Raw genomic sequence first — 68,561 nt, 5'->3', positions numbered from 1 at the left:
GTTCCTTGTCTTTATTTTTTCATCTAATGTCATACTATGGGGGTGTTTGGCATGACGGAAAATATGTTCGAGCAGAAATTGTGTCATCATCCAACACTATCTAAAATTTAAGTATTATTTTAAATGGACGAGAAGAGAAAAATATAAGTGAAGAAAGTTGCTTTTTACCATTAGTGGAAGATATTTTTCAAGGAAAATATCTTTTAGTATTAGATGGCCTGAAATTGACTTATCTTCTGAAAAATACTTTCCTTCCTGCCAAACACATCCGTGCCTCTTAAAATCTATGTCTCTATCTCTCTTTGGGTTAGAGTATTATTTCAAATTTAATGCTCATATTCAGAAAGTCTAAATTTTCTCAACTTTCTCCAATTCAGGACCACTATAATTAGTATTGACATTTTCTTTTTCGATCTTGGATTTGGCCAACTTGTTCTCCTTGGATCATATAAAGATGGGATTGATATTATTCCTAAGGTATCAAACTGTCGATGTGTCGTCTCTCTCTTGTTATATTGACATAGCCAGTAGTTTGGTGAATAAACAATTTTTCATGTTCTTTATGTATTCATATGCAGAATCGAATATCTTTTTCCATACAGAATGTCATGATTTGGCATAACGCTGAAATAAGACTTGAAAGCATATATAATGTTTTAATAGAGTTAAGAGATTATTTTTTTCACTCGATGTCCTGTAATGGTATTAGGATCCGACTAAGTCTGCATTCACGCTGAAAAGTCCAACATTTGGGAGGTAAACCGCTCTCTGACAAACACGCAGACTTCATATCGAGGGCGTGAATCCGAAATCTCTGGTTAAAGATAACTATTGGTGTTAAGAGATTTATTATTTCTCAAGAGTATCTTTATTAAAGGTATATATATATATATATATTTGAATTTTTGTGAAATTTGTAAAAGAAAAAAGAGAAACGTTTCAGATGACGTAATATTATATTGAATTTCTTTTTTTTTTTGTTGTTGAGAAAATAGACAGACTCTGCATATCCTATAAAGAGTATAAACTTCTAATAGGATGCAATTTCTTTTCTCTTTATTTCTTTCTTAGGTGGTGTAGGTTTTAGCTAAAGAAAAAAAAAATGATATTTTTGTACCTTTGAATTTTCTTGCTAAAATCTATCTTAGGAAGAACCCACCTTCAAAAGAAAATTTATTATATCCTTATAGTTTTAAAAGTGATTTCTTTCTTATACGAGTGGTAGAAAGAAAATGGGAACCAAATAGAACTAACTAGCAGATGGCTATGGTCTCTGATGATTCTACCCTCTGGATTGATTGTTTTTATCATAAGTTCCATCAATGTTTATCTTATAATGATTAGTAGGTGGGTACCATCTTATTGGTATGTGAAACTTAGTTTTTGGGATTATAGTAATATGTGCGATTGAAATGAACTCACCAAAGTTGAGTCTTAATTTTAGTTTGACAAGCGATTGAAGTTGTGTGGTTGAAGAAGTTAGAGTTCCTATTAAGCGAAGTGTTCCACAGGATAATAGGTATTAAGGTGGAGTTTGGAGTTTTGATGGAGGCATTTGTTGTATTGTTGGTAGTGTCTTTGAGACACGTATCTTTTATCAAGTGGACAAAGTTGTATACTTGTGATTTTTGAAGATTGAGCAAAGTTCATAAATGATATGAATTTTTGCACGAGAAGAAGATGTGGTATATGTCTTCTAATTAGTTTGGAGTATTTTTTTTTGAACGGGAAGTCTTTAGTAGGTAACTTGTGGTGCACAAATAACCACATGAAATATTTCAGCTTGTTCAAACACTTAAGTTGCCAGATACATGAGGTAGTGGTAGTGTTTGGTGGCTTTATTAGGTTGCTGATTTGTAATTGTAGTAGGTAGGTTGACTTTGTGGCAAAATTCCCAATGAGTGCTTGGTTTCAGAAGGATTGATCAGTGTTTTGTGAGAAAGAGATGTAAATCTTGTTGACTTTGTGTACAGTATCAGGGTGTAGTGTTAGAGATAATTTATCAAAGTAGCATGAATGATTTGTAAGGGTTGAAGACATTGTTTGTTGTTCCTCCATATATTGTAGAGGCCCCTGTATTGAATATCTTAAACATGTATTATTAGGGATCCAGTTGTCATGCCAGAGATTTATTTTTTTCCCATATCCTATGTTCCAGAAAAGCCCTGAGCGGAATAGAGGATTTGCTTTGGTCATGCATTTCCAAATATATGAATCAGCAGGTTTTGCCTCGAGTATGTCTACTCGTCTATGCTGGTGTAACGATCCGACCGGTCGTTTTGAGCTTTTGCACTTGATCGCCAGTTCTCGGGCATGACTTGCCCCGTGTAATGTATTTATGACTGATGTAGATCGTTGGTTTTGATTTTCAGGAAAATCGAAAGAAACTTGAAAGAACAGTCTCACATGAAAGCTTCGAATTTGAAAGGTTTCACCAAGAGTTGACTTATTTGTATATGAGCTCGGATCGGAATTTTTATGATTTGGTTAGCTTCGTTGGGAGATTTATGACTTAGGAGCGTAATCAGAATTGATTTTGGAGGCTCGGAGTAGAATTAGGCTTGAATTGGCGAAGTTGAGATTTTGGCGATTTCCGGTTGGTAGGTGAGATTTTGATCCGGGAGTCAGAATGGAATTCTGAGAGTTGCAGTAGCTTCGTTATGTCATTTGGGATGTGTGTGCAAAATCTCAGGTCATTCGGATGTGGTTTGGTTGGGTTTTTGATCGAAAGCGTATTTCGGAAGTTTTTAGAAAACTTAGGCTTGAATCCAATGTATTTTGAGTGATTTGTTGTTGTTTGAGGTGTTTTGATGATTGGAACAAGTTTGAATGAGGTTTTAGGATGTGTTGATGCTTTTGGTTGAGGTCCCGGGGGCCTCGGGTGGTCAATCGGACCATTTTGGAGTTTGGAAAATTGTAGATTTTGTTCCAGCAGTTGCAGGTATCTTGGCCTTCGCGTTCGCGAAGAGGATCTCGCGTTCGCGAAGGGCCGGGTTTCGTAAGCTTCGCGTTCGTAAGGGTCCATGCCACGTTCGCGAAGGCTTGTGAGGGGACTTCATCGTGTTCACGAGTGTGTATACGCGATCGCGAAGGAGGATTTGGTCTGATGGTCAGTTATTCATCGCGTTCGCGAAGGTCAAGGCCATGGAAGCATTGCGTTCGCGTAAGGTAAAAGTTGGTCAACGCAATTTTGTGCTACGCGTTCGCGAGAGGTTGACCGCGTTCGCGAAGAAGGAAAGTCAGGCTTGGGCAGAATATTTTTAAATCGTCTTGTCCGCGATTTTGGGTCTATTTTCACCCATGGCTGCTCGTTTTTGGAGATTTTTGAAGGAAATTAAAGAGGGATTCAAGAGGAATCAACTTGAGGTAAGAATCTTAGTCTTAAAACTCGATTATATTGTGAAATCCACCTAGAAATTCATGGAAACTAAGCCTAAAAATTGAAGAACTAGGGCTTGAGAAATTGGACTTTTGATTTGGGATTTGAAAGACCATTTGGGGTCGGATTTGAGAAATTTTGGTATGTATGAACTCGTGGAGAGATAAGTCATCTAATGATGTAAAAAATTCTGAGTTTCGAGAAGTGGGCCCAGGGCTCGGGTTTTGGCAATTTCGGGATTTGTGCCCGTTATTGATTGTTTTCGCTTTTGCTTTGTTCCCTTAGCATATTGTGATGTATTCATTCTGATTTTGGATAGATTCGACACACGTGGAGGCCGATTTGAGGGGCAAAGGCGTCGCGAGCTAGAGATTTCGCCGGTTCGAGGTGAGTAATGATTGTAAATGATATCTTGAGGGTTTGAAACCCCGGATTCGCACATCGTAGTGCTATATTGAGGTGAGACACGCGCTTGATGATGAACGTGTGGTCATTTACTATTGGGGATTGTGACTTGGTCAGTCCCGATTGATGCTTCTACCGCGTATTTGATTGAAACTTATTTGTTATCATCATTATTTGGAGTGATTGCCATATTTGGGCTTCGAGCCAACTATTTGAACCCTCTGGGGATTTTTATCACTATTTCCTCAATGTTTTGACCTACTACTTGAACTCAGTCGTACTGTTTTCAACTGTTTTACAACTCAGCCACTTTTACTCGGTTTTGAAACTAAAATGATATAGTAAATGATGTTTTGGACTGAGATCTACTGTTTTTACTAATGCCTGGGGGGCTTATATGATTTATGGACTGAGTATGGCCGAGGGCCAGATGTGAGGATACTAAGGGATCGGGCTGCGCACCGCAGCAGTGTTCTACTGATACTGATATTAGGCCGAGGGCCTAGATTTTTATGCCACGATATGGCTTGATATTGCGCTTGGGCCGTAAGGGGCCCCTCCCGGAGTCTGCACACCCCTAGTGAGCGCCGTCGACGAGATATATGGATCGGGCTACACGCCGCAGCGATATATGGATCGGGCTGCACGCCGCAGCGGTGCTGGTACTGTTCTATGTGTTTACTTTATTTCATTTGTCTGCCATTATCTGTTGTTTGTGCTACTTCATGTGATATCTATCTAATTGCCTGGCATTATCTGTTAATTGAGTATTGTGCCCGAGGGGCAGATTTTCGTGCTTATCTACACTATTTGTTTTGCACTCATTTGCGTAACCGTTGAAAAAGTCATTTTTAAAAGAGGTTTAAACTGAGCTAAGATGTTTTTCCAAGGATTTCAAAGTTTCACTGCTTTTACTCAAAGGGTTTTAGACTGCTCTATACAACATGATGGTTTGTTTTACGTGATTTCTTACTGCTCAGTTATTATTTACCTTTATTACTCACTAAGTTGGAGTAATCACTTTACTACCTGCATCTCGTGTGCAGATGCAGGTATTTGTTCACCCGATAGCGGGTTTTGAGCTGGTCGGAGGCTAAGTTATCGGAGTTTAGCGAGGTGGCTGCGAGCGTTCGCAACACCATTTTCTCTCCCTTTTTGCTCATCAGTCCTGTTTTTTTGTATATTTCAGACCTTGTAGTTGTATTTATACTCTAATAGATGCTCGTGACTTGTGACACCCCGGTTAGGGTTGTGTCGGGTTGGGTTTCCGTTTGTTATCTCTATTTCTGCTAAATATTGCTATTGAATCATGTTTGAAGTATCTTTATGTTATTAACTACTTAAAGAAGTGTACTGTGTTGGTCTGGCTGGCCTTGTCTTCACGAGAGGCGCCATCACGACCGGGTTCGGAGTTAAGGTCGTGACAAGTTGGCATCAGAGCTTAGGTTATATAGGTCTCACGAGTCATGAGTAGGTTTAGTTGAGTCTCGCGGATCGGTACGGAGACGTCTGTATTTATCCTCGAGAGGCTGCAGAACCTTTAGGAAAAATTTCACATTCTTGATTTCTTATCGTGCGTCCTTGATCCAGCTTGAAAAGTAACTCTTGAAATTCCTTTCACGCGTTCGCATGCGCGCATGAGCACTCAGTATCAGATGTGCCTTGATGGCTTGTGATTCCCTGATCGAGGGGCGAGATGTGATCTCTGTGAGTTTGATGTTGGGCCAGTCTGGAGAACTTGAGGCCGGATCTTTGCCTATGGCTTGAGCACCGAGGTGCTGATTGTGTGAGCAAGTGCTTTGAACTTATATGTTCAGTATCGTCCCTATTAGTGGGAGAGACGGTTGGATAACTATGTGATGAGTATGTTAGTAATGCAAGATGTATATATATGACTTGGAAGTGACGATGAAGGTCTGCTGGAGGATAGAAAAACTATTAGGTGTTTGAATTCCATCTTGGTTTGAGGTGTAGCCCCGAGTTATGGGCGTATGAGGGATCTTTCAATGTTTCCCAGTTGAGAGTGAAGTAAATTTCATGTTGCGGTATGAGTTTAGACTCAAGAAGGCTAAGTAACTGCGTACAGTTTGTGATAGTGAAAGGTATACAGAAATGTTAATTGAAGGCAAAGCAGGTGGGTTATCTCTTGCGAAGAATTTTGGGGTTATGTGACCCTTATATGTCTGTCAGAAGATCTCATTTACCAGTGAAATATAAGTGTTGAAATTTGAATGCGGGTCACTTCAGAAAGCAAGCTTGACTGTTGCGCGAGTGAATTGCGAGATTTGCAGAAGAGTTAAAATTCTAGATGATCTGTGTTTTCATCAGTTTATAAAAGATTTGAGTTTAATCTCACTATAGTATTGTGGCATCAATAGAGTATAAGTGTTATAAGTTATCGAGTGTGTTTTGATCTATGGTTTTGAGCCAAGTGGGGGAGTTTGCTGTTGATTTGTTGATTGCACGGTTATGTGCTATATTGGTTCCAGTTTGAGGCGCACTGGTGAATCAGTTATGGCTTACGGAGATTGAGACCGAGGATGTCTCGAGTAAAGGAAAAATTTTGATAGAGGTTATGTCATGCTTCATAGGTGTATGGGAATCTCAGAGTGTCTTGAGCTGTTGTGGTAATGGATGCTCGGTGCATAGAGCAGGAAGTGACTTGGTTGTTCTAGGATGAGGTTACACCCTGCGGTGTCGGAGTGCTATTGAGACATGGGTGGTTCTATTCATTTGATCAGGCTAATTGCAGTTTGAATAGAGTGAATGACTCTCGAGAATGGTTCTAATGTGTTCAAGATTTTACATATAACAATTGAGTATTTTAAAGTTGTATATGTGGTTAGAAACTGAGTTTTCATTGGAAGATATCGAGACTTGTGGTATTTTCTTTATAAATTATGAGATTCTATGTATCAAACTAGGAAGGTAAAGGTAACAAATTTAGATTCCCAGGAAGTCTCTTCAGAGTGAAGCACTTTGATCGTGGTGCTCGTGGGAATATCTGAGAAAGTATTCAGCGGCTTATGAGCCTTAAACGGTGTGGCATTATGCTTGGGTCCCGTGTGGTAAGTCTGGGTTGAGGAATTGTGATGTTATAGCAAGAATGAGTATCAAGTTGAAGGTAAGTCAGAAGGAAATTCGAATAGATGGGATAGCTTGGTAGTAGGCTGAGTTGGTATGGTAAGAATATGATTAGTTCTTTGGATGCTTGCGAGATAATGAGTTTCTACAGGTGTTTCTCGGCAATTCTCTTGGGTTTTAGTGATTTGCGTAGCTTGGTTGAGTTAGAAGGATTCAGTCCTGGCAGGTCTGGTTTGTGCAAGGGGAACTCAGAGAGTTCTTGATGATTTCGACCTCGGTTGGAAATGTATATTTTCTATGGGCTTGAGGAGCATGGTATGTATAGTGATTTCTTTTAGATGGGAACAATGGAAGTTCTTGGTTAGTTGAGTACGTAGATGTTTATGGCTCGGAAGGAAGATGAAGTTCTCATGTTATCCTGAGATGGTATGGTATATGTGGTAGGTTGTGGAGGATTGAAAATTGCGTGTGGAAGGTTACAGTTCAGTTCTGAACGGAAAGTCATGAATTCTTAGGTAGCACGGGCAGTTTCAGATGATTAAGGAAGTGGTAGTGCTAATTGGGGTGATTTGACGAGGGTATATGTTTCAGAAAAGACAATGTGATTAAGTTGATGGTACTTCGGTAGTATTGCGGCACTTTCTTGTTAGATCGACTGGTGATATTCGAGTTTGCTTGGTGGCACAGGGAAATATTTGAGTATCTATCGTGGAATGATTGGGTATTTGAGGCGTAGCATGTATTCGGACAACGAAATTGGGATCAGATATGGTAATTCATGGACCGTGTGGATTTGGAGATGGAAGTTCTCATATTCAGGCTATGTTGTGGTTATGGATCATATGTATCGGCACTGTTTAGCGACAATCGGGATTTGGAGGCTCGAGTGGATCTTTCTTTGTTGGTATGTTAGATGTTGGAGTTCAGAATGGTTGTCTCAGTGTTGGGTTATTCTGGACTATTATGCTATGGACTATGCCAGAAATGCCACGGGTTGAGTGGCGAGGTACGACGGATTATGTTCTAGTAGAGTAGTTTATATTTCAAGGACCCAACGAACAGTTGGGAAGGATTGCCTTTCTTAATTGAGCCTTCGTGATGGATGTCAGTGCAGAGGATTCTACCACTGATTCAGTTCCGGTATTGAGGGACTCTCCGGATGTGTTTCTTGTGGCGGGGCATGTCACCAGGCAAGTTTGTTGATTTCGGTATTGATTTAGTGCCGGGAACCGTATCGTATGGCTCCGGAAGGAGTTATAGTAGTAGAAGGAGCAACTTCGGGCTTCCGTGGTAAGGAGTTCGTTGGCAGGCCAATGTGGATGCGTGTTCTAGCTTGAGTCGGCTTGGTTGGCCCCGAATTGTATTGTTGAGGGATAGGTTGATTTGACCATTATTGAGTTTATTAGTGATCTGGGGAGATCTATGAGTTGCCTTTCTGTGTTGCGAGACGTTATGATTTGTTGGTTATGGGCACACATGGTGCGGTTCCATTGGGGTTCATAGTGGAAGTCGAGCGGGAAGAGTAATTGAGTGTTGCTCGATGAACGGTGTATGGGTTATGTCCTATCGGGTTTGCGTGGTATATGTTACTTGTTTCACTGTGGGTGTAGTGATTTGTTTTGGTTCCAGACGTCAAATTGTGCGTGGTTGTCAATTTCGAGCATAGTGACTTGAGGTGTTTCATGTGGAACAATGTTTGGATAGGATCGTGCATTTTGCAGCGAAGCTATGTGGAGATATGACCTTTCGGGTTAGATTCGGGTGTTCTATTTCTATGATGTGAGACGGGTCCTCAGTCTTGTATTGTGATGGTACTGGTGAGCTTGAGGGGCAGCTCTTTCGTTAGAGTCATTTTCATGATTTAAGTATGTTCGGACCGTTGCTTATTGGTGCGTGTATTATGCAAGTTGTGGCTTAAGCCTGTGTTGATGTGTCATATCACCGGAGTAGTGTGTTGGATCAGAGGAGATCGTTGGGATCATTAATGAATACGAACAGAATCGATTTCAGCATGTTGGAAGGATAGTATCGAGGTTCGGCTCAGAAATTGCTATGGTTTTTGCCAAAGAAGAAGTGACTTCATGAGTGGTTGATCTGAGAAACTGTTATGGCCTTTCATTGGCAGTATATGAAAGTGTTGGAATGAGACTTTAGTGGATAAAAGGTTTTCTACCGGTATTCGGTTATTGTGTGCAACTGTTGTGAATGGAAGTTATCGCTACATGTGCTTGAGTTATGCGGTATATCATATAATTGCACCTGAGGTTGCAAGCACGGGTTATTACAGCTGATTCGGGCCTATTCAGAGCATAGATGTAGGGTTGTGATCGTATTGATGGTTTCAGAAGTGGAAATGTGGTTCTATGGGTTATGGTCTAGATTGGGATTGTGTAATTTCAGTTACAAGGTGTTATCGGACCTATGTGAGATAGGGTGACGTGGGATCACCCCCGAGTATATGCATGGTAAAGTTATTTATTTATTGGTTGGCTTCTAGAACAACTCTGGGTACGTTCGAGGACGAACGTGTGTTTAAGTGGGGGAGGATGTAACGACTCGACCGATCGTTTTGAGATTTTGCACTTAATCGCCAGTTCTCGGGCATGACTTTCCTCGTGTACTGTATTATGACCGATGTAGATCATTGGTTTTAGTTTTCAGGAAAATTGGAAGGAATTTGAAAGAACAGTCTCATATGAAAACTTCGAATTTGAAAGGTTTGACCAAGAGTTGACTTATTTGTATATGAGCTCGGATCGGAATTTTTATGATTTGGTTAGCTTTATTGGGAGATTTATGACTTAGGAGCGTGATCAGAATTGGTTTTGGAGGCCCGGAGTAGAATTAGGCTTGAATTGGCGAAGTTGAGATTTAGGCGATTTCCGGTTGGTAGGTGAGATTTTGATCCGGGAGTCAGAATGGAATTCCGAGAGTTGCACTAGCTTCGTTATGTCATTTGGGATGTGTGTGCAAAATCTCAGGTCATTCGGATGTGGTTTGGTTGGGTTTTTGATCGAAAACGTATTTCGGAAGTTTTTAGAAAACTTAGGCTTGAATCCGATGTGTTTTGAGTGATTTGTTATTGTTTGAGGTGTTTTGATGATTGGAACAAGTTTGAATGAGGTTTTAGGATGTGTTGGTGCCTTTGGTTGAGGTCCCGGGGGCCTCGGGTGGTCAATCGGACCATTTTGGAGTTTGGAAAATTGCAGATTTTGTTCCAGCAGTTGCAGGTATCTTGGCCTTCGCGTTCGCGAAGAAGATCTCGCATTCGCGAAGGGCCGGGTTTCATAAGCTTCGCGTTCGTAAGGGTCCATGCCGCGTTCGCGAAGGCTTGCGAGCGGACTTCATCGTGTTCACGAGTGTGTATACGCGATCGCGAAGGAGCATTTGGTCTGATGGTCAGTTATTCATCGCGTTCACGAAGGTCAAGGCCATGGAAGCATTGCGTTCGCTACTGGCATGTCGCGTTCGCGTAAGGTAAAAGTTGGTCAACGCAATTTTTTGCTATGCGTTCGCGAGAGGTTGACCGCGTTCGCGAAGAAGGAAAGTCAGGCCTCGGCAGAATATTTTTTAATCGTCTTGTCCACGATTTTGGGTCTATTTTCACCCATGGCTGCTCGTTTTTGGAGATTTTTAAAGGAAATTAAAGAGGGATTCAAGAGGAATCGACTTGAGGTAAGAATCTTAGTCTTAAAACTCGATTATATTGTGAAATCCACCTAGAAATTCATGGAAACTAAGCCTAAAAATTGAAGAACTAGGGCTTGAGAAATTGGACTTTTGATTTGGGATTTGAAAGACCATTTGGGATCGGATTTGAGAAATTTTGGTATGTTTGAACTCGTGGAGAGATAAGTCATCTAATGATGTGAAAAATTCTGAGTTTCGAGAAGTGGGCCCGGGGCTCGGGTTTTGGCAATTTCGGGATTTGTGCCCGTTATTGATTGTTTTCGCTTTTGCTTTGTTCCCTTAGTGTATTGTGATGTATTCGTTCTGATTTTGGATAGATTCGACGCACGTGGAGGCCGATTTGAGGGGCAAAAGCGTCGCGAGCTAGAGATTTCGCCGGTTCGAGGTGAGTAATGATTGTAAATGATATCCTGAGGGTTTGAAACCCCGGATTCGCACATCGTAGTGCTATATTGAGGTGAGACACGCGCTTGATGATGAACGCGGGGTCATTTACTATTGGGGATTGTGACTTGGTCAGTCCCGATTGACGCTTCTACCGCGTATTTGATTGAAACTTATTTGTTATCATCATTATTTGGACTGATTGCCATATTTGGGCTTCGAGCCAACTATTTGAACCCTCCGGGGATTTTTATCACTATTTCCTCACTGTTTTGACCTACTACTTGAACTCAGTCGTACTGTTTTCCACTGTTTTACAACTCAGCCACTTTTACTCGGTTTTGAAACTAAAATGATATAGTAAATGATGTTTTGGACTGAGATCTACTGTTTTTACTAATGCCTGAGGGGCTTATGTGATTTATGGACTGAGTATGGCCGAGGGCCAGATGTGAGGATACTAAGGGATCGTTATGCGCACCGCAGCAGTGTTATACTGATACTGATATTAGGCCGAGGGCCTAGATTTTTATGCCACGATATGACTTGATATTGCGCTTGGGCCGTAAGGGGCCCCTCCCGGAGTCTGCACACCCCCAGTGAGCACCGTCGATGAGATATATGGATCGGGCTACACGCCGCAGCGATATATGGATCGGGCTGCACGCCGCAGCGGTGCTGGTACTGTTCTATGTGTTTACTTTATTTCATTTGTCTGCCATTATCTGTTGTTTGTGCTACTTCATGTGATATCTATCTGATTGCTTGGCATTATCTGTTAATTGAGTATTGTGCCCGAGGGGCGGATTTCCGTGCTTATCTGCACTATTTGTTTTGCACTCATTTGCGTAACCGTTGAAAAAGTCATTTTTAAAAGAGGTTTAAACTGAGCTAAGATGTTTTTTCAAGGATTTCAAAGTTTCACTGCTTTTACTCAAAGGGTTTTAGACTGCTCTATACAACATGATGGTTTGTTTTACGTGATTTCTTACTGCTCAGTTATTATTTATCTTTATTACTCACTGAGTTGGAGTACTCACTTTACTCCCTGCACCTCGTGTGCATATGCAGGTATTTGTTCACCCGGTAGCGGGTTTTGAGCTGGTCAGAGGCTAAGTTATCGGAGTTTAGCGAGGTGGCTGCCAACGTTCACAACACCATTTTTTCTCCCTTTTTGCTCATCAGTCCTGTTTTTTTTTGTATATTTCAGACCTTGTAGTTGTATTTATACTCTAATAGATGCTCGTGACTTGTGACACCCCGGTTAGGGCTGTGTCGGGTTGGGTTTCCGTTTGTTATCTCTATTTTCGCTAAATATTGCTATTGAATCATGTTTGAAGTATCTTTATGTTATTAACTGCTTAAAGAAGTGTATTGTGTTGGTCTGGCTGGCCTTGTCTTCACGAGAGGCGCCATCACAACCGGGTTCGGGGTTAGGGTCGTGACAGCTGGACATATTTTGCTTGCAGATTTTTACCTAGAGTGATCGATTGTTCGTATGGAATCTCCATAGTAGTCCTTCTAGCATTGCATAATTCTTTTCACTGGTTTTATAAAGCCCTAGTCCTCCGAGCACTTTTGGAGTGATTATAGTCTCCCAGTTAATAAGGTGTACTTTTCTTTTTTCTGGAGTTGAACCCCATAGGAAGTTTCGTTGGATACGGTCTATGTGGCTCCTAGTAGAGGTTGGCAGTAGGTTATTTTGCATGGAATAGTTTGTATGGTGGCTAGTACTAAGTGTATGAGGATGGTTCTACCTGCCATGTTGAGAGTTTTTGCGTTCCATCATGAAAGCTTGTTATTCATTTTATTAATTATGAATTGATAGTCTTTGCCTTTGGGGGAGTTGTTAGTTAGGTGAAAACCTAGGTATTTACCAAAGTTGGTAGCCTTGCGGATGTTTAGGGAATTGGTAAGGCACTCTTGAGTGTTGAGCGTCAAGTTTTTGGAGAAAAAAGTTTTGATTTAGAGAAATTAATTTTTTGCCTTGATTGGTGGTGGAGAGAATTGAATATATTAATAATTATGTAGATCAGCACGAGCGAATAGTATCAGGTCGTCCGCAAAAAGTAGGCGGGAGACTGGTAGCCCCGATCTACTAATCTTAACTGGTATCCAGTCACTATTGGTTATGGCTTGATCAATTTGGTAGGATAGTGATTGCATATAGATGATGAAGATGTATGGGGATAGTGGGGCTCCTTGATGAATGCCTCGAGATGGTTCAAAGAATTTAGTAGGTCTTCCATTTATCATGATTGACACGGAGGAGGTGGAGATGAAATTCATAATAAGCTTGATTAGAGTAGCTGAGAATCCTAGGGTGTAAAAGACTTGCATATGAATGACCATTCCAGTCTATCAAAAGCTTTTTCTAGGTCTAGTTTAAGGATCATGTTTCCCATCCGTCCTGTCATGAGATTAAAGGAGTGGATATGTCTAAATTATTTATTAATACTCTTGAGAAGTCATTTCCATAATTTGCGTACTAAACACCGAAAAATGAATAAGATTACTACTTGTTTTCTAAGAAAACATTTTCTTGGAAAATATTTTTCGTTATACCAAACACACCCTTAGATGAAAATAACTACAGAGACGACTATCAAATTAACTAGTGATGATAGACTATAACTGCATATTTTAGTCGCTTATTACACTCCAATGTACTGCGCTTTAATTGAGTTTTAACTTTAATCGCTAGTGTTTTGCACTAATTATGTATTTTATGCTTTGTAGGAGTGATTCCAAGTTATGTAGATATTATGGAATGAATTCAAGTGATCTGGAGCTTTGAAGTCTGAGTAAAAGCCCAAGGAATCAAGCCGGGATCGTGTTCGGGGATCAATGGATGATAGTTAAGAACGAAACAGAGAATTGAGCGGGCATACGATGCCTTGTATACTAAAATACACATAACCTTTCGCTCAGAACTCCGTTTAGGCTCCACAGTATATCGTTGGAAAGCTATTTGAAAGGACTACAACTTTCGTGTTTTGCATTTTTGCGAATTCCCACTACTACAGTGCATGGCACGCCGCGCATGTGAAAATTTCCTGTAGCCTATCAGAATAAAGTTGAACTTCCCCATAAGCACACCGCGTGGTGCGTCGCCCCATGCGGCGCGCCTGTGCAGATTTTATAGAGCCAGAGTCATATTTCACGCGGGAGAAGGTATTTTCGTTTGGGCCCGACCCTATTTGGTATAAATACATATAAAAATGCTATTTTGAGAAGGGGGACATACTTTTGACATAATTTAGACCTATGCAGCCGTCGTGGACATCAGAGATTTGACCTAGGAGGCAAGAACACACTAGGAGCAAGGCGGAGAATTCTTCTACGAGTTTTTCAGTTCCTTCTTTCTATTTCCATTATTGGTTATGAATTCTAGTATTGTAGTTATGCATACTATTATGAATAGCTAATTTGTTATCTAGGGTTTTGATGGAACCTATTGGAGGATAATTTTTCTATTATGTTAATATAGATTTGTTGTAGTATTTTCTCTATTTGTTCAACTACGTTATTATTGTGGTTGGTTGAAGAGCTCCCAATCGACTGTGCCTATTTAGTATGTATTACTCGGGAGAGAGTGCATATTTAGGTAGTTGTTGAACAAAATCACTCTTAACGTATATGAGGGATCAATACGAAGGGTTTAAAGGTTAGGGATAACGAAACCTTGAGTGCGATCCGGGTGAGCCGTACCTAATGCCAGCTAGCATAATTCTGGAGAATATGTCTAGTAAATTATGGTAATTACTCGGGAGAGAGTTACGACAGTCGGAGTGCTCATGATCAGTAGAGAATACTTAGGCGAATTTATAGAAAACGTAGCGGGAAGGATTCCGACAATAGGAAAAATTATAACTCTAGACCTCCTTAATCTGTCTCTAACCTTTAGTATCTTTAGTTGTTAATTTACTATTTTAATTTGTTAGTTAATTAGTTAAACATAAGAATCTTAATATCTATAAGTTAGGAATTGTTCAAGCTTGTCTTCTTAGTGATAGTGAACAGTTGTAGCTAAGCATTAGTTCTTTGCGAGATTCGACTCCGGACTTGTAAACCGAATTATATTTGTAACGACCGCTTAATTCTTTTTATAAGGCATAGTTTGGCGTGATCAACTAGTCGCGAAACCTTGATGAAAGATTAAAAGGTTTCGGTAAATGGTTACTATGTATTTAGGTAAACAGTTAGCGGGTAACATATGATATGTTAAATTAAATACTTCTAAATAAATACTAGTAGATGTTTTTCTCATGAGATATTACTCCTAGTACAATTATTAAACAATTGACCATATGCCCTTGAACGCTTTCTTCCATTGATTGTGTCACAACGGTAGAAGAGGTGACGCGCCAATCCTTCATTTGCTGTTAGAAATATTTAATCCCACGGGGTGTTTGACTCAGACCAATGAATATAACATAACAATTTTTATCATTTAATCATAGTTAAATAATAAATATTCTTTTTAATTTGTTTATACTTAAAATTAAATTGTTCTAGATTAGAGTAAACGTTGTGCCTAAATAATATTTGTCGTTCGCCATCTCTATATATCTATATCTATATCTATATCTATATCTATATCTATATCTATCTATACTATATTAAAAGTGGAGAGCTCTCAATAACTTCTAACTTGATAATAAATAAGTATGTATTTATGTACAATTGAGCATAAATCAGTGACTTAAAAGGACGCACCCGAGTAATTAGTCTTATCAGTAATTCTATAAAATTCATTAATTTATGGCTGAAAGGTATTCTTCTCTTACTGTGTGTCTTTCTTTTCTTTCTTTTTTAAAATTAAATTCCGCTCATACCTTTCTTTTGACCTTTTCACTTAATGTTTAGTCGAGTCTCCATATTGTAATTTACAAATAGTGCTAAAGTTCTACACATATATTGAGTTGATTTTTATTTAACTTACAAAAATATGAATATATTTTTTTCTCTTGGGTGATCATTGCTTTAAGAAGTGGAAAAAGAAAATAATTATTGCATCTATATATTATATTTTCTGCTTTTCTACTAACTTTTTATTTTGACAATGCTTTTCGACTAGCTTTAGACAAGGCGATGCGATGCAATGTTTGCATTTTGTAGCATAAGTTATTTATTTTTAAATTCGATCAAACTAAAAATTATTTTACGCATAGATCGTTCGTCTCTAAATTCAAGCACCGGCTATTTTCTATTAACAGTCAGATTTGGAACTAACCAAAAAGTAGTAAAGTTCAATTATTATACTTTCTTGAATTTAAAATCAGATTTAGAACATAAAATATTATATGTCAAAAGAACCGCTGGTCTTTCCTTTTTTTCTTTAGGAAAATAACAAAAAAAAAAGGTTGTGATGTTGGCAATAAATAATTACTACTCAGATTATCTGTATTTTAAAGTTATTTTCATATTCAAGTTCCCTATATATCAAATAGCCTATAAAATAATGTTATAATGATAAATCTTGATAAAAATAAATTAATAGTTTTAATGTCAAAAGAAAAGAAGATCCTGAAAAAAAAAATCAAAATATGATATTTTAAATAAATCGCTACTAAATAAGATAATTCAAATTAATTATTTTGTTAATTAACCATACAAAGTTTATTTTATGTAAATTACAAACTTAAGTGATTTTGTGACATACATTTATTTTTATGAATACATTAGCAATGAGTTTATGTTTTACTAGTTTAGCCATTAGGTTTCATGTACATAATATGTTGTTTGTTTAAGCTAATCGTCTACTTGCAAAGTTAAGTATTTGTTTGGGATGAACTTTCAAAGTCAATATATGATGATTTACGGGGACCATTTGTAGAAATTTATACCTTAATTATATTAATATTATGTTACAAAACTTGATATCGTACAGAGACACTAGTATTATTATAAAAGCATGAAGCCCTTAACTAAAAAGTCAAAATACCAAATCACCCTTTTAAATAATCAAAATACCTATTATTAATATACTAATAAAATATTAAATAAATTCGGCGAAACCGTAAACTGAACAAAGAGGGAATCATTTATGACTAGAGTTGTCAAAACGGGCCAGTCCAGCCCAAGCCTCGCGGGCTTTTAAATTTGGAGGGCTAGGACGGGCCGGCCCGCCACATGAACGGGCCTTAAAATGGCCAGCCCAACCCATCCCTAAGAGGGCCGCGGGCTGGCCCTTCAATTTTTTTTTAAGAAAAAAGAATTTCTTTAAATCCTTAAATATTTTTTCGTGACATAATCGATTAATCATGTAAATAACTTCTGTTTACTTAGAGAATTTCTTTCATTTTTCTCAGATTCAGGGATTGCTTCAATAAGTTTAAATGCTGAAGTTTTTTAAGTTAGGATTAATATCATTTGCTGATTTCATCATTATAGACCATAAAATTTTTAAAATTCCTGAAATTTGCTAGTGGTCAATTTTTTTAGTTTTTGGTGTTTTCAAAAGAAAGAATTACAAGAAAATACACATGACTTCACACCATAACAAAAAATAGCCCATGTTTTTAAGTTTTACCCAACCTAACCCATATTGTACATATTTTGAAAGCACTAGCAAATTCAAAACTTGTGTTCTTACAACCATTGCTTCTAAAAGCTATGGAGTTAAATATGTGTTCTCACAATCATTGCTTTCACTCTCTGTTTTTCTTACATCTTCTACATATGCTTCAAAGGGTCGTCCGCCATTGATGCTTGTTACCCTGTGTCATCTAGTTGCAATGTAAGAAAATTGAAAAGTAGAAGTCCACCATTGAAGGCCATTCAAAGTTTTGCTTTCGAAAATAAGATTTTTTGAGTTTGTTATTTATTTGGATTGAGTGTTGTTCTAATTGATTGAAAATATCAAAAGAGGTTCAAAATTTAAATTTGAAGTGATTTGGAGTAGATTTGGGCAAGATTTGAGTTAAATTTTAGAAAAGACGCAAGGAAGAAGACGAAGTCAGTTTTTTGTATAATTATGTATAATCTTGTATAGTGTATATAAGTATATAAACACATCTTATACACTTTTATACAAGCGCCTGTAGACGAACTTCTTCCACGATTTTCAGTTGCAATTCTTGTTCAAAACCAGTCCAAAATCTCCATTAAATGACTTCAAATTTTATATATAACTTCCTTATACTATTTCTAACAAGTCTAAATAACACCCACTCCAAGTTTCTCACAAAATCAAATTCGAAATTTAAACCCACACGTTTAAGCTTGTTAAAAATATAATTTTCACCATCCAAATGAATTTGGTTTGTTGAACTAATATTTGAGTCACAGTTACTGAATCGAAAATTAACTTAAAAGCTTGGGCAATCTTTTTTAAAAATTAAATAGTAATTTCTAGAACCTATTGGAGTTGGATATTGAATCTTAGCCTATTATTTTTGGGTTAGTTGGTTGTAAATTAAAATATGGGCTATAAAATTGAAAAGGAGGGAGCTCAGTTGTTCTTACGTGAAATTTTTCCTTTTAAAAAATTGATCTTTTTCTATACTAAAGAGCAATTTAAATATTAATAGTATATTAAAGTAATCCAAACTGATCATTGGCTACTTAAAGTAATATTTTCTTTTGAAAATTGATTATTATTGCTAAAACTTTTCGAGTTCGTTATTAATTAAGTAAAAGAAAAACTAATTTTATCATATTACATGCATGTCAAAAATGTCAATTCTAGTTGATATGGAAGGATAAATGAGCAATCTAGGGTTGGAGAATGGGGATTATAGTTAATAGTTTTTTTTAGTTTTTACTTTTTTCAATATTAAATATTTAATAGTTAATTAATTTATTAATTTTTAGCCCACGGGCCGGCCCAGGCCCAGCGGGCTGACTTGGGCTGGGGTTATAAGCCTCAGTTTTAAATGGGCTAAAAAAAATTCTAGCCCAACCCTACCCAACTAGCGGATTGGATTGGGCTGGCCTCACGGACTAGCCCATTTTAACGGCTCTATTTATGACCATTTAGAAATGGTGTCTTTTAGAAAATGGTACCTTTTGGTTAGTCTTTTCATTCTAAAAGACACCTATAAATATATTTATAGGATTGATTGCAATAACTTTAGAACTTATTTTAAGTTATTGACAACCGCAACTTATAAGCAATTTTATGATTTCTCTTCCCCAGAAATCAAAGATTAAAATTTCTTCTATTAGGGGAAAACAATATATTTGCTTACAAATGATTAAAATTTCTTATGTTTACAAATGATCAAGTGTCATAAAGACTCCACGGAAGCAAAGGCCAAGGGATTTGGGAAAAAGTGAAGCAGATATCTCGAGGAGTATCAAAAGTTAATTCTTATATTTTTTGTATTTTACTTTCCAACATAGAGTTGGAAGTGTAATCTGTAGATGTTAAATTTACCATAATGATTTATAAATATAGTTATTTGTTTCCTTTATTTGGTATGTGTCCAAGAATTTATGAAAGCAAGCACTGTATTAGATGTGCAAAATGACATCACTTTTCGGCTTAAACAATTGTCACATCTTGGCAAGGATTTTCCTACGTCTCATTCTATTATGCTGAGAGATAGGAATGGTATGACAATAACAAAAAAAGGGTTATACTTTACAAAATTCAATATGCATATTAAATGTGATAATAGGTGGCCATGATCTCATAATATTCTGTGTCTTGCATACACATTATAATTAGAATAACTGAGGTTATTACGGTATATTCATAGTTTAAAATATTTTTGAGATCATGATATGATATTTAAGTTTAGACAAATTAAAAGTTTGATAAGATATTGTGAATATTGAGGTCTTCTTGTGATAAACATAATATATTTTAAAACTACACACTTGGCAAAAGAAATATGAATAATCTAAGTTTGGTGATTTCCATAAATATATGATTATATATTCATTTATGAGATTATTTACAAGACAAATCGAGATACGTGTTGGTCTCTTATGTAGATGTGTTTTAGCAATCTATGTAAACTATATTGTGGTAGTCAATTCTTTAAAGAAATTAGAGAATATAATGAGTTTAAGCCTATTTTTTTCTTTGACAATACTATATCCTTGGTGTTGCACAAAGTTATTCGTGTGAGTATACTATTATCTCTTTCTCATTTTCAAGTTTTTATATCCTTATTTTGTTTAATACATATTATCCGTATTTTTGAAAAGAATACCCTATGGATGATGTATTCATTAATTACCGAACAACTACATAGGGAAGGTTTTTTTGGTAAACGAGTTACTGTTTAGTTTAGTTTAATTATTTGTTTACAAAGTTTGGTGTTTCTTTGGAATGAACTTCTAAGTTAGGTGTTTATTTGGAATGAACTTTCAGTGAAAATTATTATTCTTTTATTTGTAGATTTAATATTGCATTCACTGTAAATTTATTTTATATTTTTTTAACAACTTACTTGAATTACTTGGTCAAATAATTAGTAATACGTACTTCCACTTTTACTATTTAGAATTATTTTAATATACTAACTAAATAAAAATAAGTATTGTCCGTGCAAGATGTTAAATTTATTAAGATTGTTTAAAGTTATTATTTATTTCAAAGAAGAATGTCAATCATAACAGAAAGTAAAGAGTTTTTCTTGAACTATCAAAATTATAGTAGTATTTTTGTAAAAATAGCACGGTATAGCCAGTTTTCGGACTGGTCATTCAAAAATAGCCAGCATTTACCAAGTCAATGAAAAATAGCCACTATTTTGCTGCAACATAGATCGGCCCAGTATAATATACTGGATTTTGGTGCACCTTTGTATGAACTCCAGCATATTATGCTGGACCGGTATACTTTGTTGGCTCCAGTATAATATACTGGAGACTGGAGCACTGGTGCTCCAAACTCCAGTATATTATGCTGGACGTGTATACTTGCTGGAACTCCAGTATAATATGCTGGAGTTCAAGTATACTTATGCTGGAACTCCAGCATAATATACTGGCGTATTTTCCGGGTTTTGAACAGTGTTTTCGCTCAGATTTATCTTTACATGAAAAGTGGCTAAATTTCAATTACTTTTGAAACTGAGCTATTTTTGAACGACCAATTATAAATCTGGCTATTTTTAAATTTCTCCCAGTATTTTTGCTTTGTCATCTCAAGAATCGAAGTAGAGTTAGCAAAATTATGTACCTATTAATATGTCAAAAATGCTGCATATTAGGTAAATATGCTTTATTTCATGTTTGTACCTTATAAAAGTGAATAAGCATAAAAAATACATACATCTAATTAAAAATTAATTTTTTTTACAGTTAACGATATCAAATTATCTTGACCTCAACAAATAAGTCACTACATGATAATCCACGTTGAATATTTACGTAAACTTGTAGTTTATTCTTTCATGTTTTATTTACTTAAAGCTTTATTTAGATAATATCAATATTATTTTCTAAAACTATATATTATATGACTCGGCATACACGTGCAACGCACATGCCGAGAAACTAGTTACTAAATAAAAAGGAGGGTAGCGGGAGGAAGGTGAGAGTTTTCCAAATCTTGTTAGTGTGGAAAAATTACTTTTAAAATCAAGAGTTTTCTTCTAATTCTCTTTTATTGTTCTTCTCAGAACACATGACGAAGCAGTTCATCACTATCACTCATAAAACTACTAATCAACAAAAAGGGAAAAGGGAGATGATGAAAGTTGTAGCTTTATGGTCACAAACTTCAGCTTGCACCACTTTCTAAATATTCAAAGTCCCAATCCACCAAAAGATCTTCCCCTTCGTCTTATTCAAAAGGGCAACAGCACTATTCATTAATCAAACGGTTTTTTAATAATCCATTAGCTATTTAGTGGTAGCCAAAAGCTTTTTCTGCATTTTTTGATATACTAACTATCATGTTTGAATAATAAGTAAAACCAGATCATATGTTGAACTAAAGAGTAATCAGATTAACCTCATAAGGTGAACTAAGTCATCTGGCGTAATTAAATATGCTTATCCGTAGGAGACAATTAGGCAAATCCACAAATAAGGTTAGCATATGTTAAAAAAATATTCACCACAAGCCATTGATCATCCTGAATAGAATTCCTAGCTCCTCAGCTGTTGACATTTGATATGTCCTCTATTATCACCTTACCGTCTGTGGCATCAAAGAAGAAAAAGTTTTTAAGGGGATCTCCTTTTCCAGATATTGCTTTAATAACCTCCTGCAAGGATAAAAACTTGAACACATCAGCGAAAAATGTCAAGAGGTACCAAATGAACAAGACAGCAGCGTGATCACCTGTCCAAGGACTCCTCCCACAATGGCACAAACTGGAGGAAATTCATGTTTAGATGCTAACAACCTTTCTAGTAGAGAATCCGGGATCTGAGATTCATTTATCCACTGCAAATCAAGAGGCAATTTTGTTAAGGACTTGGAGGAAATGCATTACATTAATATACTTGAATTCATGGGATATACCTGCGCCTCACATAGTTCCTTCCTCAATTTCAGAACATTCGGAAGGTCATCCGCAGAAGTATCTATAGGATTCCGCTTTTCAAGTACTTCAAACCTCTCAATGACTGCAAAAAGATTTACCAGTCACAAGTCAAGGGACAAGATAATTTAAGTAAATTTACTGTTGCACTTAGGCCGTGTATCAAATACGCAATCATGGACCTCCTATCATTTTGTCACCATTACCACTTTCAGTGAAAACAAACACCAAGATAGCTAATTAAAGTATTCTTGGTGTGCAGGCTACCAAAAAGTGGAATATTTCCACGGACTGCTGCCACTGTACTATAATTAAAACAGATAACATATATCTGTAATTTGAAGACCACAAATTATCATAGGATGCAGAAGAACACAAAAACTGTAATTGTATATAGCACCCTGTTAAGTATCTCAAATTTTCCCCAAGTTTTTTTTTTTTTTTTTTTTTTTTTTTTTTTTTGCAGCAAGCTACTACATTGTATTTGAACACCACAAATAGTCAGTTCTTATCTCATAATATAAGCTTCTGGATAAGAATAATGGTGGTTGGGCCGTTGGGGGAAGGGGGAGTGGAGAGACTAGGAAACAGCCTATGACTGATACTGCATCCTCTCTGAAGGTGAGCAAATTGATTCAGTTTCTATATTCCTAATGTATCAAAGCAGAAGCAATGATCCTAAGAACTTAAACATGCCACATTGGGATTGAGTCTGACTGCAACCCACTGATCTCTCTCTTGTTCTTGTTACTTATATAGCTGAAATTCCAATTGACCTTCATGCACCAGCAGGTACCAGATAGCGAAAGTCTGTACTTAGAGAGCATCTTTAAACATGCATAAAAAATTACAAGAACCTGAGTAATACAGTATACCTCTCATGGCAAAGTATAGCTTTGACATTCTCTTGGGTAGAGATCTCCACGGTACTTCAGTGGCTTCCTGCAGAAGTTTAGGTAAGGCAAGTGCCATTTCAAATGAAAAACTTATAAAATACTCTGCAACACAGAAACCATACTAACTTCAGGTTAAGAAACCAACAGATGTAGTAACCCAACCATTTTTATCTGATTTAGAAAGTTAAAAGGGATTATAGGAATCTTTAGCGTATGTTACATTGCTGTCTCTCTTTAAAGCATAATTGCCTTTAAAAATCTACCTGTTCCAATGAATTCCATACATCATCTCTTATTTTTTTGGGAGTATGAGAGATCCTTCAGGATTTTGAATCCAGATCCAATCATTATGTCCATATTTATGTCTGAAATGGTGTCGCAGGACTTCATCAGTGCTGAAACTGGACATGAGAACAGGTTAAGGTGGATTATTTGATGTCTGGTGATGGTCGTGAAGAAAATGGCAGTGATGAGAGGCAAGCCGCATTAGAACCCTCACAAATAGGTGGTGAGGTGTTCATCAATGGAACTGATAATGCAAATCGCAAGGGTGTTGTCTCTCGGGCGAATTAAGTCTTCCTTAAACTACTATATCTAGACAGAATGTTAGGAGGTTCTTGTTACTTTGAAATGAGAAGGTTATACTCACCAAAAACTTTGCCCAACTCTATGGAACATCACATGTGCAGCTAATTGTTTCCGTTTAAAAGCTGCCAGATACTAGTGACAACCTTCAAAGCTACCATATAAATGTTAAGATGTAGCAGATGGATTATTAACCACCAAACATTTCGAATGGTGCTGAAAAAGAAATAGTGCTGAAACAAGATTGAAAGGGAAAATCAAGAAAAGAAAATAGGGGTGTGCATTCGATTTATCGATTCGATTTTGAACCTTATCGATAATTACTTATCGATTATCGATTTGTACATATGCTTATCATTATCTTTTCAATAAGGTTTCGATTTATCGATTTTTGGGGCTTATCGATTCGGTTATCGATTATACCAATAAGAAAATTTGCGGGATTCCACGGAAAGTATATCGCTATAAACACGCCTAACTAATATGGACAAAAAGAAGCTAAATATGATCATAACTAACACCGTTTATAAATAAAAATTGTGTCAACAAGCACATGCAACGAAACTAAAGTAAGGGATCAAATGTATGCCACCAACACTCCAACGGTGTATAGAAAAAAAATACATCATCACGGCTAATTCTATTTTCCATTAATTTGAACTTCATTCCCTTGAGCTTTAAATATGATCATTCCTTAAATGTGGTAGATGAAATAATAGGGTTAGAGACTTAGGGTAAAGGAAAGGGTATATAGAATAAGGGTAAAAACAAAAAATAAATAAATAAATAGTATATCCTATCGGTTTATCGATAAACCGATAACCGAAGAGGACAAAATCGAAATCGAAATCGATAACTCGATAAGGAAAATTTCGAAATCGAAATCGATAAACCGATATCGATAAACCGATAACAAATAATCGATTCGATTTATCGATAAACCGATTCGAATGCACACCCCTAAAAGAAAACATCATAGACTTTAGGCAATGATATAGACAATCATGCAGCTGGACTGGAGCAAATTGATCTGCTTAGAAGCAACATAAAGAGGTCCATAAGGTTTCAGCTATGAAGTATGAAATAATAACTAGTTCAAATCACCTTTTATTCATTAATCATACATTTGCTTTCTGCTAGGCAGATATAGTAGTCATTAACTTAAGTTGAAAAAGAAAATCAAAGGGATGACTTCGACATATCTGAGATTCGCTGAGACTGAAATCTTAAAAACGAAAAGAAGATATAATCTCAACGATACAATAATGTAAAACAGCACAACAGCTAAACAAGAAAACATTTTCTTTGTTGATGGCTTCGATGAAGTCATACCTCAAAACTCGGATAGTGTAGTTGGCATTCAATTGTTTCTTCATTCTTTTTCTGCAGAAGTGATAAGAAGGGATTTAAGAGATTCCTTCAGATTTAGCTATATGATAAGCAAGACATAGGCCCTTAAGATAAAATACACAATGTGTGGAAAGGACTGGATCGAACTGAACAGAGATGCTCTATCCAAGGACTAAATCCACCACAACCACAGGAGACTTAAAAATGAAATGAATTTGGTTATAACCTTGGAATAGCTGTAATTCTGCAAGTCAACAAATATCTCACCGCAGGAATCTCGGCATTCTACATGGTCAAATGCGACACGCCTTGGCAACTTGCGACACTTTGCATTGACTGATTTCTACATAGGGAGCATAATCGAAAGGAAAATCATAAAAGACTGATATTTTCATTGGAAAACCCATCTTATCTATGTTCAACAAGAAAGAAGAATGTCCATACTTTTGTCAATAGGGAGCAACAACTGATGACAACAGCATCGAACTTCTGAAAGAATTCAACATCGAAGCTGGCCAGGTCACCTAAAAATATCAGTGGCAGATTAACCTAGCTTAAGAAGACATTACCAGATCAAAGAACAATAAAAAGTGGAAACGCAGTTGCTTGATGAGTTAGAGGAACTATGCAGATTTAAACATTTTAAATATATATATATATATATATATATATATATATATATATATATATAGTACAAAAGAATACCAACCTTTTTCAAACAGAAACAGAAACCATGGGGTTGAAATCTTTCGGTGATTCACAACAAAGCTCAGCAAGTGATTTCCCCCGGGTTACATTTTGATCAGAAGGAACTAAGAAATTAGCAGACAGCAACTCTTCTGTTACAAATCGATCATCATTTAGCGTCAAACTACCTACTCCGGCCAAGACAATATTCTTGCAAAACTGGAAGAAAAGGGAGAAAAAAGAGTTAACAAACTGAAAATAAAGGAGTTAAATACAATACGAAGTTCCTCAATTTGATTTTAGCATCTGGCGCACTAAATGTTTTATACAAACTTGTCCTATCAAATGACCACGAATCATGATGTTCACAATTTAAGCTTGGATAAAATCCAATTCCACCAACAGGAAATGATTAAGTTGTTCTATTGATAACAAAAAATATTATCGAAATAAATTTTTACTCAGAAACTTGATCACCGGTAGAATTGTACCTCAACAACAGTCCCTTTCAGTCCACTGACAAATATATGAGATTTGCTCAACCTGACATAAGTAATAAAATAGTGGAAAATTTTATAAAAATGAAAAAAACTAGATGGTCTGCCATTTGTCTATCTAAAAATTCTTGTATATGTCATTCCTTTGAAGATAGATATTGTTTTTTTAAATTAAAAGTACGTCATATATGAAACTAGGATGAGCACACATTCCATTTGCCCTTCATGTGAATCGCAGAAACAAGGGTTCCCTCTTTATCCATAATAGCAAGTTACACCAGACTAAAATCTACATATGTTACATGGACTTAAGTACAAATATCAGATTCAGGTAGGTGTAGGATTACAGCAAATTTTAGTAGGCCTTTTGTAGTGTATTTTGGAAGATCCAAGTAAGGAACCATTGTGAAGTACTGAAGTCTCGAACTTGACAAGGGTAAGCCAAGAACTGAGGAGTCCATGTAACAAAGAACTTCACACCTTTGCTCCTCACTTTATGCTGAAGAAATATACACTAAACTATAGATGAGACCAACCAAAAAGATTTCACTAAACAGAGAACTTATATGGAGTAGTAACCAATATGTAGCAGTTAGCAAGCCTACTTGGTTCAACCAGTCAATCAATCAACGACTCCTCAATCTCAAACTAGTTGTGGTCGGCTAAGTCAATCAACCATGCTTAGTTGATTGACATACAAATCTCTACTCACAACTAGTTGGTATCACCAATATGGATTCCTTACTTCCACGCTTCTATGTTTTAGCTAAGTTCGTATCGATTATGAAAGATCTGGGAGCCTCGTTTAGTTAGATGAAGAAATGAAAAAAATAAGTTTTGCGCAGTGAAGAGTAATCAACTATAATAGTACAGAAGCTAATAAACTCAACCTTCATGACTAATATTAACAAGATAAGATATTTCTTCATCTGAAAATTCTCTAACCTGCAGGTTACTTAATCAATAAATTTGACCTCTTCCTTAACATACAGAAAACACTAAGTTTAAGAAAAAGGCAGCATTCGGATTGACAAAAATATTCAGCAGTCTTGAGTCTACAGAAAATCATCCTCATTTGGAGTCAAAGTAGAAGAACCATCTCACGTACTAAAAAGCCAGCAAGAGTGGTTGCGATTTGAAGCATCAATCTCTATTGAATCTCATCGATAGGTCGCCAAAAAACAACCTAGAGTTTCGCCTTTTGAAGTGCTAGTCGGCAGTCGCATGGAATGATTGAGCCAGACCAAGTAAAAATGACTTGCTACTCAAGAAAGGAGAGTGATGGGAAGTAGAGATGACAAATAACACAAGCAAAGCAGGGTGGGACATGTAGTGCCTTGCCCTACAACAATTTTAACCCAAACCCTACAGTCACTAGGTAAAATAAAACCCTTTACGGTTTTTAGAAATCTTTATAGAGTATTAACTACTCTCCTTAGCTTTTTGGTTTAACAAGAACAACAGAAAATAGAAACACTATGCCTCATCTCCTAAATTCTCAATTTCTGGTGATCCACCTAATTGCTTTACCAGATTACACTCCACCAAGCACAACAACAACGACCCCTGTGAAGTCCCACAAGTGGAGTCTGGGGAGGGTAGTGTGTATCCAGACCTTATTCCTACCCTGAGAAGGTAGAGAGGTTGTTTCCGATAGACCCTCGGCTCGAGAAAGATGAAAAGAAACAGTAGAAACAAGCAAAATCAACAAAGAGGGCCAGAAAGATAATAACGACAAAGGAACCAGTAGCAACAAGCTGTAACAACAACAAAATACTAAGAAACCGAAGTGAAAGGTAATGGGGAAACAACAGGAACTACTAGCAATCTAAGACAAGAAAAACTACGAGATTAACCCTAAAACCATCGATATAGAATAGAAATACGCTCGACTAACTACTAATCTTCTATCCTAATTCTCGACCACCACACCCTCCTATCAAGGGTCATGTCCTCGATAAGCTGAAGTCGTGCTAGGTCCAGCCTGATCACCTCCCCTCAATACTTCTTAGGTCTCCCTCTACCCCTACTCCTACTCATCAAAGCCAACCACTCGTATCTCCTCACTAGGGCATCTGGGTTTCTCCTTTTCACATGCACGAATCATCTCAGTCTCGCTTCTTGCATCTTGTCCTCCACGGGGGACACTCTCATCTTCATCCGGATATCTTCATTCCTAATCTTATCCAACCTGGTATGCCCACAAACCTATCTCAACATCCTCGTTTCTGCTACTTTTAACTTCTGGATTTACACTCCACCAAGTAATAAACAAATCACAAACTGAAAAACACTTGCTGCCTAAAGTCAAGTCATAACCCCATTATCCTTACCTGAGTGTGGGTCAGTATTGCTTACCGTTTCCAATGATGATCCAATGAAGGCTTAATAAAGAAAAAGTAGAGAGAGTAGAGAAATGGATAACGAGGCTTTGTTCATGAAGTGCAGCGAAACTAAGTTTCAACCTGACCTACCCATATCCAGTCTCACTATACATTTTTCATAATTCTATTTTTGTTCCAACCCTGCTCCACTTAAGTATTCTCCCGTTTCGCCCCATTAAGGCTTTACCTTTCCCCACTCCGCCCACCACCATGTCCTGCTACATTGCCATTCCTAAGGGGAAGCGGGACAACACGAAGTCTGATCATCATAAACAATCTTCAGATTACCTTATTTTGTATTGATTATTTTATCATCCTCATTCTCATTCAGCTATCGGTAAAAGTGTCTCTACACAGCTATGAGGACCTTGCTTTTTGACATATGTTAAGAGGTAACTTTGAAAAGTATACGCTCATAATACAATGTAAAGAATATAATGTTCACACTATCAACAACAATATAAACACTGTAGAAGGTTACGTACCACACTAAGCGCACAAGTACCAAGAACATTTACTTCCCTATTATCACCGGTTATAAGGATGCTAAACTCAGATAGATGTATGATGTAAGTAAACATCTATAACAACCGTCTATTTGTGATGCATTATCTTACTGGTTGCCTGTGTAAATGAGAAAAACAAATACCTTCGCTGAGCGTCGACACCCCAAACCCTAATTTGACGATCATATATGGCAGTTTCTTGCTCTGTCAATTCCTCACATTCCTTTCCCATTTGCAACCTGAACTTTCAGCATAGTATAAAAATGATACCCACAGACTACAAATAACAGAACTAAGTCAGCATTATTAACTTTTTGCAGTTATGGCTCAATTTTTCAGTTCAGCTCGGTCAGTGTTTCTCGAGCTCGGGCTTCTATACAACTGGTCAAAGCAGTATGGTCTAAATGGAACGACACTGAGGAAAATCCGTTGCATTGGAGTGCAAAAATTAACTGGAAGAACGTATGTTACGGAGCATACATTGTAAATGAATAAAAAAAAATTGGGGGAAAAACAAACTAAAGAAGCAAAGGAGAGAGCTTACACTTACACTGAGGAAACACTACTTCCGACTTCGATTTTAGGGTAAAATCAGATAGAATGAAGCAAATATGCGGATCAACTTCAATTGTTTCCCTTTTTCTTTTCCTCTGTAGTGCCATGTTTTTACTTTTTAGTTCCCACCAATCATGTTTTTTGGTCGGTCTTATTTTGAGTTAAAAGATAATTCAAAGTTTAAATTTCTCATCATCACAATATTTTCATCTGGGTTCATGAAGTAATGATATGAATTTTATATTTATGTTGTAATTTAAAATCTGCATTATGTCTCCGAATGGCTGTAGACGAATAATTTTTTTTCAGGATTTTCCACACTGAATACAGAACTATGCACACTCCTAAGGACTTGAGTAGGCATCCATCATTTTATCATCACTTATATAGAGTGCTTCCTTCCTTCTCCTTTTCTTAAATAAACTAGTACTCCAATATATAATAAGCGAAAGTTGTTGGATGGCCGAGGGTACTGTACAGAAATAAGATGGTAATTTTGTCCTCATTCCTTAAGAGATTTTCGGGTGTCCAATTTGAAGCACCACGCCGTTTAGTTTTTTCCCCCACCCTTTTGCTTCTCTCCATCTCAAAGTGCTTTCCCATCTTTATTTTCTTCTGCTTCACTAGAACAGAGACATTTATGTCGGGCATACACGCGTGCATAGCATGTGTACATGCCATCTAGTTTTGTGAGAAAATATTAGCATGAACCCACGAAAATAATAAACAAAGGTTATGTTGGTTTATATTTTTAGCCAATTATAACATTCAGTAGATATATTACTCTATTTTTCTTGACATCGTCATTAAGTGAGAGTACCAGTAATTTTTCTTTAATCAATTTTGCTTTTTGCTTTTTAAGTTCTTTTTTTTTCATAATATTGGCCATATAAATGTAATATTAATTTATAATAAAAAACGAGTGTTTAACCAATTTTTGTGAGCGGCCTCGCAAATTGATAGGTATGTGAAATTTATATGCATATATTATATCATTTTAAAAATGCTATTGTTTGTAATTTATATTGGATTTGAAGAAGATTGAGATAGTTCAGAACTGACCTAGACCTACATCAGCTACAGAAATTCGGAGCTTCTTGGGTTTGGCAGGTTATTATCGCCGTTTAGTGGAGGTTTTTTCATACATCGCAACTCATTTGACTAGATTGACCTAGAAGGGTGCTCTTTTTAGATGGTCCGACGAGTGAAAGGCGAACTTTCAGAAATTCAAGATTGCATTGACTACAGCCCCAATATTGGTGCTTACAAGTTCGGGATCTTATACTGTGTATTGTGATACATTGCGTATTGGGCTTGGCACAGTGTTGATGTAGGACGGTAGGGTGATTGCCTGCACGTCTCGTTATTTGAAGATTCGTGAGAAGAATGACCTTGTGCATGACTTAGAGTTGGCAGTCATTTTCCACATGCTGAAGATTTGGAAGCACTATCTATACGGTGTTCTATGTGAGGTCTATGCCGATCATCGGAGTCTCCGGCACATGTTCAAGCAGAAGGACCTTAATTTGTGGTGACAGAGATGGTTAGAGTTGCTGAAAGACTATGATATCACCATACTATATCATCCGAAAAAGGCCAATGTAGTGGCTAATGTATTGAGTAGGACGACTGAGAACATGGGCAGTTTGGCATATTTTCCGGTAAAGGAGAGGCCATTGCCTATGGATAATTAGGCATTGGCCAATCGGTTCATGAGATTGGATGTTTCGGAGCCTAGCCGGATTCTCGCTTGTATTGTGGCACAATCATTGTTGTTGGAGCGTATCAAGGCTCGCCAGTTTGATGATCCTCACTTGTTGGTGTTGAAGGATACAGTGCAGTGGGGTAGTTCCAAGGAGGTTGTGATTGGAGATAATGGTGTTATGCATCTTCAGGGCCGGATTTGTGTTCCAAATATTGATGGGTTGAGATAGTTGATCCTTGAGGATGCTCACAATTCGTGCTATTACATTCACTCAGGTGTCACGAATATGAACAATGACTTGAAACATTACTATTGGTGGTGAAGAATGAAGAAAGATATTGTTGCTTATGTCTCTCGGTGTTTGAATTGTCAACAGGTGAAGTACGAGCATCAGAAAACAGCTGAATTGACTCATAGATTGGAGATACCGGAGTGGAAGTGGTAGCGCATCACTATGGATTTTGTGTAGGCTTACCATGGACTCTAAGGAAATATGACACAGTCTAGGTTATTGTGGACCGGTTGACTAAGTCCGCACACTTCAATCCAGTGATAACTTCATATTCTTCAGAGAGTTTGGCTCAGATTTACATCCGGGAGATTATCCGTCTGCACAACATGTCCATTTGCATCATTTCTAACTGAGGCACGTAGTTTACATCACATTTTTAGAGAGTCGTGAAGGTTACGGTGCAGTGGGGTGGTTCCAAGGAGGTTGTGATTGGAGATGATGGTGTTATGCGTATTCAGGGCCAGATTTGTGTTCCAAATATTAATGGGTTGAGATAGTTGATCCTTGATAAGGCTCACAATTCGCGCTATTCCATTCACCTAGGTGTCAGGTGAAGTGCGAGTATCAGAAGCTAGGTGGATTGACTCAGGGGTTGGAGATACCGAAGTGGAAGTGATAGCGCATCACTATGGATTTTGTGGTAGACTTATCACAGACCCTGAGGAAATATGATGCGGTTTGGGTTATTGCGTACCGGTTAACTAAGTGCACACACTTCATTCAAGTGATGACTTCCTATTCTTGAGTTTGGCTTAAATTTACATACGGGAGATTATCCGCCTGCACGTTGTGCACATTTCCATCATTTTTGACTAAGTACTTTGTTTCATCCTCAGACAGACAGATAGCCCCAACGCACTATTCAGATATTAGAGGACATATTGCGGACATTCTCTATGGATTTCGGGGGGGGGGAGGGGGAGGTGGGACCAGTTCTTACCTTTAGCGGAGTTCACCTACAACAACAGCTATAAGCCGAGCATTCAAATGGCTTTGTATGAAGCTGTATATGGGAGGTGATGGCATTCGCCGATTGGTTGGTGTGAGCCCGAAGAGGCTAGATTATTGAGCACTGATTTGGTTTGTGATGCTTTGGAAAAGGTTAAGGTAATTCAGGAGCGACTTCGTATAGCTCAGTCCAGGAAATTGATTTATGCGGACCGGAATATTCGAGATGTGGCTTATATGGTGGGTGAGAAGCTTCTTTTCCGAGTGTCGTTTATGAAGGACATGATGCAGTTTAGGAAGAATGGCAAGCTGAGCCCGAGGTTTATTGGCCCGTTTGAGATCTTGGGGAAGTTGCTTATCGGATTGCATTGTATCCTAGCCTAGTAGGGGTGATATTTCACATTTCCATGCTTCAGAAGTATCATGAGTACATGTTACATATTTTGGACTTCAGCACGATGCAGCTTGATGAGAATTTTACATATGAGGTGGAGTCGGTGGCTATTCTAGATCGACAGGTTCTAAAGTTGAGATCCAAGAGTTTTTCTTCTATGAAAGTGCAATGGAGAGGTCAGTCGATTGGGGAGGCTACGTGAGAGTCCGAGTCCAATATATGAAGAAGATACCCACACCTTTTTACCTGTTCAAGTACTTTTCTATGTCTGTTCAAGGACGAACGTTTCTTTTAGAGGTGGAGAATGTAACGACTCGATAGATCATTTTGAATACTAACCTTTATTTCTATATTACGAGACCTCTCATAGCTTTGTTTGATGTTATATGACTTGCGTTCATGGCCCGTGTCATTTTTCGGAAATTTTTTACATGAAATTTTTAAAGAAAATGTGATTTTTGTCTTTGAAAATAACTAAAGTTGACCACGGAAAACGTTCTTGATAAACGAACTAGGATCGGTGTTTTGATGATTTCGGTGGGTTCGTATTATATTTTTGGACTTGTACGCATATTTATTTGTGGTCTCGGGAGACTCGAGGGCGTTTTGGCGTGTTATGTGGAAAGTTGGAAAATGAGTTTAAAGTTTGAAAAAACTGAAGTTTTGATGATCGATTCGTGATTTTTGATGTTTTTTGATGATTTGAGGTAGCGAGTGAGTTTGCATGATATTATTACACTTGTGCGCATGTGTGGGTTGGAGCCCGGGGGACTCGGTGAGTATTGAATTAATTTTGGACCATTTTTGGCCTTGTAAGTTTGTTGGTTTTTCTGTTGGTGTATCAGTGCTTCGCGATCGCGAAGGAGAAATATGGGGCTGAGGCTGGTTGTTCTACGCAAACACGAGGGTAGGCTCGTGAATACGAAGGCTTAGGGGGATTGACCTTCGTGAACACCGCAGACCCTACTGTATAAGGTAGAATCAGTTCGTATTAAATACTCGACTAATAGAGCGATACGTGGAACCGGAGAAAAATGAAAAGCGAGGTAAGTAGAAACCAAGACTGACAACAGCAGGTTCGCTTGGCACCAGGAAGACCCCGAGGGGAATATTGCTAATGAAGACAAGCGAATGTTTGCCACCCGATAATATTCAATAAAGAATATTATGTTGTATTAAATACACAATCCGTTATAGAGAATTTGGGCATTCATAGTCTGCCGTTACACATTGATCAATAGCCACCATAATTATCATTTAAGAGGGTCTTGATCCTAGGATCTTGTTCCCTAGGTGCAGCTATAAATAGTGACTTCAACAGCCATTATAAGAGGGATGAATTTTCTGACAAACTTATGCTACATATTATTCAAAATCTCAATAACACTTTATTTCTTGTCTATTGATATTCTTGTGACTGCCTTCGGAGGCTCTGCTCCCAGAACCAAGCTATTTGTTATCTTTTCTCGATTTTAACGCTAAGTCTTGAATTTTATTTAATGTATTTATTGTTTTTGGGATCAAATCGATTTGCTTGTCTATAAACCACGTTACAAGTTCAACTGTACCGTTTTACGGGTAAACAATTTGGCGCCCAATATGGGGCCTAAACATTTGTGTAATTGAGTTGATCCTTGCATCTATTACTAATCCGTTTAATTCTTTGTTTTTAGCAAAAAATCATAAAATATGGCAAGTAACGATGTCAACATCACACATAACATTGAGGTCCAAGGAAATCAGCCTCAACACGAAGATTCGATCAGTGATACCCATAACGAGGATGATGTAGCCACGTCGGTCCATGGCGGGCAATATCCACGACATGTTCGGGAAAGCAACTCTTGATGATGTTGAATACGAGCACATTGCGGAAACGGTGAGAATCCTGGGGGAACAACAAAAGGCTATTATGGTCCATCCCTCGCGACAAGATCAGGTCATGATAGAGCTGAGGAAAGCATTGTCGGGTGCCTCTAACAACACGAGTGGAAGAGGTCCAGTTCCTCCCAGTGTTCCAGCAAACTAAACAGCTCAAAGTATTGATAACAGAACCCCGAGGGGTGAGGTCGGCTTCGATAGGGTCAGGGGTAACGACAGGGGATCTAATAATAATAAAAAGAATGATCCGTTTAAAACCAAACTCATGCGGTTTATGAGGGAAATAAATGCTCGAATGGACCAAATCCCGATTGCACCGCCAGTGTTGAAAGGACCAAACTCAAAGAAATATACCTAGTTGATGTTCAAACCGAGTGTGACGCCGGAGTTAATCCTGGAGCATTCAAAATGCTAGACATGCCAAAATATGATGGGACGTTAGATTCTCAAGAGCACATTACCACCTACACAACGACGGTGAAATGAAATGACTTAGCTCCGCACAAGATTGGGTCAGTCTTACTGAAGAAGTTCGGGGAGACCCTCATGAAAGGCGACCTAACATGGTATTCACTTCTACCTGAGCACTCAATAGATTCCTTTGAGATGCTCGCAGATTCTTTTATCAATACCCATGTCGGGGCCAAGAAGGTGCAAGCCCGAAAGGACGATATATTCAGAATTGCGCAAAGAGAGTTCGAATTGCTACGAGAGTTCATGACTAGATTCCAGAAGGAAAGGATGCCGCTACCAACCGTGCCAAATGAATGGGCAGCTGAGGCATTTAGTAAAGGGCTGAACCCGAGGAGCTTTGATGTTTCTCGAAAACTAAAAGAACGTCTGCTCGAGTTCTAGGTGCCAACATGTGCAGATGTCCACAACCGCTACAAATCAAAGATAAGAATAGAGGATGATTAGCCTGATTTACTAGCATCAACCAAGGGTCGAGACCGAGAGAAGAATAATAAAAAGTTGAAGGATGATTTCAACACAGGTTGACGGTCTTCTAAAGGCCGATTTTTGTCCTACGAAAGGGCCGAAGGACGCAGGAGAGGTTTTCGGTCGGCGGATAGGTTCGCTACCAATATGAGAGTTGGTTGTGGTAGGAATAATAGTTCATTGCAGGACAAAGAGATATCGGGCTCTCGAAACTCCACCTACCCCAGACTATTCGAGCACAATTTCAATGTCAGTGTGGTAGAATTAGTATCAGCGATGAGGAACATTAAGGAAGCATAGTTCCCGAGGCCGATGAGATCTGTTCCCAATCAGAGGGATCCTAATCTATAGTGTGAGTATCATGGGACCAACGACCATCAGATTGGGGATTGCCGACATTTGCACGAGGAGGTGATGACATTGCTAAAAAGTGTCCATCTCAGATAGTTCTTAAGCGACCCAACTAAAAATAACTACGGCCGCAATCGGGATAATGCGGAGCCCTCGAAGACGAGAGAAGATCCTCCTCGTCTAACGATCAACATGATTTTTGTAGGGAGAGATTAATGGTGTAACCTTTTCAGCAGCAAAAAAAACAAAGGTATCAGTGACCCATAGCAAAAGACTCTAAGAAGTCACCGAGAACGATATCACCTTCACGGAGGAGGACGCATATGGACTCTTACTACCGCAAAACAATGCCCTGGTAATTTATCTTAATGTTTTAGATTTTAAAATTAAACGTGTTTTGGTGGACCCAGGAAGTTCAACCAATATCATTCAATAGAGAGTGCTGGAACAAGCAAAGCTAACCGAAAGCATCATTCCTGCCACAAAGCTCCTTTCCAGGCTCAACTTATTAAGTGTGATAGCCTAAGGGGAGATCTCGCTACCTACAAACACCAAAGGGGTCATGAAGACAACCCTGTTTGAAGTAGTAGATGGTGACATGGGCTACAACATTATTCTTGGAAGACCATGGCTACACGAGATGAAGGTTGTGCCATTAACTTCTCAAATTTCTAACTCCGGAGGAAATCAAACAAATAAGAGAAGATCAACCGACAGCGAGGGAGATGAACGCAATCTTGGTTTCCAGTAGTAAAGGAAAGGAACATGCAACATAGCAATTATAAGAACCAACGCCTGCTCCCGAGCCAAACGAAGTTGATAGGGAAGGGGGGAACCGTCGAAATCCTATCAGGTACCAAGGTATTTCCAGGTACCAAAAAACAGATGCAACCAAATTTACATCGTGACACGCCCCTTTTTCTCGCGAAATCGGGTTTCGACACGTGACAACTCTTTTAAGGAAGGTGTTAAAAAAGAGAGTCGCCACCTAACGGGTTTGAGGTGTGTTAGGGCACCTATTTGTAAATAACTCTGATTTAACTAGTTTGCATCACCAAAGATCGGGTAAGGGCTCAAATTACCTTGAAGAGAAGGTGTTAGACACTTTTCGAGGTCCACAACTGTGGGTCCCGGCCGAACTCCAATTATATGAATTAGTCAGATAAACAAAGACAAAGAAAGCAAGAAGTTTGGGAAAACTCATTTAAAAGACACAAATAACTGATTTAAACACGAGATGGAGAGGGGGGGGGTCCTAAATTTTTTAGCCTAAAGGATCACCCAGTGCAACATAAATAATACTTCGTAACTCCCTCGAGATGGGAAGTTACTCGTATTATTCAGCGGGTACAGACTATCATCTCCTGCTACCCTATTACTATCTTTAAGTTGTTACCTAAAGCGCACTAGTTGATTCTAAACCGTGCCTTATGCGTGTACTACCCGTCCCAAGAGGCATTTGGACCTCTATTTTGGGTGGTTCTAGACTTAACTTAGGCTGCTCAAAAATGATAAAACTAGGTGACATACAAAATAAGTTGGAATTCATGTAAAAGCAATTAAGGGCTCAAGTTAGCCTCTGCACTTAGACAACAAATGCACGCGAACAAATTCTCACATTAAGTGTTAGACAGTTTCAGAATTGAGCCAAATTAAAGCCATTAAGCCATATATACAGGGTTTCTATGTGACCTCGTGCAGGCAGTTTCAGATGCAAGGTGCCATCTTATAGACATGATTTCTTAAACAACTATACAATTTAGGGGAATTTGGTATTGCATGCTGATTATTGAAATTACAAATTATACGTGGTTAAACCTATAGACATGATCTCTAGATGATTTACGTAGTAGCTGGCAGTGATAACCATTGGAAATACTCAGAATTATTTAGTTTGATCCTACATGCATGCTTTCTAATAGTGGCAGAGCTAAGCAATGAAACAGTGTTTGCAAGTTCAATATTAACACTTTAAAGCGGGTGGTAATATCATATAGGCAAGATTTCTAATGATTAATGATTGAAACTGATTTTTTATACTTAGCTCCTATAGGCATGTCTTCTGGGTGAGCAGTATAATGACAACAACAAATTAACCAACTAAAGTCCTATAGGCATGATTTCTAGATGAAAACCAGTAGAACATAAGCGAGTATAATCCTACAGTCACAGTATCTGATGAATATGCTGCAGTTATGCAAATTGAAAGAATAGTCGTTGACATTTATCTCTTATAGGCATGATATCTATCAAAACACATAGGAGCAGAATATATTGAACGAATCAAACACTCAGGTCCTATAGGCAGGTTATATAACAAACACATAGGAGCAGATCATGTTGAACGAATTAAACACCTATAGGCAGGATTTCTACCATTTCATGCAAACATTAAAAATAAACCCATTTTCCCAATTTTACTAATACACCAATTGTTATTATAGAATTATTACAGGCCTAGTGACGAAACAAATTACAAAGTGATAGGAATAACTATAGTGGGCCTAACACAGGCTCAAATTATACCCAGCTAGGTCTTCAATTTCGTATCCATACGGGTTTCACCACAGCCCAGAAACCTCAAGAGAACTTGAAACAAAACCAATAGCCATAGTTGACCAAATGATCCATAAAACAGCCATTTATACAAGCCAATTGGCTTATTCTGTAGGCACAGAGAGGCAAAATTGAGTAATTAGGACAAGGTAGACAAAGAACCTCAGGCCCCAGTGTGTGAGAGTTCACAAGGGTCTCAGAGTGGACCTCGAGCAGTGCTCACACTAGAGAGGTCAGTAGTAAGAGTTTTGGTGGCCTTGGCTTTCAGCCGACCAAGAATGGTAGGTTCAGGATAGCATAGGTAACAAATGAGAGAGAGTGGACAATGGTTAAAAAAGACAAAAGTTGAGGAAATACACTCATAGCTTAAAGTAGACATAACAAAGTTGAGAACACATAGCAACTAAGCAAACATGTCACAAGACTTAGAAGCAGGTTCAGCAAGACTTAGAAGCAGGTTCAACACTTAGAAAAATAACATATAGGTAGTCACATATTGAAAGAATAAAGGGAGAAACAAATTTGCAAAGCTTATCATGCATAGGTGCATAATACTAAACAAGTTTAAAACCTAAAAGGTCTAAATTATGCTAAGTATGCATCCTAGTATCACAAGACAACCATATTAACTTGTATCATAAAGCAGAAAAGTGTCAAACATGGTATGGAAACACAAACTAAGGTGGTTATTCTAAAGGTTTCAATTAGTTACTAAGGATATAGGACTAAGTAAAACAGGGATATGCAGTGAGACACACTATTAGGGAAGCAGATCATAGTTGATAGAATAGGTCTTGACACTGATTAGAACACATTACATATGCCACACTATCATTATAGAGATTCAGAATAGAGTGGAAAGTAAACCATGTCAAATAGGAAATGTATGCATTTAGGTATTGACCCGTAGACTAATTAACTAAAGAATGTCCAATTTATTCGGATGAAGCACATTCAAATGACAGAATTGACAGCTTTTATGTAAGAATAAATACTAAAGAAATTTAAACAAGTGTGAAACTGGCAAGGTCACACACAAAAGTAGCCCAGAACACATTGGCTAAACAGACTTAAGAGAGTCCAAAATTATTCAAATTAGGCATAAGCATGTCTAAGAACTAGCAGCATTAAGTGAAATTAAATGCTAAAGAGACATAAATGAGTGTAAAGTTAACAGAGTTGCACACAAAAGGTAGCCCAGAATAACATTAAGTCATGCATTTCAGAAGTGAGAATATATGCAAATCACAGACACGTGAGAACGAAATTGCAAAGCCAAGTGTCTTACCAGTTAAACGAACAGTAAGAAAGAACAAAGATTCCACAAGAACCCAGAATCTTAATGCGTCAAAGTACCCAAGAGCTTCAAAGGAACCCGTGCAATGCTCATACCAAGAAAAGGTTGAATAATAGGATCCCAGTGGCCTTGGCTTTCAGCCAGCCAAAACAAAGCATAGAACAAGATAATGAAGGAACCACAAAACAAAGCTTCAAATTTTAGTGAGATTATAGCGATTTCGGTTTGTCTTAAAGGGGCATGGGGATGGGTTTATATAATAGCAGAAATTGAACAAGTAAACAAGGAAAGTTGTAAAATCAAACATAAATAAGGAAGTATTAACATCCATAATAAATAAAAATCGGATTTAGGAAAAAAAATAAGTAAACCCTAGTTGGCAGAAATCGAAAATTAACCGAAGATCCTGGCCAATCGAATCCATATAGCCATGATATAAACGTATATGGACGAGATTTTGTCCAGATTCTAGCGATTGAAGTTGAACGGACCCAAATATGAGAGATGATACTTTCCAAGTTTAGGCAAGTACTAAGTGATACCATAGTCTTGCAAGTAATACCGAGATAACACATAAAAGGCAAAATAATTATGGAAGAGATCCATGATTGAAACAGATTGGGAGAAGATTGAGAGGGCGACTAGGGTTTCTAGGGGAGGGAGGAGTGTTTGAGGGTGGCTGCTGAAGAGATAATGGAGATTAGGGTTTGGGCGAGGGGATATAAAGAGAACGGGGGAAGTGTTATGAGCCGTTGATCTGATCAACGACTGAGATTTGAGAAGAGTTGGATCGGTTTTTTAGACTGAGTTGGGAATTAGGGTCGTTTGGATTGGGCTTAGGGAGGTTGGGCCAGAGATTTGGGGCTTTTGGTCCGAAATTGATACCAATTTTGGGCCAAGTTTTAAAAATAGAAAATTAAGGAGAAAATAGTTTAATAAATCAATTAAATAAATTATAAAAAATGCCCTTTATGCAAAGTTGTCACACCTTCTTTTTACCGCAGGGGATAGAGAGTTTTTCCAATTTAAGTGACACTAATCGAAATTGGATTATTTATTTAATTTCAGAGTCGCCACTTGGAATAATTGATGGTGTCCCAAGTCACCGATTTATTTTAAATCCCAAATCGAGGAAGTTTGACTCTGTTTTAAAATTTGCGAAACCAGAAGACCGGATAAGGAATTCTGTTAATCCGAGAGAAGGTGTTAGGCATTCCCGGATTCCGTAGTTTTAGCATGGTCGCTTTGATCATAACTGACCTAATTAAATTATTTTAATTACGTATTTTAGAACCTATGTACATTTTACCTTTTACCACTTTTAATTACTCGATTATTCGTGATTAAGTAATTATCTTTAAACGAGTTACGCGTATGTGTACTCGCTTTGTTTGGCGCGTCAAGAATCATGTCACGCGTACATGTACACAATTCACAATACTTAATTATTTAAGAAAGCTTGGCCAAAGTCGCATGAACGCGTACCTTGATTTATTTTGGAAATCGTACTTATGTTACGCGAACGTGTACACAATCACGATGATAGATTAAGTCGCGCCTGAAGCATTTTCTACGAATATTTGTGATTTATTAACGGCCTAAGCATGTCAAAACTAACAAATTTCAATCCAACTCAGTAACTAATTTAAAGATCCAAAAACTAAAGGAAATAGTACTGCCAATTACGAAATAAAAGCAGAATCTATGAGATTAAATATATTTCCTAAATATGACGACCAAAGAAAACCTCAAACCATGTCGGAAATAACCTACTGATATACTAATTAAAAAGGAAGAACGCTAACAAAAGAAATTAAATTTTCAAAATATACTACTATAAAGTATAGGAAGAACTGTAAAATAATATATGCATATAAGAATAGAAATTCTAATACCTTTGGTTTAAGAGCTTTTAAGACTACCTTAATTTAACAACTAATCACATAAGGGCACTTATCTTGTTCAATCCGGGAAGGCATAAGAAAGATACAATATTTGATCATGCAAACAGGGCCTTGAGTTTCATCATTGCTTCTGGGTAAGTACATTCGTTGGCCAAACATGAGCATTTTATATTTATAGAAAATGTGAGAATCTTCTACCTACAAGAACCTTAAACTTCATAATATGCAACGTCCATGATTTTGATTTAGTCACTTGAATCTTAAGAACACGTGAAGTACCACAACTATGTAAAGACAAGTTATTGTCAGAGAATAGCTATATTCATTATTTACAGAGACATTAATAAACAAGCATTCAACTTATAAACAAGAATGCAAATAAGAACAGAGAAGAGGGGGACCTTTAAGTAGTTTTTTTCAATATATGAGTTTGATTACAATGAACTCTGGCGACGCAGAACTGGATCGTACAATAGAAACGGCAATGGGAGCTGGGACTGTGAACCGCGAACGACGACGGGAACACCTCGGGCTCCTCAAGCATAAACCAAATACAACCACCTCAAGCTTGTATTGGGAAAAATTACATTTATATAAGGATGACGTGTCGAGACACGTGGGCTGATCAAATAGTCAAAAAATTACAATTAATCAAGAGACACGAGCAATAATAGAAACGAGCAAGGACAAAGGAAAAGACACAGGTGGCCGTACCTGTTTAAGTCATTTATATCCAAGAATCAAAAGGAATGGATCTGACCATAGTAAAGAGCGCAGATACAAAATTTGACAGACAATAAATACTGGATACGTTAAGGAATTTGTATTGATTATAATGATTATGTAATGTAGCATTCAATGTCTTTAATTATTCATAATAGCCTTATTATGATTTGGGGAAAACGCATATCTTTAAGATACCTATAAAAGGGAGATATCTGATCAATTGTAGGGACAATGGATACCATCGGAATATATTTTGATTTACTTGTTTTTCTCTTGATTACATTCTAATTACTTTAAATTACTTTCCTTTGCATATTCTTTTGATTATCAGTAACCCTTGTTTTTCTAAATTCTAGCTTTGACTGGAATTCTATTTTTTGGTTAAACAAATTGGTTCTGTTACCGGGAATCTAATAATCTATTTTCTTTTCACTTGACCTTCCTTGTTGCATCAATTATGTCGAATAACAATGACAACACCCCAAGAAACCAAGAGAACCAACAAAGTCAGGGAGGTCCACAGAATATTAACATTCAAGTTCCTACTCCGCAAGACTCTCCACGACAATCTCGTGAGGGTACTCCTGATGGGTCTCAAATAAACGAGTATGCTCAATTTGAAAATGCTGAAGCTGTTGATGAAGCTTTGCAGAAATTAATTGTCGCTAAGTCAACAAAGTTGTTGAGGCACTTGTTAACCAGTTACCTGTTGCAACACCCACACCTACTCCAAATAATAACACTGTGGAAAACCCTCGTTCTGGACTTGTTAATTCAGGTAGCGGTGGAACTCCCAGTAAGTCACAGGAGAGAGAACCAGGTAATGTCATTAATTCTGATTTGCAAAATTTAGTACTAACCTTGCAGAAACAGCTCAAGGAGCAAAGTGAGCGCATAGAGCAGATACCCGGGGTGCCGCCCATAATCAAAAGGGTAGATATGGATAGATATTCGCAACAACCTTGGAAGCCAAGTGCTGCTCCACTCCCAATACCAAAAAAGTTCAAAATGCCTGATATTTTAAAGTATGATGGAACAACAGACCCACAAGATCACGTGACTGCGTTCACAACGGGTGTAAAAGGCAATGATTTGACTAAGCAGGAGATTGAATCAGTCTTAGTAAAAAATTTGGTGAAACACTCACCAAAGGAGCGTTAACATGGTATTCTCTTTTACCCGAAAATTCTATAAATGCTTTTACTGAGCTTGCAGATTCTTTCATCAAAGCACACTCGGGAGCTCAAAAAGTAGAGAAAAGAATGGAGGATATTTTTAAAATCAAGCAGGGGGACTCTGAACTGCTTAGAGAATTCATGGACAAATTTCAACGTGAAAGAATGACATTGCCACGCGTACCTGACAACTGGGTAGCGATAGCTTTCACAAGTAGTTTGAATGAAAAGAGTTCGGAAGCTACGAGGAGACTTAAGGAAAGCCTTCGAGAATTCCCAGCTACAATGTGGAATGATGTTTATAACAGGTATAGCACGAAGTTGAGGATTGAGGAAGATACTATTCCGCAATTCCAAAAAGATGAAAAGATAAGTTCAAGACGGGCGGAGACCGAAAAAAGGTCCGATAAAAACAGGTACGAGCCTTATATGGGACCTTCGGGAAAAGACTCACGGTCAAAGCAGGATAGTCAAAGGTACGATCATAGATCAAGAAATAGAGAATTAGGTTCTTCATCAAAATTCAAGAACGAGTGAAATAACAGAGAGTCACGAGATGACGATAGAAATTTAAAAGCAAGATTTGGTGGTTATAACTTCAACGTCAGCACCTCTAAGCTCGTGGCTGTTTTGAGAAGCATGGGAGATAAGGTTCGGTGGCCAAAGGAAATGAGATCAAATCCAAACAAGCGCAATCCTGACCATTGGTGCGAGTTTCATAATGACCACGGACACAAAACAACAAATTGCAGATTCTTACAAAGTGAAGTTGATCCTTTATTAAAACAAGGATATCTTACTGAGTTGTTCAGTGAGAAAGGCAAGTAGGCTTACATGAAGAACAGGCAGGAGCCTCCAAAACCACCTTCTCCCAAAAGAACTGCTAACGTTATAAGTGAGGGTGAAAACGTCAATGGTATATCATATACTGCAGCTAACAAAACTTCCAAAGTAACAATTACCCAAGGTAAACGGGTGCGGCATGTTTTAGAGGAAGACAATATAACATTCAATGATGCAGATATAGATGGCGTATCAACCCCTCATAACGATGCACTGGTAAATTCTTTAATTGTACATGATACTAATGTGAAACGAGTTTTGATTGATCCAGGTAGTTCCGTCAACATTATTTTGCTAAGAGTATTACATGAGATGCAAGCTGAAGATAGAGTAATACCAAAGGCGCATACTCTATCTGGATTTGATAATTCCAGTATTGTCACGAAAGGGGAGGTAATACTTACCACATTTGCTGAAGGGGTCGTCAAAGATACAAAGTTCCAGGTAGTAGACATTGAGATGGCTTACAACGTGATTCTTGGAAGACCCTGGATCCACGAAATGGATGCTGTTCCTTCGACCTTGCATCAAGTTATTACATTTCCATCGCCATGGGGAATCTGTCAAATTCGTGGAGATCAACATATTTCCAGGGCTATCAACTCCGTTGCAAATACAAGCATGAGAAGTGAAGGTAAATAGCAATCACAGAAGGCAGTTGACGACTTCGCAGCATAAGCCTCGACTGAACAAGGGCAAACAGACGTAGACTCAAGGCCTGATACCATTCAAGAACCAGAAGAGAATGAAAATATCAAAACAACGATAGAGCAATTAGAGCCTGTCGTGTTATTTGCTCAATGGCCTGATAAAAAAGTTTATGTAGGAGCCAATCTTGACCAAGGGATGAAAGGTAGGGTAATTGAATTTTTGAAAACTAACATGAACTGCTTTGTTTGGTCCCACTCTGACATGACAGGAATACCACCAGAAGTGATGACTCATAAACTAAATGAAGATCCATCATACCCCCTATGAAGCAAAAGAAAAGAAAGCAAGGGACTTTCAAGAATCAGGTGATTCAAGAAGAAGTCCGAAAATTGCTAAAAATTGGTTCCATTCGAGAGGTAAAGTATCCTAACTGGTTAGCTAACACTATTGTGGTTCCGAAGAAGAACTGTAAGTGGTGGGTTTGTGTAGATTACACAGATCTTAACAAAGCCTGCCCTAAAGATTCTTTTCCACTACCGCATATAGATCAATTGATTGATGCAACTGCAGGTCACTAGCTGTTAAGTTTTTTAGATGCATATTCAGGTTATAATCAGATTAAAATGGATCGAGGAGATGAAGAAAAAACTTCATTCATAACAGAAAGGGGGACTTACTGTTATAAGGTAATGCCCTTTGGCCTAAAGAATGCAGGTGCAACGTATCAGAGGTTAGTTACCAAAATGTTTCAAGAGCATTTAGGAAAGACCATGGAGGTATATATAGATGATATGCTTGTTAAAACTCAGTACTCAAAAGATCACATATCACACTTATCTGACACATTTTCGATTTTGCGCAAATTTAATATGAAACTAAATCCCGAAAAATGTGCATTTGGCGTTGCTTCAGGTAAGTTTTTGGGTTTTCTTGTTTCTAACCATGGTATTGAAGTGAATCCTACACAGATTAAAGCCATTGAGGAAATTCCTGACATACTTTCAAATAAGAAAGAAGTTCAAAGATTATCAGGAAGAATTGCAGCCTTGGGAAGATTCATTTCTAGATCGTCAGAAAAGTGTTTCAAATTCTTCTCAGCCCTTAAGAAGCAAGATCATTTTGAATGGAATGAGGAATGTCAATAGGAACTTAGGAATTTGAAAACGTACTTATCAAATCCACCTTTGCTGGCAAAACCAAAGGCTGGGGAAAAACTACTCATCTACCTTGCTGTTTCGGAAGTGGCGGTAAGCGCTGTTTTGGTCCGAGAAGAACAAGGTAAACAATTCCCTATCTATTACGTAAGTAAATCTTTGTTAGGTGCGGAGACGAGGTATCCTCAGTTAGAAAAACTTGCACTTGTGTTAATCATGGCATCTAGAAAGTTAAGATCTTACTTTCAGTGTCATCCTATCGTTGTAGTAACTGCCTTCCCTTTACGTAACATATTACATAATCATGAGTTATCAGGTAGGTTAGCTAAGTGGGCAATAGAGTTAAGTGAATACGAAATTGTATACCAACCTAGAACTGCTATAAAATCACAAGTATTAGCTGATTTCGTGGCTGATTTTAGCCAGGGAATGCAGTTAGAAGCAGAAAAAGAATTGCAGGTATTCAATGGAGCTAACCCAGGGACTTGGACTTTATTCACTGACGGCTCGTCTAACGTAAAAGGAGCAGGTTTAGGGGTCGTATTGGTACCACCTACGGGTGAAACCATTCGGCAAGCTATCAAATGTCATTCCATAATTAACAATGAGGTAGAATATGAGGCTATGATTGCAGGTTTAGAACTGGCACGAGAACTTGGCATAAGTCAGATTATAATCAAGAGTGATTCACAACTCGTAGTCAATCAGATGTTGGGGACTTATACAGCCAGGGAAGCAAGGATGCAACAGTACTTGGAAAAGGTACGGGAATTGATAAAACAATTTCAAAATTGGAAAGTTAGACAAATACCCAAGGACAAAAATCTTGAAGCAGACGCCCTAGCTAATCTCGAATCTGCAGCCGACGTGGCAAATGATGCAAATGCCTCAGTGATACATTTATTTCATTCAGTTCTTGATCCTGATGTGAGTGAGGTAAATTTTAATAACTTAACATGGGATTGGAGGAACGAAATTATTGCTTTTTTGCAGTATGGAACCGTCCCTGATGACAAAAAAAGGGCTTATGTGCTACGAAGAAAGGCTGCTCGGTACTGTTTAAAACAAGGCAATCTATATAGTAAAATGTTCGGTGGTCCCTTGGCAAGATGCCTTGGACCTTCGCAAACAAAGTATGTAATGAGAGAAATACATGAAGGACATTGCGGGAATCACGCAGGTGGAAGATCACTAGTAAGAACCTTAATTAGGGCAGGTTATTACTGGCCTAAAATGGAAGAAGAAGCGGAATGTTTTGTAGCCAAATGTGATAAATACCAAAGGTACGGTAACAATATGCATAAACCTGCGGAACTATTACACCTGGTCATTGAGCCATGGCCATTTATGAAATGAGGAATGGATATCGTGGGTCCATTACCACAAGCAAAAGGACAGGTAAAGTTTTTGCTTGTTCTCACTGATTATTTTACTAAATGGGTGGAGGCAGGTGCATTCAAACATGTGCAAGAAAAGAAAGTCCGAGATTTTATTTGGCGGAATATCATATGTCGATTCGGCGTACCGAAGGAGATCGTATGTGATAATGACCCTCAATTTATAGGAGCTCAGATCACGGAATTCCTTCAAAGTTGGCAAATTAAAAGAATAACGTCTATGCCTTATCACCCAGTGGGTAATGGGCAAGCAGAATCAACAAATAAAGTCATTATCAACAATTTGAAGAAATGATTAGAAGAGTCAAAAGGGAATTGGCCAGAAGTACTACCTGGTGTTTTATGGGCATATCGTATAACAGCGAAAACTAGTACGGGAGAAACACCGTTTTCATTGGTTTATGGAACTGAAGCTTTGATTCCAGTCGAGATAGGAGAACCGAGTACCCAATTCACACAGGCGACACAAGAATCTAATGACGAGGAGATGCGGGTCAACCTAGATTTACTCGAAGCAAGGAGAGAAGCTGCACTAATAAGAATGGTAGCACAAAAGCAAGTCATAGAACGATACTACAATAGAAAAGCATGCCTCAGGTTCTTCAAAATTGGGGACTTCGTGCTTAAAAAGGTTTTTCAATCTACAAAAGCAGCTAACACAGGAAAATTAAGTCCAACATGGGAAGGACCCTACAAAGTTTGTGATGTTTCAGGAAAAGGACCAAATGAGAGGAACTATCAAGTGCTCGAGGCTTCATACTTCAACACTCAAACACTTGGGGGACTACATAATATACATAGACATGTATATAAAGAAGGCAAAGAAGATTGAGGGAAAATCAAGCCTAAAAGAGTTAAGTGCAGAGTAAAAGTTACGAGATGGAGCCACGAGCTGAGGCTAAAGAGAAACAAAAATCTCATTATAGCTAGGGTATTAGGGTAAAGGACATATACTAAAGCGGGTTATAAGGAAAAACCCCGTACCTATTACTCTTCTTTTGTAAAAATCTGTTACAAGAAAAACAGTTACGAGAAAGTTATAGATGTACTTCAAATACATGTAAAGAATTATAAGTTCCAATAACAACTTGTCACAGTTATTTCAAAGAAACATGTGTGTTCCGATTTCTTTTATCGTATGTTAACACCATTATGAAGTTGAGACGTCTACTTCATTAAGTGTCGAAATATAAAAGGGCCCTCTTTTATTAAACTCATGTTCAAATTAATTAGTCATGAGGATAATAGAAACATTTTCAAAGAATAAAAATGCAAATTATTCTGTAAGTCCTTAAAAATTAAGGCAAGAATAAAGGAAACAGAAGTTTATAATAATAACACGAAGAACTTCTTAATATGTAAAAATCTAAGACTAAGGACAAACTTAGTCATAAAACTACGAGACTATCTATATAGATTGCCCCATAAAAGACTTGGGGACTTACGACTTCAAAATCAACCCTCAAATAAAGTTAAGGGTCTGATTACAGTTTTCCAAAACAAAAGCAAAGTTACTAGAATGTTCAAAACCGGTCAGTGAGAAGTTTAAGGAACCGAAGCAGGAGCATCAACATCAATGGGTTCAATTTGGGAAGCTACATCAACAGATGCAGTTTCAATTTGGCTTGTAGCAACAGATTCGATTGGGCTTAAAAGAATTGGGATACCCATATCAGCCTCAACATTCACGGGAGCTTCAGCCACGGGAGAAGGGAAGTCCTGAGTTTATTGAGCCTTTTCAATGGTTTCATTGATCTTAGCTAACTCCAACTCCAGGTTGAAGTTTTCTTGACCAGCTTCAAGTAGGGTATCATGACGAGAATTCAAAAATTCCCAACTTGTCTCGACAACAGATTTTTCTTCAAGGATCTCATAATCCTTTTCCCAAGCAGCGATCTCATTCTTTAGCTCTTCATTTTCAGCCAAGGCGGATTTGTGGGAAACTTGGAAAGTGGCATGGGAGCATTCTAAAATACACACTTTATTAGCAGAGATTCTAAGATTCTCTTGTGCTTGAGCTAAGTTTTGCACGAGCTCCCCAACGTAAACTTCCTTTCGGTCCAAAAGAGCTTTTAACTCTCTGATTTCTTCACTAGTTTTAGATAGTTTCTCTGAGAAGGAGGACTCGAGACGTTCTTTGTCTTTTTATGCTTGGCTTAAAGAAGCTTTTGCAACCACCAATTCTGAAGTTAAAGCCTGCACTCGTTGCTCTAAGGTACTCTTGATCTCTTATAAGTTTTCTATATCAATCTGTGCACTCTCAAATTGCTCTTTCCAATTTATTGCTTCCGAATGAGAATCACGTGCTATCTTCTCCAAGGGGGCAATTCTTTTCATCATTTCTGTGCCAATAAGGTTGGCCTGAAAAAGGGAAAAAGAAGTAAGAATCCTCAAAGATAGTCAGATTATAAAGCAAAAAAAAGGAAGAGAAGGAAAGCACCTTCAAAGTAGCATGTACGATATCATTCATTAGTCAGGGAACTATGACTCTCCAACTTGGCCTTTTCAATTGGGTCGATTAAAGGCTCCAACCATGCATCTGCCTGACCTGACTTTCTTAAAAGGCTGCTCTCGGTAGGAACTTCACCCGCCTCATAGCGACACTTCTACTTGAAGAGCCCGCTTTTGTATGATGAACGATAGGAGGGGGAATAGTCAAATGAGGAGCTGGAGAAGAGGTGAAAGCAGTAGAAGAAGGAACGGAAATAGCTGGGGCAGGTAAGGAAGGAAACACAAGCACGAGAGTTGGAAAAGAAGATAAGGGTAATTCGTCTAAAACAGGTCCTACATCTTCACGGCCAAATCCGCTAATGAAAAGTTGGTCAATAGACTCACGAGTATCGTGGGGAGTGACGTCATCGTCAGGAATTACTATTGGAGTTTCAACAGGTTCGATAAGAGAAACCGACACTTCAGCTTCGTCATTAGGTACGATGCGTCTCCTAACTCGAGGCCTTGTCACTAGGGAGCCCTCATTTCCCACTTCTTCAGAGTCTTCCTCTTCTGCAGCTTTTCTTTTTACAGAAGAAGAACCCAAAACTATTTCCCACGCTCTTTTTAGAGAGATACGGGTTCCTGAAGGAGTACGGGTTCCCGAGGAAACACGAGAAGCCGCAACTGCTTCAGCAGTAACTCCTCGAATAGCAAATCCTGACGAAAAAAAAGATAGAAATTAGAGCAATAAAAGATAATATAGACACGAAAGGCACAAAATATAAATTCTTACCATGAGTCTTTACCTTCCAACCAAAACGGTTAGAAAGTGTTTTCCAAGACCTACCGTCCATCAGTGCGATCTTCAGCAATTTATCTACCCAACCACAGAAGTTGGGAACATCCCCCACAACTCCCATGGTTGCTAAAAAAAACAACAAAGGCAAAATTAGAGAAGTTGGCAAATTTGAAGGAAAAAGGTACAATAAGGTTAAAAGACTTACGTGCAAAATTCCACTTTTCAGGGAAGGGAACATTATCCTCACCCACTAAACCAACAGTGGGGGTAGCAACAAATTGGGCATACCAGCCGCGGTCTTTGTCATCTTTGGGACTCACCAAAACCCTCTTACTCCTGGCTACTAGTGTAAAAACACCATTGCGAAAAAGCCTAGGTGAGTAAAGATGAATCAAGTGGGGGAAAGTAAAAGGAACTTCAGCTTTAGTGGCTAAATTCCTTAAACAAGCAACATCCCTCTATACGATTGGACCAATTTGGCCCAAACAGACGTTGAAGAAACGGCAAATTAGAGAATGACTGGGTTAATCGCTGGTCTGAACCCTAAAGTAAAAGGGTATCTGTAAACAAAAGAAAACCCAGTTAAATAAGAAGTTATCCTCTGATTCGGATTAGGGATAATAATGGAAAAATCGTTACTCCAATGACAGTCCTTACGAACCACAGGAGTCAAAACTTCAGTAATTTGAGTGGGGTAAGTATCGACACGATCTAAAGCGGTAGTCTGGTTTCTAAGAGATTCCCTATCGTGGTAAAAAGATAATTCTGTAGGGACTATCTCTTCTACTAAAGGTTTGCGTAATGGTTCAGAAGGTTCTTTACTCCTAGAAGAAGATTTGTGAGAAAGGGAACCTCTGGTTCTAGAAGAGGGACCAGAACTAGAAGAAGGCATAGACGAACCACCTCGAGTAGATCCTAAGCTACGAAGCCTACCTCCCTTTCTATGCCTAACAGGGGCATTGGGTAAAGAATCAACAATGGAGACTTCTCGAGGGTGAGGGTTTGGTGAAGACATAGCGAAGATGAATGATGTAAAGAAGAAGTAAACAGAGAATGGGGAAATTAAGTGTTCAATAAAACTTTATGAGGTAAAAGACAAGGGAAGAAGTTATACTTATATTGATAATCGACCGCCAAAGATAAAAATGCAGTAAAGGAAGGATCACAATTATGATAACTGGCACTTCGTAAATAGTGGAACCGTAAAAACCTTGAAAGAGGCTGCAAAAGCTGCAGAACCAATGAAAAATTGATATGTGTACGGAGTATTAAATGGAAGTGACAATTGAAGCGTCAATTTTGTCATAACATTAATGGTGACAAAAATTCTCGTTTTAATGAAATCCACTTCCCAAATATTCAACTGATAAATAAATGGAAAGTGGGGGGAGTATCTGTATTGGGAAAAATTACATTTATATAAGGATGACGTGTCGAGACACGTGGACTGGTCAAATAGTCAAAGAATTACAATTAATCAAGAGGCACGAGCAGCAATAGAAACGAGCAAGGACAAAGGAAAAGGCACGGGTGGCCGTACCTGTTTAAGTCATTTATATCCAAGAATCAAAAGGAATGGATCTGACCATAGTAAAGAGCGCAGATACAAAATTTGACAGACATTAAATACTGGATACGTTAAGGAATTTGTATTGATTATAATGATTATGTAACGTAGCATTCAATGTCTTTAATTATTCATAATAGCCTCATTATGATTTGGGGAAAACGCATATCTTTAAGATACCTATAAAAGGGAGGTATCTGATCAATTGTAGGGACAAGGGATACCATCGGAATATACTTTGATTTACTTGTTTTTCTCTTGATTACATTCTAATTACTTCAAATTACTTTCCTTTGCGTATTCTTTTGATTATCAATAACCCGTGTTCTTCTAAATTCTAGCTTTGACCGAAATTCTTTTTTTGGTTAAACAAAGCTATACTCCATTTTCGCTATTAATTCTTCTTAGAGATGACTACATCAACTGTGAACTAAACTAAAGGGTGAATGTTTTCTTTCCATTTTTGAAATCTGGAGACTTACCAGCTAGCAAAGCAAACTATTAGTTTTTGGTTTTCCTTCTCAAAACTCCAAAGAAACAGAAAAGGGAAAGGTCTAGGGGTGGTATGCTATGGAAGAATGGCTAAAGTGTGCGGTTGGTTTCTCTTTCTTGGAGATCTACTCTTGAGCTTCGGATGATGCATGGAATTTTGACGGAATAACGCAGACTAAAATATACGTAGTCAGCTCCAGCGCCAAATCACTCTTCTTCTCCCCTTTTTACGTCTGCCCTCCTACTTCTATATATGAATATGTCTAGTAGTGAGGTCAAAGATGTGCAGGTGGTTTATAGATGTGTGTGATCGTGTGTGTGTGCCAGTGAGACGTGAAAGGTGGGAGGAGTTAGGGGATTGGGACGTCAGGAGTCATGGATGAGTTGGAGGTTAAATTTGTTACAAACTTTTTAAACAAAACACGTGAGTAATTGCTGCTTCTTTCTTTTCTTTTCTTTTTTGTTTATTTTCTTTTATTAAATAGAATTCAAATAAGTATTAAGACAAAAAATATTAATTAACTAAATCTAGACTAACAATATATATATATATTTCTTTTATTTAAAAATAAGAACTAAACTTATACTCTAAGAATGTGAATAGTTTTTGTAGTTTTTAATTTTCTTAAATAAAACCTATTAAGAGTAAGATAAAAAGTTTAAAATATCAATATTAGACCTAAAAAGAAATATTTACACTAAAATAGTATAGAATTTGGGTGTGGTAAAAAATTAATTGTTCACAGCATGCCCCTCTTTGCTTGAAAACATGAAGAGTTTTCAGGCAAAGAAAAATGAACAAGGTGACTAATTTTTGACCTCACTATTATTTGAAAAGGAAAAGATGATAAAAGAAAAAGATGCGACCGAGCCTTGATTTTAGGCAGCCTACATATCCCGGATTATAAAGGAATCAGGTCACGTGTAGTTCAAGTGGAAGAAGAGTAATGGAGTATGCTTAGATGGAGAGTCGAGCGAAGTTCCGCCGAGGTTCCGATCCGCGGTTCCTAATATTACATCAAAATGAAAAGAAAAATTACATACTCTTGAAATCTAAGAGTTACAAAATTCCTATCTAAATACTATTTGGAGTCTTGACTTGATTCTTGAGTTGCTTCTCCCATTGACTTTAGACTGAAACTTGATGCTCTCGATGCAAAAGACTATGAAATATTCTCCCAAGCTTGATTCTTGATCAGATAATGAGAAGATGGATTTTGACACCCTATGTCTTCGCATGCATTATGTCAAAGTTGGTTGCAGCTGATATTGAGATCAAACGTTCCACTTTCTCTGGAAAGAACTGAAATCTTAATTTTGCACATCCAATCCGTACTTTACAGAAAAACCTACAAGCCATCACAAACAAACAAGACGAACAAAAAATTTCTGCCCCAGTTTGCACTAGGAAATTTTTGTGAGTTATTGAAAACACAATAAATTCGCTATTGCAAAATGAAGAATTGAAAGAGAAATGGGCTCTTTTTTTTCTTTTTGATAATAGGGGATGTGGTACCCTATGTTTGCAACAAGAAATGCAACCAGGGGATGTAGTACTCTGTGTTGGCAATGAGGTGAGGTTCTTGGCTCTCTAAGATTCTACTAGGGAATGTCGTACCCTATGTAGGCAGAAAATAATGCGACTAGGGGATGTTGTACCTTGTGTTGGCAATAAGTTGAGGCTCGTAGCACTCTGGGAGGCTAATAGGGAATGTCGTACCCTATGTGGGCAAAACGTAATGCAACCAGGGGATGTAGTACCCTGTATTGGCAATAAGATGAGGCTCATGGCACTTTAGGATGCTACTAGGGAATGTCATACCCTATGTTAGCAATAAATTGAGGCTCGTGGCGCTCTGAGATGCTACTAGAGAATGTCGTACCCTATGTTTGTAACAAGAAATGCAACCAGGGAATGTGGTACCCTGTGTTGGCAATAAGGTGAGGCTCTTGGCATTTTGAGATGCTACTAGGGAATTTCATACCCTATGTTGGCAGAAAGTAATGTAGCCAGGGGATGAAGTACCCTGTGTTCGCAATAAAATGAGGCTCGTGGCATTCTAGGATGCTACTAGGGAATGTTGTACCCCATGTTTGCAACAAGAAATGCCACCAGGGAATGTAGTACCCTGTATTGAAGATAGGGTGTTGATTTCCTATAATGAAACTAAAAATAACATGATTACGTGCAAATTGGAAGGAAATCATGGATTTGAGAACTTCACTTGGTGATGTTCAACTTTCCACGAACTGTTTCACTAAACTATTCTGTTCCTATTCTAAACAAAGAAAGATTCGTTAGTTTTAAAATGGTGGTCAGTTTGTGGCCTTGATCTCTTGGGCGACTTGACCTAGTGTCCATTGCACTTGGTAGAACAGCTGGCTCTATCAATGGTCGTACGAATTACCGGGAAATTCCGTCTTTACTTTCTAGAGATCTTCTTTCTCAACATCAAAACCTGCCTATTTTGCGCCTATACCCATTTTTGTTTGCGGTGCAAACAACCTTGCTCCCAAAACAACTTTTAACCGAGTAACTTTTGTTGACCCTTGACACATTGTTCATTCCTTCAAGCCATTTGCTCGTCAAGGAAAATCAATGATGGCTTTATGCCTTTGCCCATACTGTTTATGCCCAGAAATTTTCTTCATACAACAGGAAAACTGTAACCAATTTTGCAACCTTTTCTTTGCTTTACTTTGACAAAAATTAGACTGAAAGGGACTCAAAAAAGTAATGCGAAAGAAAACAAGAAGGTGAAATAATAGGTATTATAACTTAATCAAGAAGCGTCCCTTTCAAGGGGAAAAAATAAGAAAGGAGTTATCTGGAGGAATATGGTGACTTCAATGAATCATGACATGCACTTTGGACTGGATGCTCGATCCGCTTGAATTGTCTAATTCTCGAAATCTGTTGTAAAATTTACTTTGAAACTGAGTTCTTTGTCTTAACCATGCTTCTGCCGGGATATAAGAAGACCTAAAATCGATCAACCATGCTCTTTGTGGGTTTTCACCAATTGACCTCTCTCATTTGCCTTTTCTCAACTCAACATCGCCTTATAGTGATCGTGAGGGTTTTCACCAAAAAGACCCTCTAATTTATTTTTCTCTCTTTACAATGGCTGAGGCATCACCCGCAATATACTGACTTAGCATTCTCAAAAGTTGATCAGAAGGACTTAAAAGGGAAATGTAAAAAGAACTATTCAACTGAATTACAACTTTTGGAACCATTTTGATGGAACAACCGTCAAAAATAAAATAAAATCATGCCCCAGTTTCTTTGAATATTGGGAAAATGTGGATTTTTATTTTGGTGTGACCGAACCCCAGAGTTAGGCTGCCTACGTATCCTTTTGGAACCAGGTCAGACGTAGTTCAATTTACATGAACTTGTTTTGATGATAGTTTTTTTAAGTACATTGGTTCCAAAAGAGGGGAAAACAAAGAAATATAAACAAGGCTTCAAAGGTCTAACTAGGGTTGACCAGTGTTTGGTAGCAAGAATGATAGCCTTTCGTCATCCCAACCTGAGAATGCTAAGTGTAAACAAAATGCCCTAATATAAGCATGTCAGACATAGTATCTCTTGACCGCATCTACGTTGATGGATATATCTGTCACCTTTCCATCTATATCTGCCAAGTGTAGAGCTCCTTTTGACAATACTTTTTTGATAAGGTAAGGACCTTGCCAATTCGGGGTGAACTTTCCTTTTGCTTTTTCCTGGTGCAGAAAGATGCATTTCAAAACAAGCTGTCCTACCTCGAATTTTCTTGGGTGCACTTTCTTATTGTAAGTGTGTGCCATTCTTTGTTAGTATAACTGACCAAAACAAACTGCCGCTAAACGTTTTTCATCAATTAAACTCAACTGTTCCAATCGGGACTTGACCTAATCAATGTCCTCGATTCTTACTTCAACAATGATTCGAAGAGAGGGAATCTCAACTTTAGCAGGTATGACTGCTTCAGTGCCATAAACCAATAAGTAGGGTGTTGTGCCAACTGATGTACGGACAGTTATCCGGTATCCTAAAAGAGCAAAAGGCAGTTTCTCGTTCCATTGTCTAGACCCTTGGACCATCTTCCTAAGAATCTTCTTGATGTTCTTATTCGCAGCTTCAACAGCTTCATTAGCTTTGGGCCGGTAAGGAGTAGAATTGCGATGCTCAATTTTAAATTGTTCGCATACCTCCTTCATCATATGACTATTCAAATTAGCAGCATTATCTGTAATAATGGTTTTTGGAATACCGAAACAACAGATAATGTTGGAGTAAACAAAGTTTACTACTGCTTTCTTGGTGACTGCCTTCAATGTAATAGCTTCCACCCATTTGGTGAAGTAATCAATTGCAACCAAGATGAATCTGTGCCCATTTGAAGCTTTTCGCTCGATTGGGACAATGATGTCCATTCCCTAAGCAACAAAAGGCCAAGGAGCCAACATAGGATATAACTCTAAAGGAGGCGAGTGAATCAAATCACTGTGAATCTAACACTGGTGGCACTTGCGAACAAAACGAAAGCAATCTCGCTCCATAGTAAGCCAATGATATCCTGCCCGAAGGATTTTCTTTGCTAGAACATATCCATTCATATGTGAACCACATACTCCTGAATGCACTTCATTCATAATCATTTCAGCTTCTTTGGCATCCACACATCTCAAAAAATTCAAATCCGGAGTCCTTTTGTATAGGATTTCCCCACTCGAAAAGAAGCCATTAGAGAGTCGCCTAATGGTTCTCTTTTGATCCCTATTAGCATGTTTCGGATATTCTCTTATTTTCAGATACTGTTTGATATCACGGTACCATGGTTCTCCTTCTAGTTCTGCTTCAATTGTATTGCAATAACCATGTTGATCCCGAATTTAAATTTCTAATGGGTCAATGTGAGTATTACCCGAATATGGAAGCATTGAGGCCAGGGTGGCCAAGTCATCAACTAATTCATTGTGAAACCTAGGAATGTACCTGAACTTGATGGACTTGAACCTCTTGCTAAGATCTTCCACGCATTGTCTATATGGAATGAGCTTGATGTCTCGAGTCTCCCAATCACCTTGAGCCTGCCGAATAAGCAAATCTGAATCTCTCATCACCAACAGTTCATGCACCTTTATGTTTATTGCCATGTTTAGACCCATGATGCAAGCTTCATATTCTGCTGTGTTGTTTGTACGGAAGTAACTAAGTCGTGTCGTGGCAGGGTAATGTTGCCCAGTAGGTGATAGAAGAATTGCCCCAATCCCTACGCCTTTGATGTGACAGCCCCATCAAAGTATAGTTTCCAAATTTGACTGTCATCTTGGACTAGTCTTCAACTAAATTAACTTCTTCATCTGGGAAATATGTGTTCAAAGATTCATATTCATCATCAACCGGGTTTTCTACCAGATGATCAGCCAAAGCTTGTGCCTTCATGGCAGTGCGAGTGACATAAACAATATCAAACTATGTGAGCAAGATTTGCCACTTTGCCAATCTGCTAGTTAGCATCGACTTTTGAAAGATGTATTTCACGGGATCCATTCGGGATATGAGGTAAGTTGTATAGGCCAAAAGATAATGTCTAAGCTTCTGAGAAACCTAGGTTAAGGCACAACATGTCCTTTCCAAAAGAGTGTATTTGGCCTCATAAGTGGTGAACTTTTTGCTCAAATAATATATTGCTTGTTCCTTTTTGCCTGTGGCATTATGTTGACATAGAACACAACCAAAGGAACCATCCATTACTGACAGATATTCCTTGATCTTATCAAAAGCTTCTTGGCACTCATCTGTCCACTTGATAGCAGCGTTCTTTTTCAACAACTTGAAAATAGGCTGACATGTGGTTGTAAGCTGCGCTATGAACCTGCTGATGTAGTTCAACCTCCTGAGCAAACTCATGACTTCTTTTTTATTCTTTGGGGGAGGCATCTCTCGAATGGTTTTTATATTGGAAGGATCTAACTCAATGCCTCTTCGACTAACTATAAAACCCAAAAGCTTCCTAGAAGGAACTCCAAATGCACATTTGGCTGGATTGAGTTTGAGATTGTACTTTCGTAGCCTTTCAAAGAACCTTTTCAAGTCTTGCACATGGTCATCTTGTGTTCTGGACTTAATGATCACATCATCAATGCATACTTCAATCTCTTTGTGCATCATGTCATAGAATATAGTAGTCATGGCCCTCATGTAAGTTGCCCCTACATTCTTCAAACCAAATGGCATGACCTTATAACAATAAGTTCCCCATGGAGTTGTGAAGGCGGTCTTTTCTACATCTTATTCATCCATCAGAATTTGGTGATATCCGGCATAACAATCCACAAAAGATTGGATCTCATGTTTAGCACAATTGTCAACAAAGATATGAATGTTGGGTAAGGGAAAGTTGTCCTTTGGACTTGCTTTGTTTAAATCCCTATAGTCAACAAAAACTCTAATTTTCCCATCCTTCTTTGGCACTGGCACAACATTTGTTAACCATGTGGTATATCGGACGACCCTGATCACATTTGCACTTAGTTGCTTCGTGATTTCTTCTTTAATCTTATCACTCATATCTGTCTTAAAATTCCTTTGTTTTTGTTAGATTGGTGGAAAATTAGGATATGTGGGAAGCTTATGGACCACTAAATCGGCACTCAAACCCGGCATGTCATCATACGACCAAGCAAATACATCTCTGTACTCGAACAAAACTTGAATTATGGCATCTCTCGTCTTTTATTCAGTATGAATGCTTATTTTTGTTTCTCTGGTTTCTTCGGGACTTCCCAGGTTAATTGCCTCAGTTTCATTTAAGTTAGGCTTAGGCTTATTCTCAAATTGATCCAATTCCCTTTTTATTTCCTTAAGAGCCTCATCTTCATCATACTCAACTTCTTGATTCATTATTTCGAGATTAGACAACTTTTTAAGATTTGGGCATGAATTTCGCGTGCATGTCATGTTTTTAAAGCCAACATTGACGAAACTAAAAATGATAAGAAATTAACAAAATTAGGGAAAGGAAAAGACAAAATTCTACTATAAAACTGGAACTTCATTTCATTGAATTTGAAAGGATAGAATGGTTAACATCAAAGCAAAGCAATTAAACTAAAATATCTGGATTACAACCTTGAAAATAATCCAAATACAGAAAAAGCAACAAAACAGACTACTAAGACTCCTTCCTGATGGGAAGAGGAGTTGCTTCCCAGTTGTTGAGCGAGGTATTTGGACCAATCAACTGAACACTTGCACGGCTAGGGCCCTCACCAACTTGAACCATATTGAATTCCATAGAACATCTCCTTAAGACCCTGGCAAACTTCATCAATGTTATCCTGAGCAGAAGGGTTTTGGACTTCTTCAAATTGTGGCTTGACAAAAGAGTATGCAATGTGAGGGATTGGTTCCAACCATTCTTTTTGTGGGCCTTGGCTCTGTTTATGGCAGCTAATGTTGGTTTAAACCACAAGCCAAAGGTATCTTTCTTCGAAAAGGGAGCAATAAGGTTCACAATTCCCTGCAAAAAGGATCCTAATCTGTTTCCTGGTTCATAGCCGTTCCTCAACATCAGTGAAGCTACTATCATAGATGTGGCTGAAAGACGGGGATGCAGAATTGGTTTTCCTTCTTCCACTTGGTCCACCTCAACCACCTTAAATGCTTGATATATGAGGGATTCACATCCTTCCTTGGCCTCGGTACATGGAATGGACGGGTCATTATAGACGGATGAGTTGTCCTCCCCATGAAAACCAATTTCTTGCCTGTCATACTCGAATTTGGCCATTTTATGTGGGGTGGATGGTACAGCTCTGGCCATACGGATCCACAGCCTTCCCAGAAGAAAATTGTAGGAAGTTTTCATATCCAACACTTGAAAGACAATGTTTAAATCAACCGGGCCAATTGTCATGGTGAGTTCGATTTCCTCAATAGTGTCTCTTCTTGAACCATCAAAAGCTCTGATGCTGACACTACTAGTTCAAATTCTGTTAGTATCAATGTTCAGCTGTTGTAATGCCCTATGACTCCTGTGATTAAAAGCTTTTGATTGTCTCTTGTGATTTCCTTGTTCTTGTATGATAGTTCTTTCTAATAAAATGGTGTTTAGTTATACATACTAGTAATATTTAATGGTACTAACGTCCCTTTTGCCGGGGGCGCTACATTTTTGAATGAATGTAGGTGGCTCCATAGCGGACAGTGCCGATCACGCGTTGCAGAGTATCCTCCTCTCGAAGTCTTAGTGAGCCCCTTTTTCCTTCAAGGGGTTATGTTGTACATCTTTTGTTGTAAACTTCCACTTTTGAGGTATAGCCTGGTCCTTGTTGCCGGCGTTGTCATAATTGTCTTTTGTATTCTTAGAGACTCCATAGACATTTGTGTGGGTTATGTACGGGTGTTGTATGAGTCTATGAACTAGGTTATAATCCTAAACTTTTGTTTCTCTAAATTGTAACTGTATGGAATCTTGGAACTTAACTACGATTTAAGGTTGTGATATAAAATGAACTATCTATGTTGAATGTAGAATCTCTCCTATTATATAAATAAACGAAAACATGGTTTTCTTAATCATTTTGAGTTGGGTAGAAAGTGTTTGATAAGGCTTGATCAGTTGGGTTCACTCGACTGAGCGCCGGTCGTGCCTCCCGAGGTTGGGGCGTGATAATATCCCTGGTCTTACAGGAATCAGGCCGTATGTAGTTCTGGATTCATCGGCGAAGTATACCGATAAGGTCATTTCAAGAACAGACGCAACATCTAGGGTTGGGTGAGTGAATGGTTGACAGGAATGATTAGGTTTGATATGGCTTAGATAACTGGAGTGGGATTGCTCCTGTTGGGATAGCCGTTGCTTGCTGGGTTACCTGCAAATAGAAGCAATACAAATGTATACTGTGCATAAATTAAACATGATGCAGGTTCCCGTTGGACTATGAAAGTTGTCTTCGGACGGTTAGGGATGTCGTCCTTAGATCATGATGTCCTGGGCTATGAATTTCTCGATGAGAGATTTGCCGGCCATAAAATGATGTTCTCATGACATGAAGATGGTGCCTCCGAACCATGACGCCTTTGAATAATGATATGCAAATTTGAGCGGTCCTCACGCCATGGCATGGTGTTTTCCGGCTATGAGGATGATGCCTTTTAGACTACGATGCCTTTGGATAGATTGGCGATATTTTAGCCCATGATATGCAATAATATGATGTTAACAAGACAAAGCTTAGTCTCACAAAATGGAGGGCAGAGCTTAGCCCGATTGGAAAGCAAATTGATAGTGCTAGAGATAGAGCAATATTTGTGCCGAGGGGATGGTGATTAGCCTCATGCGAATGTGGAGGCAAGGATTAGCCTCATGCAAATGGGAGGCAGAGATTAGCCTCATGCAAGTATGGAGGCAAGGATTAGCCTCATGCAGGTATGGAGGCAAAGATTAGCCTCATGCAAGTCTAGGAGGCAGGGATTAGCCTTATGCAAGTATGGAGTCAAGGATTAGACTCATGCAAATGAGAGGCAAGGATTAGCCTCATGCAGGTGTGGAGTCAAGGATTAGACTCATGCAAATAGGGAGGCAAGGATTAGACTCATGCAGTTATGGAGTCAAGGATTAGACTCATGCAAATAGGGAGGCAGGGATTAGCCTCATGCAGGTATGGAGGCAGGGATTAGCCTTATGCAAATAGGGAGGCAGGGATTAGCCTCATGCAAATATGGAGGCAGGGATTAGCCTCATTGAGTCAAGGATTAGAGTCATGCAAATAGGGAGGCAGGGATGATCCTTATGCAGGTATGGAGTCAAGGATTAGACTCATGCAAATAGGGAGGCAGGGATTAGCCTCATGCAGGTATGGAGGCAGGGATTAGCCTCATGAAAATATGGAGGTAGGGATTAGCCTCATGGAGTCAAGGATTAAACTCATGCAAATAGGGAGGCAAGGATTAGCCTCATGCAGGTATGGAGTCAAGGATTAGACTCATGCAAATAGGGATGCAAGGATTAGACTCATGCAAGTATGGAGTCAAGGATTAGACTCATGCAAATAGGGAGGCAGGGATTAGCCTCATGCAGGTATAGAGTCAAGGATTAGATTCATGCAAATAGGGAGGCAGGGATTATCCTCATGCAAAGAGCACATAACAAATAAAGGTAGTATATGTCTTAGCTGGAGATATATTCGGTGTCTGATGGCCTGATTGATAGTGATCTTGCTACGTGAATGTTATCGTTACGTCGGATGTGCCTGCGTTCAAAGAAAAATTGTAAGTTTTGTGAGGGGAAGGTTGGTTCGTATTTCTGTCGGCTGGCTTTGCTTTACTCCGTTCTGAAGCCCTTTCGAGTTCCCCTGGATGACACCCGACTGTTGTGGAAATAAAGTTTTCGAAAATATGTAATTATTGATAAAAATAGAGTTGTTTTGGAAACGTATTAACATATCAAGTAAATTTTGATGAACTAGTGACTGTAACACATCTCGAAGGCATTGCAGCTCTCTCATATCAGAATTTTGAGGGTCCTCCTCAAAATTCTACCCTAGTTTGGTAGATGATCTTTTGACCATTTACGAATAATGGATCTTGTCGAACCTTCTCCAAAATTTTGAGAATCCTTCTCAAAATTCTGCCCCAATTTCTTGACTGGCTACTGACCGTCTAACACATGTTGGCGTTGGATGGACCTGCTCCGGAATTTTGAGGATCCTCCTCAAAATTTTGCCCCAGTTTCTGGTCTTGGGGGAAATGAAAATTTTATTATGATATGACCCAACCCATAAGGTTGCCTACGTATCCCCTCTTAAACGGGAATCAAGTCAAGCGTAGTTCGATTACATCAGATAAGGAAATGTACATAATCTAAGCATAGCATCTCTTGACTGCATCTAAATTGATTGGTTTTGGCCAGATTTCTCCATCCATTTCTGCAAGTATGAGTGCTCCTTCTGTTAGTACCCTATGGACCATGTCCTGGTGGAAATTGCCTTGGTTTGACCCTTTTGTTGAAATCTTTGGATATTCTGTTCTGATAAAGTTGGCCGTGCCACACTGCATTCATCCTCTTTCCATCTATAAGGGCCAATTGTTCATAGCGGCTCCTTATCCACTCTGCATCGCTGAGTTTAGCTTCCTGTATGATTCTTAAAGAAGGAATCTCTACCTCAACTGGGATGACATCCTCTGTACCATAAACCAACATGTAGGGAGTTGCTCTGGTTGATGTGCGAACTGTAGTGGGATATCCCAAAAAAGCGAAAGGTAACTTCTCATGCCACTGTTTGTGGTTCTCTACCATTTTCCTTAGTATCTTCTTAATGTTTTTGTTGGCGGCTTCTATGGCTCCATTCATCTGAGGCCTGTAGGATATTGAATTCTTGTGCTTGATTTTGAAAGTTTCACACATAGCTTTCATTAGATCACTGTTGAGATTGACGGCGTTGTCGGTAATAATGCACTCGGGAACTCCGAATTGGCAGACAATACGACCCTTGACAAAATCTGCGACGACTTTCTTGGTTACAGCTTTGTAAGATGAAGCTTCTACCCATTTTGTGAAGTAATCAATGGCTACCAGTATAAACCTGTGTCCGTTTGAAGCAGTAGGCTCAATCAGACCAATAACATCCATTCCCCAAGCAGCGAATGGCCAAGGAGAGCTTGTTGCATTGAGCTCATTTGGCGGCACTTCTATCATGTCGGCATGCACTTGACATTGAAAGCATTTGTGGACATACTGAATGCAATCCGTCTCCATGGTCATCCAAAAGTAACCTGCCCTCAGTATCTTCTTATCCAAGATGAAACCATTCATATATGGACCACATGTCCCAGCATGCACAATCTCAAGTAGCTTAGAAGCTTCCTTTGCGTCGACACACCTTAGTAAACCCAAATCAGGAGTTCTTCTGTACAAGTTTTCTCCACTGTGGAAGAAGTGGTTTGACAATCTCAAGAGTGTGCATTTATGGGTGTGATTTGCATGCTCTGGGTATTCTCCTTTTGATAAGTATTCTTTGACGTCATGGAACCAAGGCTTTCCATCTACTTCTTCCTCAACATGAGCACAATATGATGGCTAATTATGGATCCTCACCGGAATGGGATCAATGTATTTCTTATCCAGATGTTGTATCATGGATGACAAAGTGGCCAATGCGTCAGCAAACTCGTTCTGAATTCTGGGCACATGTCGGAATTCTATCTTTGTAAACCTCTTTCTCAATTATTGCACATGGTAAAGATATGGCAATATCTTGGAATTCTTGGTGGCCCACTCTCCTTGTACCTGGTGCACAAGCAAATCTGAATCACCGATCACCAACAACTTCTGAACGTTCATGTCGACTGCCATGTTGAGTCCTAGTATGCAGGCTTCATATTCTGCCATGTTGTTGGTGTAGGGAAATTTGAGTTTAGCAGATACCGGATAATGCTGACCTGTTTCTGATACCAAAATTTCCCCAATGCCCATTCCTTTGAAATTTGCGGCTCCGTCGTAGAACATCTTCCAACCATCATATGCTTCAGTAATGTCTTCCCCTACGAACGACACTTCTTCATCAGGAAAATATGTTTTCAAAGGTTCGTATTCTCCTCCCACCGGATTTTCAACAAGATGATCTGCCAATGCTTGTCCTTTGACCGCTTTTTGAGTTATGTAGACGAATTCGAACTCACTCAATAGTATCTGCCACTTAGCTAACTTCCCAGTTGGCATGGGTTTTTGAAATATATATTTCAAAGGATCCATCCTGGATATGCGGTATGTAGTATAGGCACATAAGTAATGCCTCAACTTCTAGGTTGTCCAAGTTAAAGCACAGCAAGTGAGCTCCAGCAGAGAGTACCGTGCTTCGTAAGATGTAAACTTCATCTCAAGTAATATATGGCTTGCTCCTTTCTTCCTGTCTCGTCATGTTGTCCCAAAACACCCCCGAAGGCTCCATCTAATATAGATAGATAGAGTAGCAAAGGCCGCCTCAATTCTGGCGGGACCAAAACTGGTGGTGTGGATAAGTACTCCTTAATTTTGTCAAAAGCTTTCTGACAATCCTCGGTCCAACTTGTTTCGGCATCTTTTCTTAGCATCTTGAAGAAGGGCTCACATATGACTGTGGACTGTCCTATGAAGCGGCTGATGTAGTTGAGACGTCCTAGGAAGATCATCACATCCTTTTTGCACTTAGGTGGTGGTAACTCCTAAATAGCTTTGACTTTAGATGGATCCAGCTCGATCCCTCGACGATTGACAATGAATCCCAATAACTTTCCTGCAGGAACCCCGAATTCACATTTTACGGGGTTCATCTTCAAGTTGTACCTCCTTAGTTTGTCAAAGAACTTTCTCAAGTGTGCTATGTGATCTGCGTCCCTCTTGGATTTGATAATGACATCGTCCACATACACCTCTATTTCTTTATGTATCATATCATGGAATATGGTTATCATGCCTCTCATATAAGTGGCCCCAGCATTCTTCAAACTGAATGGCATCATTTTGTAACAGTATACACCCCATGGTGTAATAAAAGCTGTCTTCTCTGTATCTTCATCATCCATCCAAATCTGGTGATAACCCGCGAAGCATTCTACAAAGGATTTGATTTCATTCTTGGCGCAATTATCGATCAGGATGTGTATATTCGGCAACGAGAAGTCATCCTTGGGACTTGCTCTGTTTAAATCCCGATAGTCAACACATACTCTAACCTTCCCGTCTTTCTTCGGAACTGACACAATATTAGCTAACCAGGTTGGATATTCGACCACCCTGAGAACTTTGGCTTTGATCTACTTGGTAACTTCCTCCTTGATTTTCAGGCTCATGTCTGGCTTGAACTTTCTGAGTTTCTGTTTTACTGGCGGACACATGGGATTAATAGGCAAATTGTGAGCCAGTATGGAAGTGCTCAAACTAGTCATGTCATCATATGACCATGCGAAAATGTCCTCATATTCTTTTAGGAAACGAATGTACTCTTCCTTCTCTGTTGGTGAAAGTGAGTGCTCATGCTGGTTTCCTTAACGATCTCGGCGTCTCCCAAATTTACTGCTTCGGTTTCGTCCAGATTGGACTTAGGCTTATTCTCAAAATTTTCCACCTCCTTGACAATTTCCTCGGGTATTTCATCTTCTTCCTTTGAATTACTATTCTCATGTTGCGTTGCCTCATTACATGTCACAGTCACTAGTTCATCAGGAAAAGTAATAATAACGCTGTGGAAGGAAAAATGTAAAGATAGTAGTGAATAATAAAGAGCAAATGCATTTGATTAAAACTTGAAAAATTGTCCAGTCAAAGTGTGGCTCGATGAATCGAGCATTTATTTTGAAACAAGTAAATCTTAATTTTTAAATCTTAAACAAAATTACGGGAAATCTTAAATGCCGAGAATGGCTATAGAAGTAAATTCTGCCAAGCTACCCAGGGACTCGGCGGGCTCGAGATGGTGTGGCGGTCCAGTTCTTGAGAACATCTCCCTTCGCCACAGTCTGAATAGTGAGGCCTTCTTCCTCCCCCTCCTTAACTATGGCACCACAGTCCATGTCCTTATCCTCCAAGAACAAATTCTTCAACCCAGCTAGTGCTTCTTCCTCTGCAGTCCCCCATACTGTGTCAGCCTGATGAAAAGCTTGTTCCAACCGTGGCACTGGTTGCTCAAGAGGGTAATACGGTCCGCGCCATGGAGGCGACCAATCATTGTACTCTTACCATGTATACTGGTATCCAAGCCCAAAGGTGGTGCTATGATTTTTCAACTGTATTGGTCTGGTGATACCTTGGAGGTTCTTTCCCAATCCTTTGCCGAGTTCATATATAGACCATGCTAGGATGCTTTCTATTTTGCTACTCCACCACTTATCCTTCTTGACAGCATTGACCCGTTCGATGTGATGATAGGTTCCCCCTCCTAGCCTTTTTCTATATCCAATGGCCGATATGGTTTGACTAGTGTAGATGGGGTTACTTCTATCTTCGTGAATGATTACCTCCTGAGGGTTCCATTCAAACTTCATGGCTTGATGTAGTGTGGAAGGCATGGCTCCAGAGGCACGGATCCATGGCCAGCCCAACAGAAGATTATATGAGGTTGGTATGTCAAGCACTTGAAATTCAATGTCGAACCAAGTTGGACCCATTTGCAAGCAAAGGTTGATTTCCCCGATCGTGGCCCTCTGGGACCCATCGAAAGCCTTCAC

At 38.5% G+C, this 68,561-nt stretch overlaps 3 protein-coding genes across 3 annotated transcripts; all 3 read right to left on the bottom strand.

The window, feature by feature from the left end:
- Positions 1 to 21,834: 21,834 nt before the first annotated feature.
- Positions 21,835 to 30,433, bottom strand: LOC104229403 (SUMO-activating enzyme subunit 1B-1-like). The gene is made up of 10 exons (XM_009782050.2): positions 29,444 to 30,433; positions 26,405 to 26,456; positions 25,947 to 26,132; positions 25,671 to 25,775; positions 25,453 to 25,569; positions 25,209 to 25,259; positions 23,271 to 23,337; positions 22,377 to 22,480; positions 22,194 to 22,298; positions 21,835 to 22,116 (listed from the first exon to the last, which is right to left on the bottom strand). Exons 1-10 carry the CDS (start codon positions 29,530 to 29,532, stop codon positions 22,006 to 22,008), a joined length of 987 nt encoding a protein of 328 aa, XP_009780352.1. The 5' UTR covers positions 29,533 to 30,433; the 3' UTR covers positions 21,835 to 22,005.
- A 26,505-nt stretch (positions 30,434 to 56,938) lies between these two features.
- LOC104229442 (uncharacterized) lies at positions 56,939 to 58,507 on the bottom strand. The gene is made up of 4 exons (XM_009782097.2): positions 58,276 to 58,507; positions 57,983 to 58,203; positions 57,284 to 57,787; positions 56,939 to 57,091 (listed from the first exon to the last, which is right to left on the bottom strand). Exons 1-4 carry the CDS (start codon positions 58,505 to 58,507, stop codon positions 56,939 to 56,941), a joined length of 1,110 nt encoding a protein of 369 aa, XP_009780399.2.
- A 3,651-nt stretch (positions 58,508 to 62,158) lies between these two features.
- Positions 62,159 to 66,920, bottom strand: LOC138870841 (uncharacterized). Its single transcript, XM_070148681.1, has 5 exons — positions 66,682 to 66,920; positions 65,799 to 66,112; positions 65,528 to 65,646; positions 64,933 to 65,436; positions 62,159 to 62,230 (listed from the first exon to the last, which is right to left on the bottom strand). The coding sequence occupies exons 1-5, from the start codon at positions 66,918 to 66,920 to the stop codon at positions 62,159 to 62,161; spliced, it is 1,248 nt and encodes a 415-aa protein (XP_070004782.1).
- Between the last annotated feature and the right edge of the window lie 1,641 nt (positions 66,921 to 68,561).

Source organism: Nicotiana sylvestris, chromosome 6, assembly GCF_000393655.2.
Source record: "Nicotiana sylvestris chromosome 6, ASM39365v2, whole genome shotgun sequence".
Taxonomy (NCBI): Eukaryota; Viridiplantae; Streptophyta; class Magnoliopsida; order Solanales; family Solanaceae; genus Nicotiana; species Nicotiana sylvestris.
Note: the sequence above shows the minus strand (reverse complement) of the source record. Positions and strands in the feature narration are given on the sequence as shown.

Coding starts and splice junctions, on each gene's coding strand:
- LOC104229403 (XM_009782050.2), bottom strand. CDS start 29,532: ATGGGAAAGGAATGTGAGGAATTGACAGAGCAAGAAACTGCCATATAT. Junction 26,457..29,443: donor GGTGTCGACGCTCAGCGAAG/GTATTTGTTTTT, acceptor TACTTATGTCAG/GTTGAGCAAATCTCATATAT. Junction 22,299..22,376: donor AGGAACTATGTGAGGCGCAG/GTATATCCCATG, acceptor CTTGATTTGCAG/TGGATAAATGAATCTCAGAT.
- LOC104229442 (XM_009782097.2), bottom strand. CDS start 58,507: ATGGCAATAAACATAAAGGTGCATGAACTGTTGGTGATGAGAGATTCA. Junction 58,204..58,275: donor CTCAATGCTTCCATATTCGG/GTAATACTCACA, acceptor CAATTGAAGCAG/AACTAGAAGGAGAACCATGG. Junction 57,788..57,982: donor TGAATGAAGTGCATTCAGGA/GTATGTGGTTCA, acceptor TTTGTTGCTTAG/GGAATGGACATCATTGTCCC.
- LOC138870841 (XM_070148681.1), bottom strand. CDS start 66,920: ATGGATGATGAAGATACAGAGAAGACAGCTTTTATTACACCATGGGGT. Junction 65,647..65,798: donor AATTTTGGTATCAGAAACAG/GTCAGCATTATC, acceptor CTTGTGCACCAG/GTACAAGGAGAGTGGGCCAC. Junction 62,231..64,932: donor ACGGACACAGGTTTATACTG/GTAGCCATTGAT, acceptor TTCTATTTGCAG/GTAACCCAGCAAGCAACGGC.